Source organism: Zea mays, chromosome 4 (genome assembly GCF_902167145.1).
Source record: "Zea mays cultivar B73 chromosome 4, Zm-B73-REFERENCE-NAM-5.0, whole genome shotgun sequence".
Lineage (NCBI taxonomy): Eukaryota > Viridiplantae > Streptophyta > Magnoliopsida > Poales > Poaceae > Zea > Zea mays.
Window position 1 is genome coordinate 69,632,600 of NC_050099.1, and position 72,089 is coordinate 69,704,688.

Sequence of the window (72,089 nt, forward strand, 5' to 3'; positions counted from 1 at the left end):
CGAGACCAGGATGGAGGCCTAGGACAGGAGACTCTTGAGGCCGTCGAGGGCCTCCTATGCCTCTGCCATCCATTCAAATCAGTCGATCTTCCTCAACAGTTTATAGAGCGGTAACCCACTCTCCCTGAGGCGCGACACAAAACGGTTGAGGGAAGCCAACCTCTACAGAGTGTAAAACTGGTATATCAGTCGTGCTCACGGTCAAGAGCGGCTCGGGCCCTCACATGAGTAATTTATGGAATTAAACTTAATCTGTCATTTTGCATTGCATTGTGAAAGGGAATTAGGCTTACACCTTTTTCCTAATTAATTTTGGTGGTTGAATTGCCCAACACAAATTATTGGACTAACTAGTTTGCTCTAGTCTATAAGTTTTACAGGTGCCAAAGGTTCACAACAAGCCAATAAAAAGACTAAAGATGGGTTCAAATAATGAGAGCAAAAGACATCCCAAATGGCACCCTGGTCTGGGGCACCGGACAGTGTCCGGTGCACCAGGGAACTCGAAGCTGAACTTGCCACCTTCGGGAAAATGGGAGGCCGCTCCGCTATAATTCACCGAACTGTTCGGTGAAGCACCGGACAGTGTCCGGTGTCACACCGGACTGTACGGTGTGCCAACGGAGCAACGGCTACTTCGCGCGCAACGGTCGACTACAACGCATTTAATGCGCGCCTGCGCGCGCAGAGGACAGAGCACGCGCAGTTGGCGCACCGGACAGTCTACAGAACCTGTCCGGTGCACCACCAGACAGCCCAGAGGCCCCACCTGCCAGAGCTCCAACGGTTGAACCCCAACGGCTTGCTGACGTGGGTGGCGCACCGGACTGTCCGGTGCGCCATGCGACGGCAGTCTTCCAACGGCCATATTTTGGTGGTTGTGGCTATAAATACCCCAACCACCCCACATTCAATAGCATCCAAGTTTTCAACCTTCAACACATTACAAGAGCTATAGCATTCAATTCTAGACACAACCAAAGAGATCAAATCCTCTCCCAAGTCCGGAATCACTCCAAATCAAATAGTGACTAGAGAGAGCGACATTTGTGTTCATTTGAGCTCTTGCACTTGGATTGCTTCTTTTCTTTCTTGTGATCAAACTCAATTGTAACCGAGGCAAGAGACACCAATTGTGTGGTGGTCCTTGCGGGAACTTTGTGTTCCGTTTGATTGAGAAGAGAAGCTCACTCGATCTAAGTGATCGTTTGAGAGAGGGAAGGGTTGAAAGAGACCCGGTCTTTGTGACCACCTCAACGGGGAGTAGGTTTGCAAGAACCGAACCTCGGTAAAACAAATCATCGTGTCTCACTCTTTATTTGCCCGCGATTTGTTTTTCATCCTCTCTCTTGGACTCGTTTATATTTCTAACGCTAACCTGGCTTGTAGTTGTGCTTAAGTTTATAAATTTCAGATTCGCCCTATTCACCCCCCTCTAGGCGACTTTCAATTGGTATCAGAGGCCGGTGCTTCATTAGAGCCTAACCGCTCGAAGTGATGTCGGGAGCATCCGCCAAGAGGGAGATCGGGACCGGCGAGAAGCCCGCCACAAGCCATGGGAAGGCTCCATCCGGGGAGTCCACCAACAAGGTGAAGGGATCCCCTTCACACAACAAGTCGGGTCGGAGCGGTGACAAGAAGAAGAAGATGAGGAAGGTGGTCTACTACGAGACCGACTCCTCGTCGCCATCCACCTCCGGCTCCAACACGCCGTCTGTGACTTCTAAGCGCCATGAGCACAATAAGTTTAGTAAGATTCCCCTACGCTACCCTCACATTTCCAAACGTACTCCTTTACTTTCCGTCCCATTAGGCAAACCACCTATGTTTGATGGTGAAGATTATAATATGTGGAGTGATAAAATGAGGCATCATCTAACCTCACTCCACACTAGCATTTGGGATGTTGTTGAGATTGGAGTACAGGTACCATCACCGGGGGATGAAGACTATGATTCGGACGAGGTCGCCCAAATCCGACACTTCAACTCTCAAGCCACCACTATACTCCTCGCCTCTCTGAGTCGAGAGGAGTATAACAAGGTGCAAGGATTAAAAAGCGCCAAGGAGATTTGGGACGTACTCAAGACCGCGCACGAAGGAGATGAGGTGACCAAAATCACCAAGCGGGAGACGATCGAGGGGGAGCTCGGTCGGTTCCGACTCAACCAAGGCAAGGACCCTCAAGCCATGTACAACTGCTTGAAGACCTTGGTGAACTAAGTGCGCAACCTCGGGAGCACAAAATGGGATGACCATGAAATGGTTAAGGTTATTCTTAGATCACTTGTTTTTCTTAACCCTACACAAGTGCAATTAATTCGTGGTAATCCTAGATATACACTAATGTCTCCCGAGGAAGTAATAGGAAACTTTATGAGCTTTGAATTGATGATCAAAGGCTCAAAGAAAATCATCGAGCTAGATGGCCCCTCCACGCCCGAAGCACAATCGGTCGCATTCAAGGCAACGGAGGAGAAAAAGGAGGAGTCTACATCAGGTAGACAACCCATCGATGCCTCTAAGCTCGACAACAAGGAGATGACGCTCATCATCAAGAGTTTCCGCCAAATCCTCAAGCAAAGGAGGGGGAAGGATTATAAGCCCCGCTCCAAGAAAATTTGCTACAAGTGTGGTAAGCCCGGTCACTTTATTGCAAAATGTCAACTATCTAGTGACAGTGACAAGGATAACGACAAGAAGGGCAAGAGGAGAGAAAAGAAGAGGTACTACAAGAAGAAGGGCGGCGATGCCCATGTGTGCCGCGAGTGGGACTCTGACGAGAGCTCCTCCGACTCCTCCTCTGACGAGGACGCCGCCAACATCACCGTCACCAAGGGCCTCCTCTTCCCCAACGTCGGCCACAAGTGCCTCATGGCAAAGGACGGCAAAAGGAAGAAGGTAAAATCAAGATCCTCCACTAAATATGAAACTTCTAGTGATGAGGATAATTGTAGTGATGAGGAGGATAATTTGCGCACCCTTTTTGCCAACCTAAACATGCAACAAAAAGAAAAATTAAATGAATTAATTAGTGCTATTCATGAGAAGGATGATCTCTTGGACTCTCAAGAGGACTTCCTAATTAAGGAAAATAAGAAGCATGTTAAGGTTAAGAATGCTTATGCTCTAGAAGTAGAAAAATGTGAAAAATTATCTAGTGAGCTAAGCACGTGCCATGATATTATTACCAACCTTAGAAATGAGAATGCTAGTTTAATTGCTAAGATTGATTCAAATGTTTGTGGTGCTTCAATTCCCAATCTTAGAGATGATAATGTTAAATTACTTGCTAAGATTGAAGAATTAAATGTTTCTCTTGCTAGCCTTAGAAATGATAATAAAAAATTAATTGCTAAGGCTAAAGAATTAGATGTTTGCAATGTTACAATTTCCGATCTTAGAGATAACAATGATACTTTACGTGCTAAGATTGTTGAACTTAATTCTTGCAAACCCTCTACATCTACCATTGAGCATGTTACTATTTGCACTAGATGTAGAGATATTAACGTTGATGCTATTCATGATCACCTAGCTTTAATTAAGAAATAAAATGATCACATAGCTCAACTTAATGCTAAAATTAATGAGCATGACTTAGAAAATGAAAAATTTAAATTTGCTAGAAGTATGCTCTATAGTGGGAGACGCCCTGGCATCAAGGATGACATTGGCTTCCAAAAGGGGGACAATGTCAAACTTAATGCCCCTCCTAAGAGATTGTCTAACTTTGTAAAGGGCAAGGCTCCCATGCCTCAGGATAACGAGGGTTACATTTTGTACCCTGCCGGTTATCCCAAGAGCAAAATTAGGAGAATTCATTCTAGGAAGTCTCACTCTAGCCCTAATCATGCTTTTATGTATAAGGGTGAGACATCTAGCTCTAGGCAATCAACCCGTGCAAAATTGCCTAAAAAGAAAACTCCCGCTGCATCAAATGATTCTAAAATTTCATTTAAAACTTTTGATGCATCTTATGTTTTAACTAACAAATCCGGCAAGGTAGTTGCCAAGTATGTTGGGGGCAAACACAAGGGATCAAAGACTTGTGTTTGGGTACCCAAAGTTCTTGTATCTAATGTCAAAGGACCCAAAACCATTTGGGTACCTAAAATCAAGAACTAAATTTGTTTTGTAGGTTTATGCATCTGGGGGCTCAAGTTGGATCATCGATAGCGGGTGCACAAACCATATGACAGGGGAGAAGAAGATGTTCTCCTCCTATGAGAAAAACCAAGATCCCCAACAAGCTATTACATTCGGGGATGGAAATCAAGGTTTGGGTAAAATTGCTATATCTACTGACCACTCCATTTCCAATGTTTTTCTTGTAGATTCTTTAGATTACAACTTGCTTTCAGTTTCGCAATTATGTAAAATGGGTTACACCTGTCTTTTTACGGATACAGGTGTTACTGTCTTTAGAAGAAGTGATGATTCAATAGCATTTAAGGGAGTGTTAGAGGGTCAGCTATACTTAGTAGATTTTGATAGAGCTGAACTCGACACTTGCTTAATTGCTAAGACTAACAAGGGCTGGCTTTGGCATCGCCGACTAGCATATGTTGGAATGAAGAATCTTCACAAACTTCTAAAGGGAGAACACATTTTGGGACTAACGGATGTTCATTTTGAGAAAGACAGGGTTTGTAGCGCATGTCAGGCAGGGAAGCAAGTTGGTGTTAATCATCCACACAAGAACATCATGACGACTGATAGGCCACTCGAGCTCCTACACATGGACCTATTCGGCCCGATAGCTTACATAAGCATCGACGGGAGTAAGTACTGTCTAGTTATTGTGGATGATTATTCTCGCTTCACTTGGGTATTATTTTTGCAGGAAAAATCTCATACCCAAGAGACCTTAAAGGGATTCTTGAGATGGGCTCAAAACGAGTTCAGCTTAAGGATCAAAAAAATAAGAAGCGATAACGGGACGGAGTTCAAGAACTCTCAAATCGAAGGCTTCCTTGAGGAGGAGGGCATCAAGCATGAGTTCTCTTCTCCCTACACGCCACAACAAAATGGTATAGTGGAGAGGAAGAATAGAACTCTATTGGACATGGCAAGAACCATGCTTGATGAGTACAAGACTTCAGATCGGTTTTGGGCCGAGGCGGTCAACACCACCTGCTACGCCATCAATCGGTTATATCTACACCGAATCCTCAAGAAGACATCTTACGAACTCCTCACCGGTAAAAAGTCAAATGTTTCATATTTTAGAGTCTTTGGTAGCAAATGCTTTATTCTTGTTAAAAGAGGTAGAAAATCTAAATTTGCTCCTAAGGCTGTAGAAGGCTTTTTACTAGGATATGATTCAAACACAAGGGCATATAGAGTCTTTAACAAGTCCTCTAGACTAGTTGAAGTTTCCTGTGACATTATGTTTGATGAGACTAACGGCTCTCAAGTAGAGCAAGTTGATCTTGATGAATTAGGTGATGAAGAGGCTCCTTACGTCGAGCTAACGAACATGTCCATTGGGGATGTGTGTCCTAAGGAATCCGAAGAGCCTCCACAAACACAAGATCAACCATCTTCCTCCACACAAGCATCTCCACCAACTCAAGATGAGGATAAGGCTCAAAATGATGAAGGAGAAGATCAAGAAGTTGAGCCACCTCAAGAGGAGAGCAATGATCAAGGGGAGATGCCCATGACCAAGATGAGGAAGATGAACAAGTTCCAAGGCCGCCACACCCAAGAGTCCACCAAGCAATCCAACGAGATCACCCCGTGAACACCATCCTCGGCGATATTCAAAAGGGGGTAACTACTCGATCTCGTGTTGCTCATTTTTGTGAACATTACTCTTTTGTTTTCTCTATTGAGCCACACAGGGTAGAGGAAGCACTACAAGATTCGGATTGGGTGGTGGCGATGCAAGAGGAGCTCAACAATTTCACAAGGAATGATGTATGGCATTTAGTTCCACGTCCTAACCAAAATGTTGTAGGAACCAAGTGGGTCTTCCGCAACAAACAAGATGAGCATGGTGTGGTGACAAGGAACAAAGCCCGACTTGTGGCCAAGGGGTATTCACAAGTCGAAGGTTTGGATTTCGGTGAAACCTATGCACCCATAGCTAGGCTTGAATCAATTCGCATTTTACTTGCCTATGCTACTTACCATGGCTTTAAGCTTTATCAAATGGACGTGAAAATCGCCTTCCTCAATGGACCAATCAAGGAGGAGGTCTATGTTGAGCAACCTCCCGGCTTTGAAGATAGTGAGTATCCTAACCACGTATATAAACTCTCTAAGGCGCTTTATGGGCTCAAGCAAGCCCCAAGAGCATGGTATGAATGCCTAAGAGATTTTCTTATCACTAATGGCTTCAAAGTCGGAAAGGTCGATCCTACTCTATTCACTAAAACTCTTGACAATGATTTGTTTGTATGCCAAATTTATGTTGATGATATTATATTTGGGTCTACTAACGAATCTACATGTGAGGAATTCAGTAGGATCATGACACAGAAATTCGAGATGTCGATGATGGGGGAGTTGAAGTACTTCTTAGGATTTCAAGTGAAGCAACTCCAAGAGGGCACCTTCATTAGCCAAACGAAATATACTCAAGATATTCTAAACAAGTTTGGGATGAAGGATGCCAAGCCCATCAAGACACCCATGGGAACCAATGGGCATCTCGACCTCGACACAAGAGGTAAATCCGTCGATCAAAAGGTATACCGATCGATGATTGGCTCCTTACTCTATTTATGTGCATCTCGACCGGACATAATGCTTTCCGTTTGCATGTGTGCAAGATTCCAAGCCGACCCTAAGGAAGCTCACCTTACGGCCGTAAAACGAATCTTGAGATATTTAGTTCATACTCCTAAGTTTGGGCTTTGGTACCCTCGGGGATCCACATTTGATTTGATTGGTTATTCGGATGCCGATTGGGCAGGGTGTAAAATTAATAGAACGAGCACATCGGGGACTTGCCAGTTCTTGGGAAGGTCTCTGGTGTCCTGGGCTTCAAAGAAGCAAAATTTCGTCGCTCTTTCTACCGCCGAAGCCGAGTATATTGCCGCAGGCCATTGTTGCGCGCAATTACTTTGGATGAGGCAAACCCTTAGGGACTATGGTTACAAATTAACCAAAGTTCCTCTTCTATGTGATAATGAGAGTGCAATCCGCATGGCGGATAATCCCGTTGAGCATAGCCGCACTAAACACATAGCCATTCGGTATCATTTTCTTAGGGATCACCAACAAAAGGGGGATATCGAGATTGCTTATATTAACACCAAGGAACAATTAACCGATATCTTTACCAAGCCACTAGATGAACAAACTTTTAACAAACTTAGGCATGAGCTAAATATTCTTGATTCTCGGAATTTCTTCCGATGTTTTGCACACATAGCTCATTAATATACCTTTGATCATGTCTCTTTTATATGCTATGACTAATGTGTTTTCAAGTGTATTTCAAACCAAGTCATAGATTGAAAGGGAATTGGAGTCTTCGGCGAAGACAAAGGCTTCCACTCCACTCTATCAATTACTCATCCTTCGCCATCGCTCCGAGCAGCTCTCCGTCTTTGGTATAATCTTCACTCATATTTTATTCGCCAAAGGGGGAGAAAGTAGTTAAAAGGGCTTATATTTCACTCAAGTATCCGTTTTTGGCGATTCATGCCAAAGGGGGAGAAAGTATTAGCCCAAAGCAAAAGGACCGCACCACCACCAATTTTCAAAATTTGAGTTAAGAAAAGGTTTTAAAATGATAAATTTTCTCAATTGGTATCTCACCCTCTTCAAAAACTAATATCTAAAAACCCTCTTGAATACTAAGAGGAGGATTTCATTGAGGGGGAGTTTTGTTTAGTCAAAGGAAAAGCATTTTGAAACCGGGAAAGAAAATCTCAAATCTTGAAAATGCTTCTCAAAATCTCATTCATTTACCTTTGACTATTTGCAAAAAGACTTTGAAAAGAATTTACAAAAGAATTTGGAAAAACAAAACATGTGGTGCAAGCGTGGTCCAAAATATTAAAAATATAAAGAAACAATCCATGCATATCTTATGAGAATTTATTGGTTCAATTCTAAGTAACCTTTGCACTTACAATTATGCAAACTAGTTCAATTATGCACTTCTATATTTGCTTTGGTTTGTGTTGGCATCAATCACCAAAAAGGGGGAGATTGAAAGGGAATTAGGCTTACACCTTTTTCCTAATTAATTTTGGTGGTTGAATTGCCCAACACAAATTATTGGACTAACTAGTTTGCTCTAGTCTATAAGTTTTACAGGTGCCAAATGTTCACAACAAGCCAATAAAAAGACCAAAGATGGGTTCAAATAATGAGAGCAAAATACATCCCAAATGGCACCCTAGTTTGGGGCACCGGACTGTCCGGTGTGCCACCGGACAGTGTCCGGTGCACCAGGGAACTCAAAGCTGAACTTGCCACCTTCGGGAAAATGGGAGGCCGCTCCGCTATAATTCACCGGACTGTCCGGTGTCACACCGGACTGTCCGGTGTGCCAGCGGAGCAACGGCTACTTCGCACGCAACGGTCGACTACAACGCATTTAATGCGCGCCTGCACGCGCAGAGGACAGAGCACGCGCAGTTGGCGCAGCGGACAGTCTACAGGACCTGTCCGGTGCACCACCGGACAGCCCAGAGGCCCCACCTGTCAGAGCTCCAACGGTCGAACCCCAACGTCTTGCTGACGTGGCTGGCGCACCGGACAGTGTCCGGTGGCGCACTGGACTGTCCGGTGCGCCATGCGACAGCAGTCTTCCAACGCCCACATTTTGGTGGTTGGGGCTATAAATACCCCAACCACCCCACATTCAATAGCATCCAAGTTTTCAACCTTCAACACATTACAAGAGCTATAGCATTCAATTCTAGACACAACCAAAGAGATCAAATCCTCTCCCAAGTTCGGAATCACTCCAAATCAAATAGTGACTAGAGAGAGCGACATTTGTGTTCATTTGAGCTCTTGCACTTGGATTGCTTCTTTTCTTTCTTGTGATCAAACTCAATTGTAACCGAGGCAAGAGACACCAATTGTGTGGTGGTCCTTGCGGGAACTTTGTGTTCCGTTTGATTGAGAAGAGAAGCTCACTCGATCTAAGTGACCGTTTGAGAGAGGGAAGGGTTGAAAGAGACCCGGTCTTTGTGACCACCTCAACGGGGAGTAGGTTTGTAAGAACCGAACCTCGGTAAAACAAATCATCGTGTCTCACTCTTTATTTGCCCGCGATTTGTTTTTCATCCTCTCTCTCGGACTCGTTTATATTTCTAATGCTAACCCGGCTTGTAGCTATGCTTAAGTTTATAAATTTCAGATACGCCCTATTCACCCCCCTCTAGGCGACTTTCACATTGTGAGATTTATTCATCATTGTGATAAATTATTTAATTTGGTTGATATCTACTTATACTTAGTAATTGCTAATAACATTTTGACTAACTTATTAAAAACAATGCTCAGCCTTAACCATTTTCCTTGATCAGTCATACACTTCACATGAACCCCCATCGTAAGTGATGAACATATGTGAGCTCAGCCTTGCTATAATCACCAGGTCAAGAGCAGGTACCGCAAGATGAGGAACATGAAGGATGCTACGATAAGTTCGTAGAGGTCTAGGCCATCGTCTCCCAGTCAAATATAGTTGCGGAAAATCGTTGTCATCATATAATGTATTTATTTAGCTAATTTTTACATAACATCTATTATATAATAAAGATGTGACATTGATTTCTGTACCATGAGTCATCATATGTGTGAGACTTGATCATAGCACACATTTGAGACGCGCCTAGATTTGCCCTTAAATTTAGGTGTGACATTTATGACGGGTCAGTCTTAGGCTAGGCGTGGAATCCACTCGAGTGGTTTCTCTTCGACACACCCGGCCCTCCAGGTTCCACCACGCCCGACCCCCTGGCTCGGTGCCGCAGTGTTCATCTAGGGGCGGGTTCTTTCAGGTTCCTCCAGTTGATCGATGGGCCCCGGATGCCAGGGCCCTTTCCTAGTACGCTCGCTGACCGATGGGGCCTAGGGACCGGAGATCGTATCCCCGACCCTCCCACACCCATAATTCCCGCTAAATCTACCAAACAAATTGCACTCAAACTTAACACACTATAAAAAACAACTGTTCAGATCTCTCTGTAACCCCTCTCCCTTATTCACTCAAATCTAATAGATAATATTATTTGAATCATCTCTTATCAATCGTATTTCCCCCTCTCCCTCTTCTCTCTCACTCGCGTCGCCGCTGCCAATCGCTCCTTGTGTTGCCGTTGTCAACCTCTCTCCTTAGTGTGATCATAACGTTAGCACGAACTATATGTTAATTTGTGCATAACTAGTTAAATTATTTTATATTTTCTGTAAAACTGATAAATGGCATAGCGTCTACTATATTCATCCACATCTTTTCATAGCGTTATTAAAAAGGACGACGACAAGGTTATTTTTTATACGACTTCTCCACATGCTGCGTGAGTCGTTTGGAACCGTTTTATGCTAATTCGAATTAGAATAAAATAAAAGATCCAGTTTTTTTTATCTATAACTGCCGTTAGATATAGATCTTAATTGGAATCGTACTGTCTAAAAAATAAGCCAGAGACGCGAAACTATTCGATACGTTTTTTTGGGTCTATAACAGCCGTTAGATACTTAGATATAGATCTTAATTACGGTCCAAAAAATAAGACAGGAACGCAGAAACTATTGGTGGTATAAAACCGCGGCGCGGGGCCCGGCACGACATAGAAACGTTACGCAGCGCATATTGCTTTACCATACGAGCTCACGTCCCCAAGACCCCAAACGAACGCAGAAACGATATACGTGGCAGCGAGCTTCGTAATAAAGCTAAGAGCATCACGCTTTGTGTAGATATAATTTGATATTGCATTATGCCATTGTCTTGCAGCGCAACTAAAGTCTATAAACACTTCCAAAGATCTCGATGCCTATGGTAAATAAATATCTTACTATTTATATATCTAGATATATAAATATCTTACTATTTATTTATCACGTGCGCGCCGCACGTACATTTTCCCTGGTTAGAATAAAACAAAATAGCTTTATCACGTGCGTGCCGCACGTACATTTTCCCTGGTTAGAATAAAACAAAATAGCTTCATCAAGTGAACTCTTTAAGGGTTAGCTCTTAATACATTATCCATGTGGATTGAATGAGTTTAAATTCCAAAAGTCAAACTTCTTTTTAATTTTTTTAATCTCATCCAATCTATGACTAACGAGATTAACCGAACAAGGCCTATGACGATGTTTGGTCTGTTTAGTTTCAATTAGTCATAGGACTAAACTTTAGTCTCTACCTGTTTGGTTGTATGAACTAAACAGATTCTAAAGTCATAATAGTAGTTGTCTAAAGACTCAAATGCCCTTGGAACACTAGAAGACTGCGTGCAACTGTGCGAGAGAGACTAGGAATAGGTTTGGGCAACAAAATAATTATGGGCCTTTAGTCTCTTTTAGCACCTAAGTGAAAGACTAGAGACTAAATCATTTTAGTCTATATTTTAGTCCTAGTGTTTGGCAAAAAAGGGACTAAATGAGACTAAAAACTAGAGACTAATCTTTAGTCCCTCTAACCAAACACCCCTTTAATCCTTTTATTTTATTCCAGTTTAGTCTATAAACTATAAACTAAAACTCTATTTTTAGTTTCCATATTTAGCAATTTAGATACTAAAATAGAATAAAATAAAGCGAATAAAAATTAGTCCATAGAAATCAAACATCTACTAAATCATGTTTTCACAAAGAAAAAAAATGTTGAAGTGAGATGAAGCTAAAAATAGCGGCATACTTAGGTCCCGTTTGGTTTGGGTGACTAATTAGTCCCTGTATTTTATTTTATTTTAGTCTCTAAATTACCAAATACGGAAACTAAAACTCTATTTTATTCTATTTTAGTGTCCGTATTTGACAATTTAGGGACTAAAATAAGGCACTGTTTGGTTTCTTTAGTCCACGGACTAAAGTATAGTCAGGAGACTAAAGTTTAGTCCCTACCCTATTTGATTCTAGGGACTAAAACTATTGAAAATACATTAAATGAGACTAAAATACTTCGGCTATATTTGGTTTCAATTAGTCATAGGACTAAATTTTAGTCCTAGAACTAAACTTTAGTCTCTACTTGTTTGGTTCTAGGGACTAAACATATTCTAAAGTCATTAAATACAATGTCCAAAGACTCAAATGCTCTTGGAATACACTCACAATATTAGCTGTCCATACAAACATGCTCTCACAACCGAATACTACAGATGGAAGGTAAGGACATCAGGTAATTGTAGGCTTTTAGTAGCTTTTAGCACATATTCGAAGGACTAAAGACTAAATCATTTTAGTCCTAGTGTTTGGCAAAAAAGGGACTAAATGGGACTAAAAACTATAAACTAATCTTTAGTCTCTCTAACCAAACACCCTCTTCTTAACATTCTCCTGCTATTAGTGCAACTGAAATAAAAAAGAGGGCAAAAAGTGAAATTTATATGGTTTAGTCCCTTTTACTCACCCCTTGAGGGACCAGAGACTAAAACAGTTTAGTCTCTGTTTTAGTCCCACCGTTTGGCAATTTATGAACTAAATAAGACTAAAATTGAAGGACTAATCTTTAGTCTTTCAAATCAAACGGGGCCTAAAATAAAATGAAGGAACTAAAAATTAGTTCCTAGAAACCAAACACCCCTTAAAGTTTAGTGACTAAAGTTTAGTCACTTTTAGTCTCTAAAGAAGCAAACATGACGACTAAAATGGGGTGACTGAACTTTAAATCTTTAGTCACAAATGGAGTGACTAAAAGGTAATAAAGTATAATTTTTACTTTATTTACCCTATCCACTTTTTTTATAGTAAACATCCACTAATTAATAAGACAATACAGTTATTATTTACAAAAATTAATACTTTTTAGTTCGATTTAGTCATCGGAACCAAACATGATAATTTAGCAATAGTCTAGTGCTAAAGGACTAAACATGCATTTAGTCCGGATGGATTCTGCGTACCGAACAGTTTATAAAAAATAGCTAGAAATCCACTGACCGATGAAAGAGATATTTTTACTGATGAGGTGTACAACCGGTCCTAAACATGCAAAACATTAATAGGAGAGGAAAAAAATGTAGGAAATGTGAAGGGTCCGTCAGTGGATCACTCTGTTGTCTAGTCCACACACGTGACGGGACGCCGATCTTCAAATCCTCCCGTGTGGCCGTGTGTGTGTTTTCCGTCCACACAACGCACGCGAGGTCCATCGCTCCTCCTCTCCGTCACCGAGAAAATGTCGGTCTCCTCCCCGGCCATGGCCTCGCCCCCTCTCGCCGCGCCCGGCACTCACCGCGGCCCCTGCTTCTCGACCCTCTGCCGCTTACCGTCGCCTTCCTGCTACCCGCCTCTTTCGGCTTCCTCCTCACCGGCTATCTCCACCGTCTCCGCATTCGCTGTCCTCAAACACAAGCCCAGAGTTCGTAACTACGTTTCAGTTTGGTGTTGCATTGATCCCATTTTCTGGTCGTGCGCCGCATTTGACCGTCTTTTATCTGACTGATTGGTGGCCTCGCTTTGTGTATGCTTGTGGATTTTGTTAGGGTCTGGGACTAAGGTGCCAGGCCGCGGAGGAGGCACCACCGCCGGCGCGGGGTAAGACTTCGCTCAAGGTGATGATTTCGGGAGCTCCCGCCTCGGGAAAAGGAACGCAATGCCGCATGATCGTCGAGAAGGTGAAATGTTAGACCATATTGTTTTCCTTTTTTATTCGTGCCCACATTTTCTTCATTGCCAGTTGATCGGAATGCTCATTCTGTTTATGCTGGATCCGGTTCTTCCAGAATCTAGGTTTTACGTGAACCATACTTTACGATGTAAACATGTTAATGCTAAATTGTGATTGGATTTTATGTCGTGCCAGTATGCAGATATCTGAGTCTACGCATTATTACATGATAGTAAGGAATAGTTGGGATTATCGAAATAGACCCTCTGAAAATATCCATATGGTCATTTAACATAAACATGCTTCTACTCTCTAATTGGCATAATAATGTCAACCTTTTTGCATTCATATGATAAAGATTGTCCGTTAGACAAATTAAATATTTGAAGTTGGAAAAGGGTCTCTAAGACTATCTTCAGCAGCTTACCCATATTCAAACTCCCCTCTGCGAACAGTGCAATATGCAGTGCAGAACAGTGCAAAACAATATTTTTGGGTAAACTATGGGTAGACTGCTGCAGACGGTCTAACTGAGCTGGTCAGTGACACTTCTTAGGCACAAAGTTCAACTCTCTATAGGAGTGAATTTTCAGTCCGGGGCTAAAAAACTCGTCTAAGGTTCGCCCCGGGTCGCGGTCGTTCTCATATGGGATTAATGTTGGGTTTGATGAGCCTTCTTACCCCCACAGGTTGAGTTTAAATACTTCAAGTTTACTCATATTCTCGAATGTAAGGACATTGTTGCACATTAGCGGTCTTAATGTCATCTCATGCAGTCTCATGTGGGATTTTGATGATTTGGAGGAAAGAGAGGGAGATGAGAGAAATAGGTAACTGTTTCACGAAACAACTATCTCATAAGCTAAAATTTATGACTACGAGACAACCTTTGCATCACTATTGTTTGTTGCCATGCAACTCACAACATTCCTTTGGTCTATGAACAAATTAAGGAATTATTAGCTCTATAACCATTTACCATTGTACACATTTTATGTTAAGTCATCTCAAGGTTACACGGCACTGCATAAGACCCGCCTATTAGGCACCACCAATGTACTATCCTTTAGGACTTATATGTTTCCCCTGTTTTAAACTCTAGTTTTGGTCTAGATCCTGTGTTCCCTTAAACAATGAACCATAAATAGTCAGCCATCTATTGTTGAACCATTTATTCAGACTAAATGGTTTGTGTTTGTTTAAACAGGCCTCAACAGGGTAAACGACTATTAGGAGAAGAGTGGCTGTAGCAAAATTTATGTTGTTTGAGAGTCTTCTAATGTCAATTTATTTTGTTTTTCCTTTGATTTAGTATGGTTTAGTTCACATATCAACTGGTGATCTTCTGCGAGCTGAAGTATCTTCTGGCACAGAAATTGGCAAGAAAGCAAAAGAATACATGGACAATGGAAAGCTTGTGCCGGACCAAGTTGTGACAGATGTATGTGGTTTATTTGTCATATATACGCTCTATTTAGCTTGTAAATTTCTTGGAACTATCTGATTGCCTGCTATTTCAAGTAGATGGTGGTATCACGACTGTCACAACCGGATATACAAGAAAGAGGGTGGCTTCTTGATGGTTACCCAAGGAGCTTCAGTCAAGCACAACACCTTGAAAATTTGAAAATAAGACCGAATATATTCATTGTGCTAGAAGTAAGTCAAAAACTAACTATTTATGATAAGTACTATATAGTATATACACTAACATGTGCTTCTAATATTTAGTTTGACGGTGATATGCCGGTGTGTTCGATTATACTGCAAAAGTGTTAGCCATGCCTTTTGTTTTTAGGAATGGCTGTAATTCTTTTTGAATACTACAATTTGTTTGTGCAATTCTAACAGATCAGGATGTCCACAAAATAAAGGATCTTCGAACCTTTTCTTTTAATTTTTTATATGAGCTTAAATGTCGCCGATTCAGTTTTTTTTTCAAATAAGTATTATAAATCTTTAATAGTCCATGATTTTGTGCGGTGAATATGTACATTAGCTGCAAAATAAGTCAGTGACTTAAAGTGGGATCTTATATATATTCAGTTCTTTTTCAGGCCATATTTTTTTCATCAATTATTTTTGTACTTAGATAACTTCTGTTGAACCAATGTGCATGATTGCATGGCTGTGTGTAATACAGCAAACACCAGTAGAGTAGTGTCATGTATGCATCTGTGATATATTATGCAATTTTTGTGGAAATACTATATTTTTAATTGAGCGAGAATATAGTACAATGCTTTTTTGTTCTCCTGCTCTTACCTGGCATTGTGTTACACAGTAATACAAATAACTTTCTTTTGAGGCAGTGTAGCCACAGATGCCTTTATCCCCTTCCATTTCAAAATTTTCTTTTGTTGAATTCAGGTTCCTGATGATGTTCTAATCGACAGATGTGTTGGAAGACGGCTGGATCCTGTGACTGGCAAGATTTACCATTTAAAAAACTACCCCCCGGAGAATGAGGAGATTTCTGCCCGACTTATTACACGTTCTGATGACACATTTGAGAAGGTTCTGTTGATGTCCATTCAGTAACCTTTGGTTTTGTTTGCTCTTTGATGTCATCCGAAGATCAAAGATCCTAAGAAACAGTTTCTGGTTTTTGGAGCTAGCAGAGCCAGAAGTGAGCACCTATCACCCTTCTAGGTTAAGCAACACAATTATATACCAAACAATTTTTATTAGGCTTACAGAATGGTAGGAACAATCCTCAGTCCAGCATGACACAAGTCCAAAAAACCACGGCTCAATCCTGCTGGGCCAGACACAACACACCGGGCCTTTTTTCCGTACCAAGATGGCCTAGCATGCATGGGCATAGCACGCCCTGCAAGCCAGGACCTAGAGTAGGCAGCAGTAGGCAGCTGCGTGGGACGTTGAGGGGGGAGGAGGTGATTGTCTTGTTTGGTTCAGCTTTTTTCTGAGAAGCTTTTCTGAGAATCTGGCAGTGGGATGAATCTGGCTGCGGAGAGAATCTAAGTATCATTGAGATTACATGCGGAGAAAGATAAAGGAGTCCATAAGGTTTAGGATATAGAAAGTGACGGTTTCCTATTATCGCAACGACTCGACTGATTCACGTTGATTTTGGACGGTTTTGACTAAAGTGATTTTCAGCTTCTGTTGGCCAGAAACTGAAAAAAGCTGAAACAAACGGGACCGATGTCCAGCCGGGTGAGGACGACTTGGCGGGAGGAGCTCTTGGTGGGGTGGGGGCGGGTGCTGGGAAGGTTGGGCGGAGAGGAGCCTAGGAGGCAGTGGTGTGGCTATGAGGAACGGGGGCGAGACTCAAGAGGCTCAGCGGGGCTACAAGGGCAGAGGCGACGGGGATGGGAATACACACACACAGGCCTTTGTTGGGCTTGACGAGAAAATGGGCTGTGCTGTGCCGTGCCGTGCCGCCTGGTGTACCTTGGGAGTGGTCTAAGCACAACCCTGGTTGTTGGCCTGGGCTGGCTCAGGCACAGTCACTATCGAGGCGTGCTTTGCTTGGACAATGCTACCGGGTTGTGAGATTTTTGTACATCTCTAGTACTACTTTGAGAATCTGAATTGCTAGGATTTCTTCGTATTTCGTAAAATGCTGTTGGCATTTGTGAAGGACAGTTTTGAACTATATAAGAAGATAGGGTTCCTTGTAGAATCAATATTTTTGCAACAGGACCGAGCCATGCCAATTGGCTTGCTGTACTTAACTACTTACGTGGTTACAAAGGCCTCATTTTTTATGATGTAGTAATATTACCTTAATGCTGGCATGTCTTTCCTAAACTATTAGTTTCTTCTTTATTTTGCAGGTTAAATCACGTCTTGATACGTACAAGCAAAATTCTGAAGCTATTCTTCCTACATACTCTGATTTGCTTAATAAGGTTCTTGTGTATTCCTAGTCATCACCAGAGCAACCCAAAGTATAGATTGAAAGTAATTCTATGTTGCTATATTGTGCAAGAATATAGATTGATGGAAACTGCCCAGCCGAAGTTGTTTTTCAGGCGATAGATTTCCTGTTACAGAAGATCTGTGAGAACACTTCAGCGAGCAAGTTGACCAAAACAAATGGTGAGAGCGTGAAGTCCTCCACTAATCACTTATGCCTTCATTGGTAGTATGATCTTTTTTCTTGGCAAATGGTCATAACAACATGAACTAAGTCCACCTTTACAATTAGCTACTATGTTTTTTTCTTTGCAAAAAATATTATCATTGGTAGTAACTATCATGTTCTACATAATAGTTATGGAATCATAATGGTATAATATCAAATGCTTGAATATATAATATGCTGCATTGCTCGGAGATCCAACTATGCTAATGGTAGATCACATGGATGTGATGATTGTACACAAGCAACTCAATAAGGCAAAGTAGGTAGTTGAAATTCTCCGCTTAAGTGAACCAACAAATAATACGGTATGGAGGATTCAAGAGTGTCATGTCATAAGCACATTGGGGGATATAAGGGCAATAACTTTGGAATCATCACATCACCAATTACCATATTTGTATTTAGCACTTAAGGTCCACTGCCACTAGATCCGTCAGTTGTCGCTCCTAGGCTTGTTGTCAGCTGCTAGCCCTCTAGGGTATGACTACAAGCTTGCCTTTGGCCGCAGACACTGCAGGGCTCGACCCTAGGCCTGTAGTTCCAAGGCGCTGCCCTAGGACCGCCATCGGCCACCAGCCCTCGAGGATCCTGCCTCTTCACTTTCCTGTCTAAATGTGATGGGCCTACAACTCTGTTTTCAAGTCGTCGACTAGTCGGCGACTAGTATAGATGTCCAAACGGGCCGGGCGGCCCGGTCTGGCCCGGGCCCGGTGAAGCCCGGCCCGTTTTGGGCCCGGCCCGCCAGGCACGATTAAAAAACCGGGCCGGGCCGGCTAAGCACGCGGGCTCAATTCCTTGTCCGAGCTCGGCCCGCAACGGGTCTAAACGGGCCGGGCCGGCCCGTTTAGCACGAAAAAAGCGGGCCGAAAAGCGGGCTATGCGGGCCGAAAAGCGGGCTATGCGGGCCGAAAAGCACGTTTTAGTGTAAAAAAAGCGGGCTTAACGGGCTTAGAGCTAAACGGGCCGTGCCGGGCTAGCCCACCGTGCCTAATTTCCTGCCCGAGCCCGGCCCGCTTATTCGTGCCGGGCCGGCCCGGGCCCGCATATAACCGGGCCGTGCCGGGCTCGGACCGGGCCCAAAAAACGGGCTTCGTGCCGGGCTCGCGGGCTTCGTGCTTATTGGACATCTATAGCGACTAGTCGTCCAGGCGGTCTCCAGAGACCGACTTAGAGGTCTGACTCGACTTTTCTCATAAGTCGCCCGACTTGCCGACGACTGAAAAAAATAAGTCGACTAGTCGTCGACTTGGGCTAAGAAGTCGACCGACTTGTCCCTTTACGGCCCAACCAGAGGCCCATTAACAAATCTAAACCTAAACCTGAACCCTGACTTACCTGAAGCCGTCAGTCTCCCTCTGCACAGAGCCGCCGCCCCTGCTCTCTGGCAGCCGCCGCTCCTCCTCTCTAGCGGCCTCTCCTCTGCAGCAGCCGTCGCCCCTCCTCTGCTACAGTAGCCGCCGCCCTTCCTCTGCGCGCCTCTCCTCTGCAGCAGCCGCGCCCCTCCTCTGCTGCAGAGCCGCCGCCCCTCCTGAACGACAGAGAGCCGCCGGTCTCCCCTGCTGCAGCAGCCGCTGATCTCCCCCTGCTGCAGCAGCCACCGGTCTCACCCTGCTGCAGAGCCGCCGCCCCTCTACAGAGCCACCGCCCCTCCTCTGCAGCACAGAGCTGCAGCACAGAGATGGAAGATACATTTGCAGATTTGGTTCACTTATGAGTTTATGATTTATCACTTATGTGGCTGATTTGGTTCAATTTGAGGCTTCAAATGAGATAAGATTTGCTATTTATTTCAGTTTCGTTCAATTTCATACTTCAAAAGAGGTAAACATCCTCTTTCTTCATATATAATTGATATATTGTCTATATGAAGCCATTATATAGGCAAAACAGCCACTATATTGGCAAGTCGACGACTAGTCGACTGACTTATCGACTAGTCACCAAGTCGGTACCTTGTCGACTCGACTCGACTTACCGACTTGAAAACCTTGGCCTACAACCTACCCCATGTACCTGTTATATTTATGGAACACATAGCCCACTCTTGGGCTACAATTTTCTTTACACATTTCAGCATGGTATCAAGCTAGTTTTTTCTCTCTCCACACATAGCCCGCCGCCTGACCTTTCCTAGCAGTTGCCGTTGGCGGCAGAGGCCATTGATGGCTTCCCTCTTCCATCATGCTCCTCTCCCCTCCCTTCCCCACCCCTCTCTCGTCGCTGGGCGACCGTTGTTGCCAGTGTTTTTAAGGCGTCTAGACGGTGGCCCAACACCCAAAAATCTTAGGCGCATTGCTCTCCTAGGCATCCAGGTGGTAGTCCAACGTCTTGTCTCGCCTTACGCTTTAAAAACACTCGTTGTCGCCTCCCCGACAACCCTAGCTAGCCACCCTGTCGACGTCGCCCTCTCCCATATCTGCTATGGTTGCGGGCCCCTGCCTCCCCCACTCCTGACGTTGGCGCGCCAGTCCAGCCCCCCCACCATCGGCGCGCTCGCCGGGGCCCTTGCCATCACCATCCTCCTAACCACCCTTGCCGCGGGCGGGGTCGCCTGGCTAGACCCAACTGCCAGTGGCTTGGGTGCCGCCGACCACGACCATGGCTTGGCCCCCACCGGCCTGGGCATGGTTGGTCTGGTGTAGGGTTGTGATGGCAGACTAGAGGGGGTGTGAATAATCCTTTCTTAAAAGTAATTACGATGACAGACTAGAGGGGGGTGAATACTAGAGGGGGGGGGGGTGAATAATCCTTTCTTAAAAGTAATTACGATGGCTGACTGAAATAAATGTGGAATTAAAACTATTCGGTCTAGCAAGACTACGCCCCTCTATCTATCATAAGCACCTTACAAAAGATCCTAATTAAAGCAACTAAGTTACCGAGCTAGTGAGAGCTCTCCTACACAAGTATAGTTAGCAAGGTCACACAAATCTATGCAATTAGAAGTCTAAGCATACTGGGAGCTCCTACACATACTAGCAAGCAAAGCACTAGTTGCACTACACCAGCACCACTCAGTAGTTGCACTACACAAGCACAGCTAGAGAGAAACAACCACTTAGCTACACAAATCAAGCTAAAAGGATTAGCTATACTAGCTAACAACAACTGAGCAACTACTTTGTAACATAAGTATAACTAGTTATACAAGAGTTAGCATAAGTATCTAAGCAAGTAAATACAAGCTAGTAAGGTGAATTGCAAACCAACGGGAAGATGACGACACTTTGACACAACGATTTTTTTCGTGGTGTCGATGACTTGCCGGTCACCCCTAGTCCATGTTGAGGTGGATTCAATGACTTTCAACCGGTCCTCTACCAAGAGTCTTTTTGGTCTAAAAGCCTGCTTGGATCAAAGAACCTCTCCAAATCTTGATTCCACTAGAGATACTTTTCACCACTACGGTGAGGCAAGCTCCAAGCCTCTCACAATAAAAAATCGGGCATCTTCACAATCTCCTTGAGGAGCTCAACGATGTTGCACCACCAAGTTGTCTAGGAGGCGGCAACTTCCAAGAGTAACAAGCGAATGACCTTGCTTGATGATCTCCCTAGTGCCTCAAAGCTCAACCAATTGATGCAATGCACTAAGATGCTCTCAATCTCACTAAAGGTCAATCCCTAAGCAAAGTAAGTGAGAGACAGGAGAGGGAGGCTCCAATATGTTCACAAGTGTTCCAAATGGCATCCTTAAAGTGCTCAACCCCGGACACCAAGTATATATAACCCCTTCTCCAAAATTAGCCGTTATGGTAACTTTTCGAGCAGTCTGGGTATTCCTGGACAGTCCGTGGTATCAGACCGGACTGTACGCACAAGAATTCCAACGGCTATAAGCATGTCAGAGCAACCAAAAATGACTTGTGGGCAGTCCGCCACCAAGGCTCGGACTGTTTGCCATCCACCAGAGAACCTAACAGAAACTGACTAGTTTCTGTCCAGCTGCACGCTCACAATGGTGGATAGTCTGCAGTAGACTTTATATGTTCACAACAGATTCTCACAAAATCTATTCACTTTTACCAGTTATAACTTATAATGGCGAACAGTCCATCCACAGTTCACATTTTCAGCCCTCATTATAAGGGCAGACTGTGCGCACCTCAGGTGCGGACTGTCCGCAGCACAAATTTTCAGCACTCATTTTTAAAGAGATTTTTCACCTGGTTTCTTTGAAAATCGCAATGTTGTTAGACCTCATGCAAATGTATCAACTATATGAGCAAAGAGGCACTAAAGACATGTCAAGTAAGATAATTGACCTCTCTTGATAGTATGATTATCTAGCCTATTAATCCGGTCAATTTTCAACTTCTAAGTACCTCTTGACCGGTAAAACAAAAACCTTTGGTTATACCTTTACCTTGCACATTCCATTCCATCTCCTCAAATGATGATGTTGGTGAGTCTTTCCTGGGGCTGCTCTTGTCTTTTTATCTCTTTGGCTTTGTTTCCTTGTCTTCCCCTTCTTGTGTTCTTTGTACAATTGTGCAATTGTTATGCTTTTCGTTTAATAAAATCCTAGCAGTGGGGGCCTCTGCTGTCTTTATTTTTTTTTTAAAATAACCTTTGGTATCATCTGTAGCTAGTGTTTCATGGCATTGCGCTTTATTTAGTTTCCATTTTTTGAACGAATAAATCACAAGAGTTTTGATACATTTTACATAATCAAGTGTTGCATTTTTCAGCTCTCATTGTTTTTATTTTTCTAAGACTGACTCCAACCGAGGCCATGCAAATCGAGCAACCATTCAAGCCTTTGGCTAGCGTCTCTGGTTTGCCTGTCTAGGCATATGGCACACACTTTCAACAACACAGGTACAAAGGCAGCGGTAGTATAGTCCAACAAATGAAGCAGATGGTGGGGTCATGTTCTCAGACACAGAAAAAGGAAATAGCTGCCAGCCACAGTACAAGCTATTATGACTTTCCTCTTTCCATCCTTTTTGCCTGGCTCGTTTGGCTGCCCTGTTGGAAGGTGTTTTGTACTGCTACAGTAGCTCGTGGACAGCTATTTTAGCTTTGCCTGTCCATTTAGCTGCTCTGTTGGAGTTAGTCTAACAGTCACATTAACACACACTCCTATTATTCTTAGGAAATGATCAAACCTTTCTTATTATTACAGGAAAACGACCAGATTCTGCGGATACAGGTTCAAAAAATGTATGCACAAGATATACTTTAGTTTCATCTTGTTGACTTGTGCAATATTTTGTATCATGAACTACAAAGATTTGGATCTGTATGGTTCATATGTGTTTTGCGGTTGTAAACCAGGAGTGGCGTGGAATTCCAACGAGGTTGAATAACATTCCACATTCTAGGGAAATTAGGGAATACTTCTACAACGACGTGTTAAAAGCTACAAAACTTGCTATTGAAGATAAAAAGACTCGGTTGCAGGTTGCTTCTTATCTTTTCCATTTATGTTAATTTGTTTTGTAAGATTGAAATCACAGTATTGTGTTATTTATTCTGTTTCTGTTGCATAGATAGTCGAGTACTGGAATATGTGAGCTTCATGTGATTAATTCACGTAACTGAACAATCTAATTCTTATTTCCAGTTTGGCTACCTATTTTTTGAGAATAAACTGACATATGCTGATCTATGTCCTCATTTTCCCAAATATGCAGATAGATATCAATATTCCTGAACTTAACCCTGAAATGGTAAGTGTACATATGGTTACACATATGTATTTTGTAATGTCTGTTAGAAAACACTGCTGATTTTAACTGCAACCAAATTCGTTTTATTGCCAGGATGTTTACCGCATAGGAACCCTCATGGAACTTGTAAGAGAACTTTCTCTATCCTTTGCAGATGATGGGAAACGTGTCAAGGTGATCTTTGCAACAGATGCATATACTATTGCTCAGCCGCACCCTTCTTTGTCCTCCCCTAGTAACAAAATTATGTGACTAGCCACTTGATACCAGGTCTGTGTTCAAGGCTCCATGGGGCAAGGTGCATTTGCTGGCATCCCACTTCAACTGGCAGGAACCAGAAAAATTTTGGAATTCATGGACTGGGGTGACTATGGGGCGAAGGGCACCTTCATTAATATTGGAGCAGTAGGTGTGTATGTGTTGCCCACTTATTCTATACTTCAGACAATATCAATTATCAAATGAAACGAAGCATCGTAGCTTTAGGTTGAATCATCATGCTTGTGTACCTAGGTCGCCTCCACACGGAAGTCGAAATTGACTTAAAAGACTTTTTTTATACTTGCTTATTAGCCGAGGTTGGGTACAGAGCCTCCACTCTCTTCTGCATGGTTAGGTGGTTAGATGGCCTTTTGGTTGTGGAGTTCGCGCCTAACCTCTTATTCATTGACAATGATGGGTACAAAACATAAGTGGTGGCCTCACGATCCAGTTCACCTGTGTCTCTTGGAAAAGGTCAACAAGGTCATACTTATTGGAAACCCTAACCCTAATCAGGGTCGGGAGTATATTATATAGACCAAATAGGTGGGCCAAGCCCATTACACAGGGGTATATAAGGTAAATACAAGAGGGCTCAAGTCAAAACTCTAAAAAGGAGTCTAACACCCCCGCAGTCTCAACTCTATCCTGTACAGATGTTGAGACTGGATCGAAACTCAGTGAATACACTTGACGGCAGCCCCTTGGTGAAGATGTCATCAAACTGCGACGTGGTTGGGACACTGAGAACGCGAACATCACCGGCGGCGACACGCTCACGCACAAAGTGAAGTCCAATCTCCACGTGCTTTGTGCGCTAGTGCTACACGGAATTGGTGGAGAGGTAGACCATGCTGACGTTGTCGCGGTAGACGAGGGTGGAGCGCTCGAGGGGGCTGTGGAGCTCGTGGTGGAGCTGGTGGAGCCAGGAGGCCTCGACCATGTCGTTGGCCACGACGCGGTACTCGGCCTTAGCGCTGGAGCGCGAGATGATGGGCTGTCGCTTTGCGGCCCAGGAGACGAGGTTGGCGTCCAGGAACACGACGTAACTGGAAGTGGACCGGCGCGTGTCGGGACAACCATCCCAGTCAACGTCGGTGTAGACCATGAGCTCCGACGTCGGGAAGAGTCAAAGGAGTAGGCCGTAGTAGATGGAGTCGCGAAGGTAGCGAAGTATATGCTTGAGAGCGGTGAGGTGGGGCTCCCGTGGGGTGTGCATGTGAAGGCACACTTGTTGGACGACGTAGGCGATGTCGGGCCAGGAGAAGGTTAGGTACTGGAGAGCGCCGATGAGGCTCCAGTAGGCCGTCACGTCGGCGACCGGGGCCCATTGCCCTCAGAGAGCTTCGCCTGAGTGTCGACAGACGTGGAGCATGGCTTACAATCGGACATGGTAGCCCTCTCCAGGATGTCGGGAGCGTACTGACGCTGGTGGAGTAAGAGACCCTGAGGCCGCCGCTCGAGAGGAAGTGTAGGGATACGAGTTACAACTGAACGTGAGCGAGAGACTAGTTGTCGAACTCATGGTCGTTATCGCAGTGGAGAGCACGAACCGGGCGACGGTACTGGGTGGAGACCCAAATGAAGAAGTGGGTGAGGGTGGGAAATGTATCAGACTTGAGTTGCAGGGGAAAAGTCTAGAGAAAATGAGAGAAATCATCCAGGATGACCATGTAGTATTTGTAATCAGAGAGGCTGAAGACAGGAGAACTCCAGAGATCACAGTGGACAAGATTAAAGGCCTGAGCAGCCCGAGACGTGGAAGTAGAGAAAGGAAGATGAGAGTGGCGGTCGAGCTGACAGGCATGACAAAGATGCTTAGAGGGGCCCCTGCTGCAAGATATATCAGAGCTACTAGAGAGCTTGAACATGATGTCAGGGCCAGGGTGACCAAGACGACGAAGCCAAATGGTGAAGGTGGTGGTAGTGTCCAGAGCATGGGAGGAGGACGTGCTGATGAGGAAAGTGGATGTCCGGGGCATGGCTTGGGCATAAGGTGGAGCAACACAAGAGGAGGGAGGTGGGACGAGAAGACGAAGAGAGTATACGGGGTCAGAGTTGCCACAGCGAGCGAGCACCACACGAGTGGGAATGTGTCATATGGTGAGCCCTAGGGATCGAACTCCATAGAACAGTGGTTGTCACTAGTGAAGCGACGAACCGAGAGAAGAGGATAAATCATATGGGTGCAACAAGGACGTCGTTAAGGTAGAATGGTCTCGGAAGAACCGATGCACCTACTAAGGTGACCACGAGGATGGAACCGTTCCCCACAATGATAGATGAAGGATGGGAGGGGTGGGGAGGATGGGAGTGAGATAACGACCCAGTAGTAGTAGTAGTGTGGAAGGAGGCTCCAGAGTTGACCACCCAATTGGTGGGAGAGGGGGGGGGGGCAAAGGCACGAGGTGTGAGGAGATAGCCAGGGGAGGGGCTCCAACAGTGCCACTAGGAGGTGAGGGACACAACAAGGTCTCGATCGTCAGGGAGGCAATCACAATGCTGTGGAAAACAAGTGGCCCAGGCACGTGGCGACTCGCCTGAGGGTGGATCTCGACGCAGTCACGGAGAACAGGGTTCATGGCTCGATCAAAGGCCACGAAGGTGCCCCAGTCAAGTTGGCAGTCGTGAAGGAAGACATGCACAACGATCCCGGTGGAACTGAGCAGAGCCAGGAAGCAAAGGTGAGGTCGAGGAAGCCGGGAGTCAATGGGGCTGCGTGCAAGGTGTCGTCGATGGACTGCATGCAGGGGAGAGGCGCGCCACCCATGGAGGATGGAGCTAGGCCGGTCGCATGATGGAAACCGACGGTGAGAGGGGACACAACGGCGCTGGGAGGATCTCCATGGCCACACCAGTGGGCGGACGGTGGCCGCAGCATGGCATGTGGAGGGGAACACGCCGCCGAGCGCAATGCTGATGACGGGTGCTGCAGGGAGCGCCGCAGGGGCAGCACGACATGGAGGAGAGCGCCGTCAGGGCAGGGGTCCGCGGGTGCAGAGGAATCCGCCATCAGGAGGGGCATGAACGGCGCCGCGGTGGAGGCACCGCGGGAGCATATAGGAGGCAGTGACACGTTGTCTTGGGTGGCGTTGTGTCTGTTAGAGTGGATGCACTAACCAGTTCAACCCAAAAGCTTAAGTTGATGGGAGAAGGTAGTCAATTCACTTATCCACTTCAACACCCCCACTCACGTGTAGCCAAAGAGAAAGACATAAACGTGGAAATAAATAGGTGGAGGCACAAATAAAGCCTCTACCAGGATTCAAACTCGAGACCTCTGCTTTGATACCATGTTAGAGTGGACACACTAACCAGTTTAACCAAAAGCTTAAGCTGATGGGAGAAGGTAGTCAATCCACTTATCCACTTCAATAGTGTCATGGGCGGCTGGGAAAGCAGACGACGATGGGTGCAGGGCGCCGATCCGACGGGAGGGGAAGTGTTGAACGTCTCCTAGAGGGGGGTGAATAGGTGAAACCTGAAATTTACAAACTTTAACCACAAACTTCACCCCGGGTTAGCGTTAGAACGAATATAAATAAAATCAGAGTGCAAGAGAGGTGTTCTTCTTGCTTGGAGTTGCTCAATCAATTGCGATTACTTGGGAGTCTACTCAAACGATCATAAGCAAGAGAACAAGAGAGAGGGGAGAGGAAGAACCAAATCACAAATTAATGATCAACACAAAGAACACATCGATTTGTTTCTCGAGGTTCCGCTCCAAAGAACGTACGTCCCAGGACGAGTCTCTTTCAACCCATTGAGGACTCCACTAAGGAGTCCACTAAGGACTTAGAAACTAAATATGTCAAACTTATGAACCTGTGAATCAAAGACTAGGCAAACTAGTTAGTCTGTAAGGTTGTGATGGTCATCAAGCACCAAAATCAATTAGAGAAAATGATTAAGGCTATTTTCCTTTCAGGTGCGCAGGGCGTGCAGATCGTGACGACGGGGAGCGCAGGGGCGCCAGCGTTGCTTGGGAAGATGGGTCTGCCGTGGGGGAGTCCAGGCATGCTACAGATGAGCACAGGCGCGCCGTGGGGTAGAGCAAACCACCGTCGTCGTTGCTGATGGGGAGGCCGGTGGTCACCATGACCGCAGGGCCGGTGCTGGGGAGGGCAGGGCCACAACGGGGCCTGTGGGTCCGACGAAGAAGGCCTACTGGGGACGTTGTTACTGTTGAATCCCCCCGTTCCCCAGGCCAGGCCACATGGTGATGTGACTGATCTAGGGGTTGTAGGAGGGCCAGGCGGGAGCGGGTGCCTGTTCGGCTTGGGTGCGCTGCGTCTAGAGGGAAGCATCGCCAAGGTTGACCATGGAGCAGATTAGAGCTGCTAGGGGGCCTGGCGGCTATGCTAGGAAGGAAAACGAAAACGATAGGGAAAATCTAGGTCTCTAGATACATACCATGACAGAATGAGCTGCCAGATATTGGATTAATGGTAGAGGTACAAGGGGGTATAATATATAGGCATGGATTGTCTAAGGTTTATAGAAAGCATGCAATCAATAGAAATCCTTGCATAATCTAAAGCACCCAATCAATGAAGATCTTTGTGTAATCTATGATTTGTTCTCGAAAGCGTAGGAGAGCTACACATCATATATATAAAGAAGAAAAAGGTCTAAAATAGGCCAATACAAAAAACTGGAAAAAAAACAGTGGCCAAGACCAGCTCATGGCGGCCGAAAGCAACAAAACATAAAAACATCCAACATTACAGCTAGGAGAGACTAAATCCGCGGCAACTACCATAAACATCAAGGCACATATGGCAGACATGATCAATCTAATTACATAGTCTAACACTACTATGTACTAATTATTGCTCAAAAGATAACATACGATATACACATTTTTGTTCTTTTCTTCTCATCTTTGTTTGTTTGGGATTCCTACGGAAGGGCCTCTAGCTGTGTTGGTTAGGTGGTCCGAGTAGCACTCCTCAGATCCTGGGTTGGACTCCCCGTGGAAGCGAATTTTAGGCTGTGGTTAAAAAATGTCCTCGTTTGTCCCATGCCAAAGCACAGGTCTAAGGCCCAGCTCCGGCCGTGGTCGTTCTCACATGGACTACGGTGCCGCTGTGTACGCGTGGGGCTTATGGCGTAGCTTTAGCGTCGCTAAAGCGATAAGGCGAGCGTGGAGGCATAAGGCGTCTTGTCGCCTTGCCTGCGAGAGTAAGGGCGGCAGCGCGTGTCGCATATCTCCCGCCGGCGGCGCGCAGGGAGGAGAGCTATGGAGAGGGAGAAGCTGCTGCTATCGGCTAAGGGACAATCTGCTGCTAGCAGCTGAGAAGGTAACCCTAAAATTGTTGGACTGGGTTGACTGGTTATGGGCTTCTTCTTTTGTTCTTTTTCTTTTTCCTGATTCTCTCGTCTACTAGGCCGAAATAGGCCTATTAAGGCCTTACAGTTGTGCTATCTTTTTTATTACTTCCAAATTAGTGATATATAAATAAAACGAGGGTGGAGGGCTAGCGCAGAGGCCGAGTGAGGATGGAGGCGGGGGAGGCGTGCACGTGCGCTGAGGGGGAGTCGGGGGCATGGGTGTGCGCACTCTAGCAGCGCGGAAGGGGAGGTGGCCGTAGCCATATTAGCGCCAGGCGCCCACACTACGTTCTTAATAGAATAGTATAGATGTGATCTAATTTTTAATAATTATATATATAATTGAGGTGTCGCCTCGCCTCTCTTAAAAGTTAAAAAGGGGGCGCTCGCCTTTACTTGCCTTACCGCCTTAATAACTATGGGTGGGGCAGGGGTTCGAGAGTTTATTCGACCTGCGTGAGAAGATCTTCTCAATATAATGCCGTGGGGCCGGTCTTACCCCGCAGGTCCAGTTTGGATTTTGGTAATACTCAGTGTTATTAAAACTACATTTAAACGTCGTTTAAACTACGTTTAAACGTCAAAACCCTAATTAGAGGTTGAAACCGCGTTTTAGTATTTTGGCATTCTAAACTGTAAAACGCAGTGTTTCATGCGTTTTAGACCATTAGCTACTTTTGGGCCTAGTCTGTTATTTACTTTTGGGGTCCAATTCAACTCATGGGTGAAGTTTTGGTAAGCCACTCATTTCTTTGTTTTGGTATTTAACTCCATAATATTGTCTAAAATTATGATATATTGGTATTTTTCTATGTTGTTTAAAACTACGTTTAAACTTTGTTTAAACGTTTAAAAGTCAAAATTTCACCCATGAGTGTTTCGACATTTTATCGTTTTAATAACCTTGTTAATACTACAATGTTTTTGCTTAAACTATAGGTGCTAGAGATGTTGACAAAGAAGATGATATGTTTGTCCTCATTGCTCCACAAAATGCTGTTGGAAACTGCATAATTGATGTAAATTTTCTATATCTCCTGTTCTACTCCTATTTTAAACACCTTGATCTTCATTTTCATTTTTAAAAATTTCCAGGATATGAGAGCTATGACTGATGCTGCTGGTGATAGACCTGTGATTCTTGTAAATCCTCGCCTAAAGGTTTTGCCCCCAAAACTCTATTTGTCATTTCCCGTTTATTGGGGTACCTATGATCATTGCTATCATGCTTAGTCTGATGAAATCTTAACTGCACAAGTGTGTCTGTTTGGTTGGATATTGGGGTAGTAGTTCTAAAAGTTCAAACTAATTCTGAGAGAGCCTCATTGTTGAAACAGGTTGGATTGTTTGACAATGAACTTATGCCGACTATTTAATGCTTTCATCTGATGAAACTGAGCTAAAATTATGTTTCTCTTTCAAGGGTACTTATCTGGAGATGCTAATCATCTTAGCTTAGATGTAAATAGAAGATCATCAAGACTCTTTCTTCTATATTTTTTTCTAAGGCCTGCACATAACCCAAGATTTGGACAAATATCTCTGACTTACACTAAGAGTTTGTAGATTACACCATACAAAATTTCATATCACTGGATGCTTATCTGAAAAACTTTAATTTGATGTGAATGTCACAGTAATGGTCATGTGACATTTGTTTCCTGGGCACGAGAGAATTCTGTATCTCATTCCATTAAGGAAAAATGTGAAGATAGGGGTCGTATCAGATCAAACTATGCGTTACAAAAAGAAAAGGAGGGAGTAATATTTTATGTTTTCTCAGTTTCAACTCTTATTGGCTTGAAGTCCCATATTTGTGGATTATACTTAAATGCTTGCCTTTCTAATGTATAAACAAATAATACTACATTACTGAGTGCTAATTAAGTTCCCAAATTTGTATTTCCAGGATATGCCTGCATCAAGTGGTGTTATGCAAGTAAGTTAACTTTTAAATTTAAGGTTAATCTTACCTTAGCTATGAGTATTGGCTATTAAGTGGGCTTCCTAATTTGTGATGATCAGACAATGGGAAGGGATATTAGGCTGAAGTATGCTGCATCATTTGAGACATGCTATTCATTCCGTCTTCTCTACTACGCTGGTTCATTCTATCCTATTATGGGAGCTTTAAGGTTTCTATCCTATTGTTGGCACTGCTTATATTTAGAAGGGCCAAAGCCCAATATGTACATGTACCATAATGCAAAGAGACCCTTATACGAACAGAAATATATAAGATACATATATCTAATACCCCCTAGAACGCAGGATTGATCATGAAAACCGAGTTCGAGAGAAAGAATCGATGTTGAGCTCTCGTTTGTGCCTTTGTGAAGAAGTAAGCTCTGAAGGCACATGGCGAAGAGTAATGACATTATCCTATACTTGTGTCTGAGTTTAAAACGCATCAACGCTGATAATGCTTGGTGAACTCATGCTTCATTGGATAACGAGCTATGGTGATAGCACCAATATTGTCAGACAAGATAGTTGACGCGGAAATTGAAACACCGAAATCCTCAATTAACTATCGTAGCCAAGTAGCCTCTACTGTCACAAGAGCCAAACACTGAAATCCTCAAGTAATCATCGCAACCAAGTAGCCTTTGCTGTTGCAAGAGCCATAGCTCGCAACTCAGTATCTGCACTCGAACGAGATACCACAGTTTGCTTCTTAGTCTTCGAAGCAATGAGAGAACCACCAAGGAAAATACAATAGACAGAAAGAGCGATTGTCGGATAAGTCGCTAGCCCAAGTGGCATCAGAGTAGGCTTAGAGTTGAAAAGAGCTAGCACACAAGATGAATAGATGGTGAGTAATGGCCCTTGAAGGTAACACAAGACATAAAAAAGATGACCATAGTGGAGGTGACATGGGTTGGAAACAAACTGCTAAGAATGTGCACAACATATGAGATGACAGGACAAGTCACACCTAATAAACAAGATTCCCTACAATATGGTGATATCGAATGGGATCAATGAGGTTCACCATCACTAGGGTGAAGATGAAGATTAAGCTCTATAGGAGTCTCGACAGTGCGATGGTCATTGGTCAATGAGAGAGGAACGATAAAGAAGATCTTGGATGTACTTCTCTTGCATCCGATAAATGCCATCCGAGGTGGAAGAGACATCAATTCCACAAAAGTAACGACACAGATCGAGGTCAAACATGAGAAACTGCTCACCGAGATGTACCTTCACAAACACAGTATACTCAGAATCATCACTAGTGATGATCATTTTTTTCTCGAATACGCAGGAGAGCTATGCATCTTTGCATTAAGAAGGAAAGGGGTAATAAGCCCTTAGTCTGTCTCTAGTAGATGGTGTAAAATAGGGGACACAGAACTGTAGATGACACTGTTTGACACTATTTGTAGAGAGAAGTTTGAAATATGTGATGAGATAGGGGATGGGATATGAGATCTGCAAGAGATAGCCTTACAAAAGTGCCCAAAGAGCACAAACGCAGGGATACCACTAGGACTACTGAAATGAACACTAGCCACCACCTTACTAAATATGGGAGCACACAGAAACTCAACTAGACATCAAGGCCAAAAGGTAGGAAAAATCCCACACCCTGGCTAAACCCCAAAGCTTCAGCTCATCTCCAGCCATTGCCATAGCTGATCTAAGGCAAGGAGAGATACCATCAAAGACACAACAGTTCATCATATCATCAACATAAAGAAGTGTGCGGCCACAAGATGGAGCATGAATAAACAAGGCAGGCTCATGAGCGCTCGAGGAGAAACCAACATCAGTGATCATAGAGGCGAAGCGTTGAAACCAAGCATGAGGAGCTTGTTTCAGACCATAAAGAAGAGAGCGACGAAGATGACAAACCATGCCTTCAGGAACAAGGTATCTAGGAGGTGGTCACATGTAGACCTAATGGAGTCCATCATTAAGAAAGGTATTTTTACATCAAGTTGAGAGATGAACAAGGCACAAGCAGAGGCCACAATGAGGACAATGTGAACAGTGGTCATGTGAACCACATGAGCTAAGGTCTCATCGTAGTCATGACTATGCTCCTGTTGAGATCCTTAATCTTATACATGTGATGGGACGAGCATGAGAAGGAAGACATGCCTTATAAGGCTCCAAAGCTATCACAACGAGCCTGAATCTTATACATGTGATGGGACGAACATGCGAAGGAAGAGAAACAAGATCCCAAGTGTTAGTGCACTCAAGAGTAGTGATCTCCTCATCCATTGCATGTTGCCATTCTAGATGACAAATGGCATCATGGTATGTAGTCGGCTAAGAAAGAGCGGTACCGGCAAAACCATACCAGTTTGCAGGCTTCAGCGACCCTCGACTCCGAAGTTCTAAATGAGAGGATGGTTGAGAGGAAAGATCCGCAACTGAAGGTGCCTCAATAGGTGGTGAAACATTAGGAGACAACTCAACAAGAGGTGAGGGATCCTAGAGGTGGCAAAGACGGTTGTAGGTCTGAATGACAGGGGGTTTGGAATCACAAATGGACTTAAGAGGAGCCTGCAAAGGTGACTCAGAGGGCAACATAGGAGAGGGTGCAGGAGGTGGTGGAGGAAGAAACACAGTGGGGATATGTGTAGTTGGAAACGTCAAGAATAAAAGTCGCTCAAACAACGGAGGAAGGTTGAGGATAGAATGTTTGAGACTCATCAAAGTGACGTCTTGAGAAATCCACATATGACGAGCAACAGGATCCCAACAATGATATCCCTTGTTCATCACCAAAGCTCAAGAAAACACACTCAACAGATTGAGGTGTCGGCTTAGTACGTTCATGAGAAGCGAGAAAGACATAGCACAAACATCCAAAAAGACGAAGACTGGAGTAATCTAGTGGCTTGCAACAGATGCGTTCATATGGGAGACACGTGCTGAGATCCTAGAATAACATGACGACCATGATTGGTGAGCTGGCCAGCTGAAATAAGTTGCATGGTCAAATTAGGGACATAAGTAACATTAGGAACATGAATAAAGGAGGATGAAAGAATGCCATGTCCAACAACCGAAAGAGGTGAGCTATCAACAGTTTGAATAGTGAGAAATAGGAGGGTAAATGGAAGAAAGATGGGTACGATCAGACTTCATATGAAAAGAAGCACCAAAGTCAAGAATCTGTGCAAGTGCAAGAGACTAAAGTGGACCGTGGTCTCTCGGTGGAGGACTGAGAAGGCCTGCAGAACGGAGACAAGTCTCCTCTTTATGAACAATAGCCAGAGCCTCCATTAGGGACATGCAGAGCTCATGAGCAAGTAACTAAGCACGAAGAGGCTTAAACTCAACACGAAGGCGAGTCAGGAAGTCGTAGGTACGATGGAGCTCAAGGTGACTGTTGCTTCCGGTAGGAATCACAAGTGGCAGGTGACAACTGAGGACCAAGAGTGTCAAGCTCATGCCATACCACAGATAGATGTCGGGAGAACTCCTCAACTATATTGTTACCCTACTGTAACAACTGTTCTTGACTTAGAGCAGCAGGATAGGTGGATTGACCAGAGGACTTAGTGCTGATGAAGGCCTACATTTGAGAACATGATCAAGCTGAACCTCATCTGTAGCAAACGCTTGTCCATACTAGCAAGAAGAACACTGACACGGACATCCTCATCTAAACCACACATGATAGGTTGTAAATTTAGGCATATGATGGCATATCATCATCATGAGCATTACACAACTTGTGGTCATCTTCTGAGGTTCTGGTAGGAATCAACAGCTGCACCAGAGAAGGTGTAGCTCGATACGGCAGCTTGCCACTGAGAAACTCACAAGGTCCGAGACCACACATATACCACCGGTCCACCGCATATGAGGAACTCAGTCACGATAATCCGTGTCATTGAAAAGCACGGGACAATGCGGAAGTTGACCACCACCGGACGAAGGGATCAGACTGGATGTCACCTCCTTTCAACTAAAAGAAAGGACATAGCAGTCACCGTACACCACTAAGAAGCAGAAGACAGAGGAGCAAAACAAACTCCAGAAGAGGACCCTTTCTTTGTGAACTCCCTGTTCTGCTCCTCTCCACTGCAAAAAAAGGAAAAGAAAAAAAGACCAAGTACGAGGTAGAGGCCACAAGGTGATGGGAGTGGGGGCATAGGCACGAGGCGAGCCGTAGCCAAGGCGTTCGCGCAGGCGCGTGCGCGAGCGAGTCCTGAGCAAGTTAGCAGGTGTGAATTCACGCAGGAGTGCGTGCGGTGCACTGTAGTGCGGAGCGTGAGTGTGATGTGAGCGGCAGGCACGACTGAGGGCATCTGCTTTGCTAGAAGAGCTGCTGCAGGAGAAGCCGACGTCGATGAACTGCAGCAGCACGGCAGGGAGGAGCCAGCATACAATAATGCAAAGAGACTTATACAAAGAGAAATATACAAGGCAAACACATATGTCTAACATGCATAACAAACTTTTATTCTTCTAAATAGCATAATATCTTCCTACTGTTTCTGTTTTCTTTCAGTCATTACAATTTGGATTAACTTATTGTTCCAGGATGGCTTATCCAAATAAATATGAGATTTATCGAAGGGTTGACACTCTCAATGGAAAAGAGAACTATATTCTTATAGCTGAATTCACGAACAAGCCAACTCCTGATGAGATCACCAGTGCTTTCAAAGGACAAAAAAGGTAAGATTGAGAACACATGATATTTGTTTATTATTATTATTTTTTTCATTTCAATATTTTGGTGGGAATTATGAGCTGAATTCAGTGCCACAAGATGTACTTAAATGTTAGGAATACAGTCATCTGCACACCTTTAACTTCCTTACATTTTTAAAGTCAAATATCCATTTAATCAATTTGTCCAGCCAACTCACGAGACACTAGAACAGCAACACATTCTGGTAAATGGTCCTGCTAGAAAACATGTCCGTTGTTACAATTTAGGCCAATTGCTGCGATCGTATGCGCTACTGAATTACAAGCCCTGGGGCAATGAGAAACTGGCGGCTACCAGATCAACCCCCGCTCCTTCCGATGCGGCCAAGTCCGTGCTTTCTGGTGGTCAGCCCGAAGCATCACTAACTGACGACCATTCCTGTGCTGTCTCCACTCTCCAGTAAAGTGTTAGCAACACCTACGGATGGGAAGGAGGAAGCAGGTAGAGAGGGAGCTTGGGGAAGAAGATGATAGTAGATAGATATTTTCTTTCTTGTTTGCCTCCAGTTCGGATACAGCAAAACATAAATAATACTCTTGGGCTAGCGAGACTTAAGTCTAATGCACCCATTCTGGACCCATCACCCGGCTACTGGGCCGAACCCTCCTCTTTGGCTTTGAAGTCTGTACTTCATCAGTTCCCCTGTCCGCGATGACAGCCGTAGGAGCTTGGACTGTTGGCGTAGTCTCCTGAGTGCTGACATTGCCCCCGCCTTGAGCGCTGGCTTGTCCCCAAGCAGGCGCTAGTGGAAAGCATTGCCGGAGTGCTTCGAGGTCTTCTCGGGTGGCTAGCGACGACGGCAGCGTCGACCATTGGATCAAGCCTTGCTGCACGGCGCGTACTCCACGATACACCATCCGACGCTGGAGAACAGTAACTGGAATCTGAAAGGGGTCAGATACATCTGATAAAACCGAGGATACCTGCGTAGTTGGCTGAACCACCCGTTTCAGTTGCGAAACATGGAATACAGGGTGAAATGATGACGAAGCCAGCAGCTGCAACTTATATGCTGTGGCTTCGATCCTGGACAAGATGCAGTAAGGGCCAAAGTAGCGAAAACCCAATTTCTGATTAGCACGGGAGGTAATGGAGGACTGAACATAGGGTTGGAGCTTCACGAATACCAAATCCCCCACTTGGAACGTACGCTTGGATCGATGCTTATCAAATTGATGTTTCATATACTGTTTAGCGCGGAGAAGGTGTTGGTGCAGCAGTTGATGAATGCGTTCTTTATCCTGGAGAAATGTAAGGAGGTCTGGGGAAGGAGTCCAATGCTTGTACCCCGAAGTGTTTGGGCTGGTATCCATAGAGGGCTTCAAACGGTGATCGACCAATAGAAGAATGGTGACTGGTATTATACCAGAATTCCGCTGAAGCAATCCAACTGGCCCACTTAGACGGACATGCATGGACGAAGCATCACAGATAAGTCTCCAGGCACTGGTTTACCCTCTTCGTTTGTCCGTCTGTTTGAGGGTGGTATGAGCTGCTCATGAGAAGACTGACCCCTGCTAGTTTGAAAAGCTCCTTCCAAGAAGTGCTTGTGAAAATTTTATCACGATCCAACACAATTGCAGATGGCAAACCATGTAATTTGTATATGTGCTGGAAGAATGACTGAGCAACTGTAATGGCTGAGAAGGGGTGGGACAAGGGAAGAACGTGTTCGTACTTAGTAAACAAGTCCACTACCACCAATATGCAATCGTAGCGCTGAGAACGCGGTAATCCCTCAATAAAGTTCATTGAAATGGTATGCCAAGCAGTCTTCGGTATGGGCAGTGGTTGGAGCAGGCCGGGGGACTTAGAACGATCTGGTTTTGCTTGTTGGCAGGCAAGGCAAGAAGCCACACAGTTGTGAATAAAGGTCTTCATACCCTTCCATGCGAAAACCTGTTTGATTTTCCTATAAGTGACAGGCACGCCGGAATGGCCTCCAACTGGACTTTGATGGAATGCTGCTACCAGCTTGTGGTGGAGAGGGGGGGGGGGGGGTCAAAGCCAACCCAGATTCTGTTCTTGTATCGGAGGATGCCATCTTTGAGGGAAAAATGTGGAACTGATGAACCGTCCAGCGCCAGTTTTGCCAAGAGGTCCTGAGCCTGGGTGTCTTGTAAGTAGGAATTAGCCACTGTATCTGCCCAGGAGGGTGTCACTGCTGACAGAGCAGCACAACTGGACTCATGTGAAGCTTTGCGAGAGAGAGCGTCAGCCACCCGATTGTCGCTGCCTTTCTTGTAAGAGACTGAGTATTGGAGATCAAGCAACTTTGTAAACACCTTTTGCTGCCATACAGTATGTAAGCGTTGATCATTCAAATGTATCAAGCTTTTCTGGTCAGTATGGATAACGAAGCTAGAATGTTGCAGATAAGATCTCCAGTGATCGACAGCCATCAATATTGCGAGGTACTCCTTTTCGTATGTGGACAGGCCACGTGTTTTAGGACCGAGGGCTTTACTGACGTAAGCGAGAGGATGTCCACCTTGCATGAATACGCCCCCGATTCCTTGATCACATGCGTCAGTCTCCAATATGAAAGATTTGGAGAAATCGGGTAAGGCCAAAACCAGTGCCTGGCTCAACCTTGTTTTCAGGCACTGGAATGCAGTCTCTTGTGCTTCGGTCCAAATAAATTTGGTATTCTTCTTGAGGAGGAGAGTTAGGGGCTGAGATATAATACCAAAGTGAGGCGGGAACTTTCTGTAGTACCCGGCGAGACCAAAAAAGCTGCAGAGTTCTTTGATATTGGAAGGCCGAGGCCAATTAACCACCACAGTAACCTTGTTAGGATCAGTTTGGACACCTGTTGCACTGATGACATGGCCTAGATAACTGATAGAACGGGTAGCAAAGGTACACTTGGACAGTTTCACCTTCCAGTTATCCTTCTGCAGCAAGGAAAGAACCACCGACAGATGCTCCACATGCTCATCCAACGTCCGGCTGTAAACTAATATGTCATTGAAAAAGACCAAGGCAAATTTGCGAAGCACTGGCTGTAGTGTGGAATTCATGGCGCTCTGAAAGGTTGCTGGGGCCCAGTCAGCCCGAAGGCCATCACGCGAAACTCGTAGTGTCCATTGTGTTTGGAACGCTGTTTTGAATTCTTCCCCTTATTTGAGCAGAATTTGGTGGAATCCCGCACGGAGATCCAAACTAGAGAACCAACTTGCTCAATGTAGTTCATCCAAGAACTCCTCAATGATAGGTACCGGGTATTTGCGTTTGACTGTTAGAGCGTTGAGGTGCCTAAAGTCCACACAAACCCTCCATGATTGATCCTTTTTCTGCACCAACAGAACTGGACTGGAGAATGGGCTGTCACTATGTTGAATGGTGCCGTTGGAGAGCATTTCTGCTACCTGACGTTCGATCTTGTCCTTGACAGACGGAGTATAACGATATGGCTGGATGAATACCGGTTGAGACCCTTGAATGAGCGGGATAGAATGGTCACAAGAACGAGACGGTGGCAAGCCCTGAGGAGCCTCAAACAAAGGCTGAAACTGCTGTAGGACAGTTGCAATGTGGGGATCAACTGGCAGCTCTGAAGAGTCAGTGTCCACTGAGTTCACAAGATACACCACATGAAACAGTTCCTAAGTGGGTGGATGCTGAAATTTGCCCTGGAGCACTATGGAGCGGCCATTGTAAGGCAGAGACAGCCATTTCTCTGTCCAATGAATCTTCATGGGACTGAACTATTCCAACCAGTCCATACCGAGTATCACATCATATGTTAACAGGGAAAAACTCAAAAATCTGTGAAGAATGTGTAGCCTTGAACTGACCAGCCAGCATTTCTGAACACTTGTGTACAAGGAACCTTGCCTCCATTGGCTACGTGTGAACCGTGACAGGTTGAGGAAGTAATGTAGCCCCTGTCATCTTAGCTGCTAAGGTGGAACTAACAAACGAGTGGGAACTACCCGAATCAATTAGCATCACCACAAGCTGACCCTGACACTGTCCAGACAACTGTAAGGTGTGGCAAGAGGGATTACCAGAGACATCTGAGAGAGACAAGGACAACAATTCTCCAGAAGCAGTGTACTCCGCATCATCAGATGGTGTTTCTGACGGTTCCTCCATCAACTCCCAGACCTCTTCCAACACATGAAGCTGTACTGTTGGAGCACAACGATGGCCTGGAGCCCACTTCTCAGCACACTTGTCACAAAGTCCGCGAGCCCGACGATACGCTTTAAGAGATGCCAACTTATCATTAGCCTGCCGAGGACGAGGAACATTGGTCAGCTTGGGCTGATCAGCAGCTGAACTGTCAGCTTGGGGAGGACGAGGTAGAGGCAGTGGTGAGTGCAAATTCCTGATAGCTGGCGTGGACCGTGACGGCTCCGAGACCTCCTGCAATTGGGCAAGAGCACAAGCAGTATCGAGGTTTGGTGGACGCTGTATTAAAACTGCAGATTTTTTATGATCCTTCAACCCATCTGTGAAGCGCATGGTATAAAAGAGAGGATCGGTCTGGGACTCATAGGCTAACAACTGATCCACTAATCTAGTGAATTGCTCTATGTATGCAGCAATAGATGTGGACTGTCTAATGCGAAAAAGTTGTCGAATGAGGTACTCGTGTTGGTCCTTACCAAACCTCTCTAGCAACACCCTACTGAACTCAGACCATGTGCAGAAACAGAGGCGTGCACCAATGGATTGCCACCATCGAGCAGCTGGGCCTGTGAAATGCATTGTGGAAATCTGAATCCACATGGCTGGATCAACATGATATAGATCGAAGTAGTCTTCGCTACGACCGATCCAGAGGCAGTGATTGTCACCATCGAACGGAGGAAATGAGACTTTTGGCTATGGTCCGAACTCTGCCGAGTGGTCTCCTACCGGATTGTGGGGAGATCCAAGAAGGTGAGTGAATTGTGGGGAATTGAACTGTGGCGTACCATTGTGCAGGAAGTGGGTGGATGCGTAAACGCGTCCAAAACCAGCCTCCCAGCGATGAGAGTCGATGTCGTGCCCTTCTGGGCCGTCGGTCCTGAATTCGGTAGATGGGTGCGTGGAAACCGACCTGAACTCGCCGAGGATGCCATGTTGAAGGTGTGCTGGCACCGGCGGTGGAGGATCCTTAGTTTGAGACAGTTTGGCGACGGTCGTCTGGATCGATTCGATGCCGACCTTGACATCCGCCACCGAGGATTCAATGCTGGTGCGCCACGAGTCGAAGGCCGCGGATGCCGACTCCAGCACCGCAACCCGCGAAGCTGTTGCAGTCGCGATCTGATCCGAGTGTTCGGTCACCGTGTTGATGAAGAATTCCAGCTGGGCCGTCACATCTGTGTGGATGTCAGCCTTGAGATCGTGGAACTGAATCGGCCCGTCGAGCGCTCCAGGTCGCCGATGCGTGACTCCCACTTGGCGTCAAGCGCTGCGAATTTCTTGTCGAGCTCGGTGAGGAACGATCGAGTTTTTGAGCTTCCAAGGCGAGCTTAACCTGTGGATCCATGGCACCGAGATGCTTGGCACGACGGGTGTAGTGGATCGGCTCCAGATCCGGGGATCCATGACCTTTGATACCAATATGTTAGCAACACCTACTGATGGGAAGGAGGAAGCAGGTAGAGAGGGAGCTTGGGGAAGAAGATGATAGTAGATATATATTTTCTTTCTTGTTTCCCTCCAGTTCGGATACGACAAAACATATATAATACTCTTGGGCTAGCGAGACACAAATCTAATGCACCCATTCTGGGCCCATCACCCGGCTACTGGGCCTAACCCTCCTCTTTGGCCTTGAAGCTTGTACTTCATCAGCTCCCCTGTCCGCGATGACAACCAGAGGAGCTTGGACTGTTGGCGTTGTCTCCTGAGTGCTGACATAAAGTTAACGCTTACACAAAAGATATGGAGGTGGCGGGCCTTTCCTCATACCTCGTGTAGCCTCTTCCCCGGAGCGAGTCCATTAGTCCTCTTGCATTCTATTGTTGGCGGCCAGGTGAGCGGGCCTGTTTTCTTGGCACTCGTGACCCTGTTGGTGCACTGCATGATGAAGGTGAAGAAAATGCCAGTGTTTTTGGACGGGGCAATCAACACAAGGTTCATCCTAAACTGCTTGCCGATGAAGAGCTTGATGGGTGTGAGGCCCTTTGAGGCATGGCATGGAAGGAATCTTAATGTCTCCTTCCACAGCTTTGGCTGCATCTAGAACGTCAAGGAAAATGGGTTGTACCTCTCCAAGATGGATGACAGGAGCACCCTAATGATATTCCTATGATGCAAGCAAGGTATATTGCCTCTTTAAGGCCTTGTTCGGTTGCATAGGAATTGGAGGGATTACTAGAAAGGGATTCAATCCCCTTCGACCACTTTCCAACCGAACAAGCCCTAAAGCCTTGTTTAGTTGCATCTTGATCGAAGGGGGTTGAGAGGGATTAAATCCCCCTCTATTCAATTTTGACTAGGGAGGAATTTAATCCCCTCCAATTTCCTTCGATCCAGACATAACCGAACAAGTCCTGAGCGGGAAGCAAGGCATATCGCCTGTTTGACAAGAAGGCAAACATGGACTGGGAGTCCTGGCGCAGGGGTAGCAGCATCCGTATTCCATTGCAATTTTACAAACTCTGCTAATAAGACACATTGAATCATATGACAAACTACCTCTTTGACCTAACTATAAGCAAGGTAAATCACGTGCAATTAGATTGATTGCTAGGTATGAGAATACACGAGTATTTATACAAGGCAACCTTAGAGCATCTTCACTAGAGAAAATTTTAATCTCCTTTCCCTATAACCAGTGATAAACGGGATTTGGTAGAAAATAAATAGGTCCAACATATCCCTGCTCTTAGGCTGTCTGTAATAGCTACCCTATCTCATCCCATATTTCAAACTTCACTCTGCAAACAATGTCATCTACATTATTTTTCACTCTGCCAATTTTACATGATCTATCGTGGACAACCTTAGTCTTCTTTCCCTATTATTTTTTTCAATTCCTTAAAATCTTTCTTCGACCCCTCAAAGAAAGGGGGAAAACCAAAAAACTTTCTCAATCAAAGTTCTTCCATCCACTCATGGCCACCATCGGATCTACACATTGATGGCTAGCGCTCGTCCATTGGAGAGTGCCGACGTGGCGTCAGAGTTGCGCACGAGCGGGGGGGGGGGTAGAGCACAAGCTAGATCTGAACACCGGGTTTTTGTGCGTTTGAGAGGGAGGAACACTAGAGGAAGGACCTCGAGCAAGAACCATTGGAGGAAAGGAGCGCACGACAATGCTAAGAGAAGAGGAGAGAGGAGGGTAGTAGATTTCTAATGATTGAAAAGGTAAGTCCTTAAATAAAGGGGATGGTTTCTATAATCTGGAACTCCATTTTCTCAAATCCTTATGGCAAATTTTATTTTTGTGTGTGATTCGATTGCGGTCAAATCTGCATACTTTTGTGTAATATCAGGGACTTTTTCTGTTTTACTGAGTTTTATCTTGTTGAAGTCTGACTGTATCTATACTCAAAATGATCTTTCATGTAGTGCTATCATACAACATAGCTCTGGTGTAGTTGAATAATCTTTCATGTAGGTCTTGAAGCATAGTCTTATAAGACTCGCAAAGGAATGGCCTGAAATAAAAGAATTGTTTGTACATAAAATTTGTGTAGTGCATTTAGAAAAAAATGTGTCATGTGGGCAATGGCATCCGCATCTTTCTCTAGGGTGATGGCTCTGGATACCTTTTCAACAATGTAAAAGATGTTGAAATTATTTTTCTTATACTTGATGCAGGGAAGAAAAGGCATCTTCTGGATTCTGGTAACTTATGCTCCTGGTTTTTGTTTCTCCATTCCAATACTAACTTCCTACCAACATGAATATGGGTTACTAAACATTTCAATCCTTGTGTAGGGGTTTCTTAAGTGGTTTATTTTAAGTCAAGCGATCTGCTGTACGGCGATGCAATCCTCCTTGTATATTTTTATCTGATAATGTAAGAACAAGAAGCAAATTTAGAAAGTTTTCTTTTTTTCAGCATGATACATCACTTATGAAAGGCATTGCTGGTTCGTTGGTTACAGTATGCCTTTGCCCCATTTCGGCTTTTGTTGAGTGCAGTGCCTATTTTCTAGTTTTTAGCCATTTTTTATGAAATATATTCACATTTAGATCCTTGGGCATCTTAATTATGATTTTGGACCCAGGGTTTGGTGCCGTGACCCACAGCGACAAGGTAAAGCACCTTGGCGCCGAGATCTCAGGCCTGCGTTGTGGGTGACTGGGTGTGGCCTGGTAACTTGGCACTGATGTTGTGGGACCTTGGCTCCACAGGCCGTGACGTTGAGTTTGGCAAATGCTTTAAAAGATGTTGTTTAAGAGCAAATCCAAAAGACTCTTTAATTGATATAAATATAGATTTTTGTAATAAGGGTTAATTAGTTGTGTGCAATTATACTTTTTCTGGTTTTGATATATGCCATTGAACTTTTTTAGCTGCTAATGTTGCCATTAAACTTTTTAGATTTAGAATACGCCATTTTATACCGATTTCGCTGAATCATGCCCACTGACAGGTATATATATTTTTGTATTGTCCATTGTAGGGATGTAATATGGTTCGGAAAATATCCGTTCGGATCAGGATTCGAAGATGGTGAACACTGGTTCAGATGGAATTTTCGGATATCCGGACTTTTTTCGGATAACGGATACGAATACGAATATTTTGTTCGGATATCGAATTCGAATACAATATGTCTGATATTCGTCGGATATCGAATATCTGGATATTTTCTCGGATAAATCTTCTCGGATATCCGGATATCTTATCTGGATAGCTGTGTGCATTTTGTTGATTGTTTGTAGAAAGAAATTAATAATACACAAATAGCCTCAAAAATTCATGAAAATTTATGGAGGCATACCATATGTCCACATATAATCCTCCAAAATATTTGGACCATAAAATCCACAATATTGTAGTGTTTCTTTCATTTCACTTTCACTTGTGTGAATTACATGAGAAATCACTCTAATTATCCAAGTTCACTTTATCATTTTCATATGGAGACTTGAGGTTATATTCTTATAGAATGTTTATTAGTTTTGGTAACTTATTTGCATTTTAATGATTTTATACAAAATAAATTAATAACACGCATATAGGCTAAAAATTCATGTTTTTTACAAAAAAAAAACGTGACATATGTACACATATAATACTAAAAAATGTTTGGACTCAAGTAGTGGATACATGATTATAACCATGATATGTGTGGAATGATGTCTTACACGATATCCGACAAAAAATTCGTTACCGACAATATCCGTGTCCGATTAGTTCCGTATTCGACACACATATACCCGTATTTGTATTCGAGAACATCCGTATTTGTATCCGAAGCTATTCGTATTCGAATTCGAATCCGAGTAAAAATATGAAAACAAATATGATTTCAGTGATATCCGTCTGTATTCGATCTGATTATATCCCTAGTCCATTGTACCCAAGGAAAATAAAATCGATGGTTTTCGGTAGGAAATCGGCCGATTTCCCGAAACCAGTGGGTTCCAAAAATGGTTTCCCATCTGTTTTTAAATTTTCATTCAAATTTTATTTTTTTAAAAAATATATAAAATAAAAAAATATGATAAAAAGATAACTATTTTTGTAGTATATATTATATTCTTATTTTTTTAAAACGATTAGCGTTTTAGGTTAAAAACAAAGAAAACTAGTAAAAACAACAAAAATCTGCGAAAATATCTAGTTATCGTTGAGAAATCAGTGAAACCTGTTTTATTTGAATTTGTGAATATAAATCGGTTAAAATTTGAAATCGCCAAGAAACAAAAAACCGAACGGAAAATAGTGGGTTACTGCCGACGTTTTTAGCGGTAAACCAATGATTTAAATTTTAAAAGGAAAACTGGTCAGTTTTGTCGGTTTTTAGCTGTGCATGGCTGCTGGTGAGAAATGAAAAGGCGTATAAAGATACACAGACATGATTAAACAGTATAAAATGACATGTTCTAAATCAAAGAAGTTTAATGGCAATTGTACCCGCTAAAAAAGTTCAATAGCATATATTAAAACCAGAAAAAGTATAATTGCACACAATTAATTAACCCTAATAAAAATGTCATCCAACAACTTTTTAAATGGTTAGCTAAATATAATCATCTTCTATTTCGGGTTTCTCTGGTCAAATATATAAAATTTGAATGACTCTCTAGAGAATAAATAAGATATAGAAAAATTGTTAGAAATTGAAAATATATATAAAATTATTTTGCTACTGTCGGGGTGATATTTAGGATACCCAGATTACGCCTCTTAAACGCACTCAGGAAAGGTTATTTGCCTAGACGCAACCCTCGAAAGCAAGAGACCAGGTCACCTACTCGCCCGAGGCCCACCACAGGGGGTCTACCCCATAAGAACGACATCCTAATCAAGACCCCTTCCCGAGGTCCCTCCAAAATCTTCGTCTCGGTTAAGTCTCCACCTTGCACGAGCCTCTCACAAATTAGGTGCCCCATCTCCACCTCGCTCGAGGACACCTCGCCCTAGAACCGTCGTATATGTCTCGCCTGAGCCCGTCTCAGGCAAAGAGGACACAACACGCCCGAAGTCCAACAGGGGACACTTGAATTTAATGCGCATACCTACCCTGCATAGTGACACAGGAGCACAACGACAACAAGACAGCAGTCACGTCTGGGCGCAACAACGTGATTACGTAGTCGCGAAGCATAATTTTGCATTGGATTAAGTATTCCGATTGAATAAATATGAGTAAAGGATCTATGGATGAAGATACAAAAAAATGTTATTTCCAATCGTAACTAAATCTTCTTTTGTTTTGTAGGAAATGGAAGCCCAATAGCTAAAAGTGATGGTTATGGTTTACTAGAACCATCAGTATATTATATTGTTTCAGCTCGGTGGAAACCCAACTCTTTTCCTCAGGATCTCTTGAATGAAATTAGGGAACAAAGTAAGTAGATTAGATAAATACTAGGTGGGTGCCCGTGCGTTGCAACGGTAAAAAAATAGTACAACAATAATATAAATATGGCCATGTGTTGTGTTGTTAATCAAAGTTAAGTTGCCTATAGAACTTGGTAGAGACAATTGGTTGTAACCTTGAAGACTGGAAATTGATATGTTCTTGATCCTAACCGCGCTCCAGACTTGCTTGTCGGGTTCATCTATATAGTCAAAATTATAGACCAAACGACCAGTTGAATGGAAATTTTCTTTTCCCGGTAAACTGCATATTTGCCATAGCCTTTAACTATTCATTGGTTTAATCTCTATATATGTAAGAATAGTCATACAAAGTTTGTTTATTAAAAAACGTTGCTATAATAACAATACTTTTTTGCTGCTTCAGCATTCTTGACCATCAATCCTTCAATCCAGTGTTGTATCTTGATGTCTGAGAGCAGTAAGAATAATCTTTATTACACCCAGTAGTCTTGATTGAAAGAAGTCTATACAACTACACTTCTCTAAATTTGTGGACATTTCTCAAAACCTAAAATACATAGTTGATATCCAACCCTTTTTTATAGTTCACTCGGTCGCTTGTCCTCTTTTAGACTGTAAGGTGGTACTATGTGGGAGCGTTGCGTTGCGTGTGGTTTCCTATCGTGTTGGGGGTTATGTGGTTTCCCACGATCCATAGATAAGGGTCCAATGGTAGGCGAGAAGTAGCGGAGATGAACAAACCTATACGCTTCGCGCACGATACACATGTTTGGACCGCGAGTTAGATTAGAAAGAAGTATAATGACTTTTTTTGCAAAAGGGACAACGGTGGAAACCAAAAAAACAGGTGCTTTATAGGGTAGAAAAGTGTAGAGAGATAGTGAGCCTTCAGAGATTTTTTATCAAAGAATTATATGCCATATCGTATCTAGCAGTAATGTGTGTCGATCTTGCTTGGATGCACTTATATACACGGTAGGAGACATGTTTGGAATGCAGAAATTTATTAGAACTTGCACAAATTTTACCGAAATTAGTTCAATTTTACAAGGAAAATTCCCTTATAACAAAAAGGCTCCTAATAAGGTTAGGATGAATTAGGATACAAAATTAACTAATTTATATCATAATCCACTTCACCACAGATGAATTGAGGTGAACATGAATAAATAGATACTCTTGTCATTGCCCGTGTGTTGCGACGGCACACAATCACAATAATGGAGAGCTATATTTTTAGAAACCGCAAGAAAACATTTGGTCTTTCGTGGTCACGACATACAAAATCGAGATGGAAATGAGAAAACCATGTGAGTTTCAGCTACAAAACAAACATCAGGAATAAAGGATAGTAATTATAACACTATATTCAATAGTTAACAACACACGTTTGTCGAGTGAGCGTATGCACGGAGCTAGCACTCTTCTAGCAGGCGCATCCACTCCCCGCCTACTGCTGCTAGTTGGATTGGCTGGAAGTCAGCTTTAGCTTCATGTTCACGTCCACCATGTCCTCCTGCTTCGCTAAGAGCATCTCCGTTCTCGATAGGGCCACGACGATCTTGCGAAATAGTGACTATAGCAACACAAATAAGAATCGATGAGATGCAGTGTGCGCAACAGGGTACATGAAAGACATTAACAAAATAAATACATTAAATGTTAACCGAAAAAGAATAACGAGTATAAGATCAGATTATTGTCTTGTTGAAGAACATAAGAAAATTCCTACTCAAATAACTATTTTTAGTTAGACCATCTCGCTCCTTCTAATGAGTACATTTACTATGGAAAAATGAAAACAAAAACAAAGTACCTTGTGGATAGGTGGCTTCAGTATCATCTCTCTCTCTCTCTCTGAGTTCGATACTCTCTCTAGAAACCTCCCTTGTTCTTCTCGATCCAAAATTCCTACTCAAATATGAAAGCAAAACTCTCCAAATATGAGACCATGATGCTCCTAAATATCCATAGAATGCAGTCACTCCAAAAAAAGGACAGCGATGCAATATGCAAAAGCAAGCAGAATATGAATAGTTTAACACTACAGTCTGCAATCACAATCTCACATGTCGAAAAGCAATAAACTGAACCATCAATTATGACACCCACAATGAACTATTAGCAACATGAATATGTTTTAAATGTGCTCGTGCGTTTTGACGGCGTACAAATTATTCGATAATTCAGTGCATAATGATTACATAAAATCATCATCAATCCATCACCTAATGATGTTGAGGGTCGTGGTCTCTCGGGCTCAGGCGCTTGTACTCGTGCACCGCCAGTCCTATCACTCGTGTAGACGCTAGCACTTGCAATGAGCCTGTGCTAATGGTAGAAAGGTTATATAAGCCATGTATTCTCAATAAACAGGTTCTTATATTTGTGATGTCTCTGTCCAAATAATTTTTAGTTATTTCCTAGTTTATCAAACAACAAACAGGTTCTTATTTATGTCAAGGCATGTATTCTCAATTCCAATTTCCATCAACACATCTGTGATTAATGTATGTATAGGCTCATAGATCGGTGAAGAATGCAGACCAGTTCTCGTCATATAATGTCTCCTTGAACTTGAGGTACTCAGAGGGTGTGATTCCTTCGACCGACAGGTCATCAGAATGAACTTTGACATACTCCCAGATGCCAGGATTCATCCTGACAGCAAATGCGACATAGGGCGATAGCACCACTGCTTCCTGCAGAGATAAGAGTTGTGTTATTTTTTGTTCTGTTAATACAGGAACAGGACCATTCCAGAAAAACTGAATAATTACTGCAAAATATGTTAACGCGAGATGAGATCACCTGCGTGGAACAAATAATGTAACCCAGGAAGCCTTCAACAAGCTTTTCCCTCTCGACTTTGTCATCCAGTGATTTGTCCAGCTCCTCTATGAGCTGCTGGTTCTTCAAGAGCCTCCTTCCCTTGGAAACATACCTGAAAATTTGTTTGTTTGCTTTCAGAACTGCAAATGTGAACCCTCTCGATCCATATATATGATGATGCCTTCTTCTAAGGTAGGCTCACCTATGGAAGCATTTCTTCATCTGGTACCGGCTCTGCCTCAGCGCATCGGGCATGCTTTCGGCGATGCTGTCTGCCCTCTTGAAACTCAGCTTGGAGGCCATGGTGGCTTGGAAAGAAACAAGGTGGAGAAGGTTTATGTGCGGAGGAAGAAGAATGCTGTGACTGGCTGGGTCTGAATGTCCATGGGCAACAATTTATAGAAGGAAGGGAGCGTGATGAAACAAAACTTTGGCCTACTGGCAGAGTTTTCTTTGTGTGGACGCCAGTTGGAAAATTAAATGGGAGATGGCGCGCAGGGGAGAAAGCACATTGATTTGCTTGGGTTGGGAGAACTTATGCTAAAGAAACATCCAAGGCAAGAAAGGCATGAAAACCAACGAACACATCCTTGACCTGGAAGATTCCCTTAATCCTTAGATGGATTTCTTACCATGACTTCTCCGTTTGAACATATGGCACTATTCCAAGGCAATTTTCTTTGACCTGCACGATTCCCTTAATCCTTAGATGGATTTGTAATGTTAGCAGCAGGTAACATATGAAAACTCAAAGGCAGGTATCACACACCAAGATCATCGTCTTCACTTGACCAAAACTGAGGCACATGAGTTCGGGCGCGGGCTGGCGGGCGGAATTCCCGGCGGCGATGGTTGGCGTGCGTGCGGTATGTCGGATGCGGGGAAGGAAGACACGCGCGGGGGCACGGTGATGCCTGTGGACGCCCTCGTTGTGCCCTTAAGGTGTAGTAGAGATAAAAATGCAAATGCAAATCTAAGTTTGTTGATACTTCACAAATGAAAAATCTGAAATAACAAGTGATATGTATTAATAATATAACTTGGAGTTAAAATCTTACCCCTTCAAAATAGCTCCAAGTTCTTGAGAGCACCTAGAGGGGGGGGGGGTGAATAGGTGATCCTGTAAAAACTTGAAACTTAATCCAACAAAACTTGATTAGGAGTTAGCACAATAAGATCAAGTGGCTAGAGAGGAGTTCTCTTGTGAGACACAATAAACACAGTAAGGACAAGCACAAGAGACACGAGGATTTATCCCATGGTTCGGCCAAGTACAAAACTTGCCTACTCAACGTTGTGGCGTCCCAACGGACGAGAGTTGCACTCAACTCCTCTCAAGTGATCCAATGATCAACTTGAATACCACGGTGATCTTCTTTACTTTACTCTTTCCCGTTTGCGAGGAATCTCCACACTTTGGAGTCTCTCGCCCTTACAATAAGAATCAAAATGAAGCACTAGAGTAAGGGAGGGAAGCAACACACTCAAAAACCACAGCAAATACGCACACACAAGATCAAGACTTGAGCTCAACACAATATCTCAAGGTTCTCACTAGAACGGAGCTCAAATCACTAAGAATGTCGAACAAGTGCGCAAGAATGAAGTGTGAGTGATCAACAATGCTCAAGGATGCTTGGTGTCTTCCTCCATGCGCCTAGGGGTCCCTTTTATAGCCCCAAGGCAGCTAGGAGCCGTCGAGAGCATTCCAGGAAGGCAATTCTTGCCTTCTGTCGCCTGGCGCACCGGACAGTCCGGTGCGCCACCGGACACTGTCCGGTGCGGATCTCTTTCCTTATTTGGCGAAGCCGACCGTTGGCGCTTTGAAGCCGTTGGCGCACCGGACACTGTCCGGTGCACATCAGACAGTCCGGTGCCCCTTCTGACCGTTGGCTCTTGCCATGCGTCGCGCGCGGATTACGCGGCCGACCGTTGGCCGGGCCGACTGTTGGCTCACCGGACAGTCCGGTGCACCACCGGACAGTCCGGTGATTTATAGCCGTACACCGGTAATTGCTTCCCGAGAGCAGCCAGTTGACAGACGCCGGCCTGGCGCACCGGACACTGTCCGGTGCACCCAGACCGAGCTGTCTTTGGCTGATCAAAGCCATCTCTTTTCCAACTTGATTTCTCCTGTTTCCAGCACTTAGACACAATACATTAGTCTACAAAACAATGTACTAAGTCTTAGAAACATACCTTTTTACTTGATTTGCACTTTGTCCATCACTTTGCATAGATTAACTTAAGTCCACTTGTGTTGGCACTCAATCACCAAAATACTTAGAAATGGCCCAAGGGCACATTTCCCTTTCAATCTCCCCCTTTTTGGTGATTTATGCCAACACAATAAAAAGCAACTAAAGGAAGTGCAACATCAATACAAATTAGAACTCAAAATTGTTTTGATTCATTTTTGGGCATATATGGATCATTCTTTGCCACCACTTGGTTTGTTTTTGCAAATCAACCTCAATTTCCTATCTCTAAGTCAAACACACTTGTTGAGACATAAAGAGAGTTGTTCCAAGAGAAATTGATCAAAGATTTCAAAAACTCCCACTTTTTCCCATAATCAACTATTCTCCCCACAAGAGGCCAACTTTTGACAAAAGAGACAACAAGAGAGTTTTGACAAACCAAAAGCTCTATTCTACTATTTTCAAAATTCTCAAGTGGTAGCTGATCCATTTATTGCTTTGGCCTTATTTTCTCCCCCTTTGGCATCAAGCACCAAAACGGGATCAATCTTGGCCCTAGAACCCCATTGCCTCACCAACATCTTCAAGTTGAGAATAAAAAGGCAATAAGAGCATGGAGATGAACTTGGAATAAGTTACCCTCTCGTCGGAGTGCAATGGAAGTCTTGCATGGTCCAAGTCCACCTTTTCCTATTCAATTCACCTTTGAGACTAAATTAAGAAAACTCAAGCACACAGTTAGTCTCAAAGGGTCAAGTTGTAGCACATCTCCCCCTAAATATGTGCATCACTCACACATGGACTTATGAGGTCCGGGGAGTGCTTGTACAACTTGAGCACCATATATAAACAACAAAATGCATAAGGAACATGATCAAGGCATAAAACACATGTATGCTATAAATCAATCCAAGTTCCGCGAATCTAAGACATTTAGCTCACTACGCAGCCTGCAAAAGGTCGACTCATCTAGAGGCTTGGTAAAGATATCGGCTAGCTGGTTCTCGGTGCTAACATAAAATACTTCGATATCACCCTTTTGCTGGTGGTCTCTCAAAAAGTGATGTCGGATGTCAATGTGCTTTGTGCGGCTGTGCTCAACAGGATTGTCCGCTATGCGGATAGCACTCTCATTGTCACATAGGAGTGGGACTTTGCTCAGATTGTAGCCAAAGTCCCGGAGGGTTTGCCTCATCCAAAGTAGTTGCGCGCAACACTGTCTTGCGGCAACATACTCGGCCTCAACGGTGGATAGGGCAACAAAAGTTTGTTTCTTATAACTCCATGACACCAGGGACCTTCCTAAGAATTGGCATGTCCCCGATGTACTTTTCCTATCGACCTTACATCCAGCATAATCGGAGTCTGAATATCCAATTAAGTCAAAGGTAGATCCCTTTGGATACCAGATCCCGAAGCAAGGCATAGCGACTAAATATCTAAGGATTCGCTTCACAGCCACTAAGTGACACTCCCTTGGATCAGATTGAAATCTAGCACACATGCATACGCTAAGCATAATATCCGACCTACTAGCACATAAATAAAGCAAAGAACCTATCATGGACCGGTATGCTTTTTGATCAACAGACTTACCTCCTTTGTTGAGGTCGACGTGTCAGTCAGTTCCCATCAGAGTCTTTGCGGGCTTGGCGTCCTTCATCCCAAACCGCTTTAGCAAGTCTTGAGTGTACTTCGTTTGGGAGATGAAGGTGCCGTCCTTGAGTTGCTTCACTTGGAACCCAAGGAAGTAGTTCAACTCGCCCATCATCGACATCTCAAATTTTTGAGTCATCACCCTGCTAAACTCTTCACAAGACTTTTGGTTAGTAGAACCAAATATTATGTCATCGACATAAATTTGGCACACGAAAAGATCACCATCACAAGTCTTAGTGAATAAAGTTGGATCGACTTTCCCAACCTTGAAAGCATTAGCAATTAAAAAGTCTCTAAGGCATTCATACCATGCTCTTGGGGCTTGCTTAAGTCCATAGAGCGCCTTAGAGAGCTTACATACGTGGTCGGGGTACCGTTCATCCTCGAAGCCAGGGGGTTGCTCCACGTACACCTCCTCCTTGATTGGCCAGTTGAGGAAAGCGCTCTTCACATCCATTTGAAACAACCTGAAAGAATGGTGAGCGGCATATGCTAGCAAAATACGAATGGACTCTAGCCTAGCCACAAGAGCAAAAGTCTCCTCAAAGTCCAAACCTGCGACTTGGGCATAACCTTTTGCCACAAGTCGTGCCTTGTTCCTTGTCACCACCCCGTGCTCGTCTTGTTTGTTGCGGAACACCCACTTGGTTCCCACAACGTTTTGCTTGGGACGAGGCACCAGTGTCCAAACTTCATTTCTTTTGAAGTTATTGAGCTCTTCCTGCATGGCCAACACCCAGTCCGGATCTAGCAAGGCCTCTTCTACCCTGAAAGGCTCAATAGAAGAGACAAAAGAGTAATGCTCACAAAAATTAACTAATCTAGAGCGAGTAGTTACTCCCTTGCTAATGTCACCCAAAATCCGGTCGACGGGATGATTCCTTTGAATCGTCGCTCGAACTTGAGTTGGAGGGGCCTGGGGTGCTTCTTCCTCTTCCCCTTGGACATCCTGTGCTCCCCCTTGATCACATGCCTCCTCTTGATGAACCTGTTCATCGTCTTGAGTTGGGGGATGCACCATTGTTGAGGAAGAAGGTTGATCTTGCTCCTTTTGTTCCTGTGGCTGCACGTCTCCAATCGCCATGGTGCGTATTGCGGCCGTTGGAACGTCTTCTTCATCTACATCATCAAGATCAACAACTTGCTCTCTTGGAGAGCCATTAGTCTCATCAAATACAACGTCGCTAGAGACTTCAACCAAACCCGATGATTTGTTGAAGACTCTATACGCCTTTGTATTTGAGTCATAACCTAACAAAAACCCTTCTACCGCTTTGGGAGCAAATTTGGAATTCCTACCCTTCTTCACTAGAATGTAGCATTTACTCCCAAAAACAAGAAAATACGATACATTGGGTTTGTTACCGGTTAGTAGCTCGTATGACGTCTTCTTGAGGAGGCGATGAAGGTAGACCCGGTTGATGGCGTGGCAAGCCGTGTTCACAGCTTCCGACCAAAACCGCTCGGGGGTCTTGAACTCTCCAAGCATCGTCCTTGCCATGTCAATGAGCGTCTTGTTCTTCCTCTCTACCACACCATTTTGCTGTGGTGTGTAGGGAGCGGAGAACTCGTGCTTGATTCCTTCCTCCTCAAGGTACTCTTCCACTTGAAGATTCTTGAACTCGGACCCGTTGTCGCTCCTTATCTTCTTTACCTTGAGCTCAAACTCATTTTGAGCTCTCCTTAGGAAGCGCTTGAGGGTCCCTTGGGTTTCAGACTTATCATGCAAAAAGAATACCCAAGTGAAGCGGGAAAAATCATCAACTATAACAAGACCATACTTACTTCCTCCTATGCTTAGATAGGCGACGGGTCCGAAGAGGTCCATATGAAGTAACTCCAGGGGTCTTGATGTTGTCATCACATTTTTGGCATGATGAGAGTTTCCCACCTGTTTACCTGCTTGACAAGCTGCACAAGGTCTATCTTTTTCGAAAGTACATTTGTTAGACCTATCATGTGTTCTCCCTTAGAAGCTTGTGAAGGTTCTTCATCCCCACATGTGCTAAACGGCGATGCCACAGCCAGCCCATGCTAGTCTTAGCAATTAAGCATGCATCTAGACCGGCCTCCTCTTTTGCAAAATCAACTAAATAAAGTTTGCCGTCTACTACACCCTTAAAAGCTAATGAACCATCACTTCTTCTAAAGACAAACACATCTACATTTGTGAATAAACAGTTATATCCCATATTACACAGTTGACTCACAGACAACAAGTTATATCCAAGCGACTCAACTAAGAACACATTAGAAATAGAGTGCTCGGATGAAATAGCAATTTTTCCTAACCCTTTCACCTTGCCTTGGTTCCCATCACCGAATATGATTGAATCTTGGGGATCCTTGTTCTTGACGTAGGAAGAGAACATCCTCTTTTTCCCCGTCATGTGGTTTGTGCATTCGCTGTCGATAATCCAGCTTGAGCCCCCGGATGCATAACCCTGCAAGGCAAATTTAGGCTTGGGTCTTAGGTACCCAACTCTTGTTGGGTCCTACAAGGTTAGTGACAATATCCTTAGGGACCCAAATGCAAGTTTTATCTCCCTTGCATTTTGCCCCTAATTTTCTAGCAATCACTTTTCTATCCTTTCTACAAATTGCAAAGGAAGCATTGCAAGCATGATAAATTGTAGAAGGTTCATTGTTTACTTTCCTAGGAACATGAACAACATTTCTTCTAGGCATAACATTTTTCCTAGTCAAATTTCTATCATGCATAATAGAAGAACTAGAAGCAATCATGGCATGAGAGTTAAAAGCATCATAACTTCTATAAACATTTCTAGAATGTCTCCTATCATGATACATGAAAGCATGGTTCTTTTGAGCACTACTAGCCATAGGGGCCTTCCCTTTCTCCTTGGCGGAGATGGAAGCCTTATGGCTTGTTAAGTTCTTGACTTCCCTCTTGAAGCCAAGACCATCCTTAATTGAGGGGTGTCTACCAATCGTGTAGGCATCCCTTGCAAATTTTAGTTTGTCAAATTCACTCTTGCTAGTCTTAAGTTGGGCATTAAGACTAGCCACTTCATCATTCAATTTAGAAATTGAAACTAGGTGTTCACTACAAGCATCAACATTAAAATCTTTACACCTATTGCAAACTACAACATGTTCTACAAAAGATGTTGATTTATTAGCTATTTCTAACTTAGCATTCAAATCATCATTTATGCTCTTTAAGCTAGAAATAGAGTCATGGCATGTAGACAATTCACAGGAAAGCATTTCATTTCTTTTAATTTCTAAGGCAAGGGATTTTTGTGCCTCTACAAACTTATCATGTTCTTCATACAAGAGATCCTCTTGCTTTTCTAACAGCCTATTCTTATCATTCAAGGCATCAATTAATTCATTAATCTTATCAACCTTAGCTCTATCTAGGCCCTTGAATAAACATGAGTAGTCTATTTCATCATCACTCGATTCTTCATCACTTGAGGAAGCGTAAGTACTAGTATTATGAGTGCTTACCTTCTTTTCCCTTGCCATGAGGCAGGTGTGATGCTCGTTGGGGAAGAGGGCCGACTTGTTGAAGGCGGTGGCGGCGAGTCCTTCGTTGTCGGAGTCGGACGATGAACAATCCGAGTCCCACTCCTTTCCAAGGTGTGCCTCGCCCTTAGCCTTCTTGTAAGACTTCTTCTTTTCCCTCTTGTTCCCTTGTTTCTGGTCACTATCATTATCGGGACAATTAGCGATAAAATGACCAATCTTACCACATTTGAAGCATGAGCGCTTCCCCTTCGTCTTGGTCTTGTTGGGATGCTCCTTGCGACCCCTTAGCGCCGTCTTGAAACGCTTGATGATGAGGGCCATTTCTTCATCATTAAGCCCGGCCGCCTCAACTTGTGCCACCTTGCTGGGTAGCGCCTCCTTGCTCCTTGTTGCCTTGAGAGCGATAGTTTGAGGCTCTTGGATTGGGCCATTCAATGCATCATCAACGTATCTAGCCTCCTTGATCATCATCCGCCCGCTTACGAACTTTCCAAGTATCTCCTCGGGCGTCATCTTGGTGTACCTAGGATTCTCACGAATATTGTTCACAAGATGTGGATCAAGGACAGTAAAAGACCTTAGCATTAGGCGGACGACGTCGTGGTCCGTCCATCGCGTGCTTTCATAGCTCCTTATTTTGTTGACGAGGGTCTTGAGCCGGTTGTATGTTTGGGTTGGCTCCTCGCCCCTGATCATCGCGAATCTCCCAAGTTCGCCCTCCACCAACTCCATCTTGGTGAGCATGGTGACGTCGTTCCCCTCATGTGAGATCTTGAGGGTGTCCCAAATCTGCTTGGCGTTATCCAAGCCGCTCACCTTATGGTATTCATCCCTGCACAATGAAGCTAGAAGAACAGTAGTAGCTTGTGAATTTTTGTGAATTTGTTCATTGATGAACATGGGACTATCAGTACTATCAAATTTCATTCCACTTTCTACTATCTCCCATATGCTTGGATGGAGAGAGAACAAGTGACTACGCATTTTGTGACTCCAAAATCCATAGTCCTCTCCATCAAAGTGAGGAGGTTTGCCAAGTGGAATGGAGAGTAAATGAGCATTGGTACTTTGAGGAATACGAGAGTTATCGAAAGAAAAATTAGAGTTAATCGTCTTCTTTTTCTCGTAGTCGTTGTCGTCGTTATCCTTTTGGGAAGAAGAGGACTCGTCGCTGTCGTCGTAGTAGATGATCTCCTTGATGCGCCTTGTTTTCTTCTTCCTCCCGTCTTTTCTTTTGTGGCCCGAGCCTGAATCAGTAGGCTTGTCATCCTTTGGATCATTGACGAAGGACTCCTTCTCCTTATCATTAACCACCATCCCCTTGCCCTTGGGATCCATCTCTTCGGGCGATTAGTCCCTTTCTTGAAGAGAACTGCTCCGATACCAATTGAGAGCACCTAGAGGGGGGAGGGGTGAATAGGTGATCCTGTAAAAACTTGAAACTTAATCCAACAAAACTTGATTAGGAGTTAGCAAAATAAGGTCAAGTGGCTAGAGAGGAGTTCTCTTGTGAGACACAATAAACACAGTAAGGACAAGCACAAGAGACACGAGGATTTATCCCGTGGTTCGGCCAAGTACAAAACTTGCCTACTCCACGTTGTGGCGTCCCAACGGACGAGAGTTGCACTCAACTCCTCTTAAGTGATCCAATGATCAACTTGAATACCACGGTGATCTTCTTTACTTTACTCTTTCCCGTTTGCGAGGAATCTCCACACTTTGGAGTCTCTCGCCCTTACAATAAGAATCAAAATGAAGCACTAGAGTAAGGGAGGGAAGCAACACACTCAAAAACCACAGCAAATACGCACACACAAGATCAAGACTTGAGCTCAACACAATATCTCAAGGTTCTCACTAGAACGGAGCTCAAATCACTAAGAATGTCGAACAAGTGCACAAGAATGAAGTGTGAGTGATCAACAATGCTCAAGGATGCTTGGTGTCTTCCTCCATGCGCCTAGGGGTCCCTTTTATAGCCCCAAGGCAGCTAGGAGCCGTTGAGAGCATTCCAGGAAGGCAATTCTTGCCTTCTGTCGCCTGGCGCACCGGACAGTCCGGTGCGCCACCGGACACTGTCTGGTGCGGATCTCTTTCCTTATTTGGCAAAGCCGACCGTTGGCGCACCGGACACTGTCCGGTGCACACCGGACAGTCCGGTGCCCCTTCTGACCGTTGGCTCTTGCCATGCGTCGCGCGCGGATTACGCGGCCGACCGTTGGCTCACCGGACAGTCCGGTGCACCACCGGACAGTCCGGTGATTTATAGTCGTACGCCGGTAATTGCTTCCCAAGAGCAGCCAGTTGACAGACGTCGGCCTGGCGCACCGGACACTGTCCGGTGCACCACCGGACAGTCAGGTGCACCCAGACCGAGCTGTCTTTGGCTGATCAAAGCCATCTCTTTTCCAACTTGATTTCTCCTGTTTCCAGCACTTAGACACAATACATTAGTCTACAAAACAATGTACTAAGTCTTAGAAACATACCTTTTTACTTGATTTGCACTTTGTCCATCACTTTGCATAGATTAACATAAGTCCACTTGTGTTGGCACTCAATCACCAAAATACTTAGAAATGGCCCAAGGGCACATTTCCCTTTTAGTTCTTTCAGAGCCAGAAGAGCTGGACAAGAGAATGGGATGCATCTGTCATCCCCATACTCGACTGGGCAACATGAGGCACACTACAGAACCTGCAAGCATTTGGCACAAGACAACATGTATATTTATAGTTTATATAGAATGAACCTCATTTAACTTGTCTAGAGTGATCAAGGCATTGGAGTTGGGCTGCTCCTTGGGCTTCCCGAAGATCCTGTTGAACTTGGACAATTGGACATGGGTGCACTGGCAAAAGAAACTCAAAGCGCCTGCTAAAATCAACAGCTGAAACAACGTCATTTCACAAGCTAATTCAAGAAACTTGTTGGATAGCAACTGCAAGCATTACCCCAAAAATAACTAAAGAGGGAAAGGATAGCTTTTCTATGGTGGAGCCCCCACCTATGCGCAACTCGGACATACAAGGAAGGAGAAGGGAGAGAGGGGAGGGAGAAGAGCCATGGATCCGGTGCGAGAGGGGGGCTGGAAACAGGCAGATCTAGCGCCACTGACCTCTCTGCCGATTTAGTGCCTCATATCTTGAATCCTCGAGAGGTGATGACACCTTCAAGCCATGGATCCATTGGAGACTGGCCCTCCATGGGATGCGACTGGGCTCCATGTCGCGGCTGCACCCTTTCTGCCTTTGTTTGAGGTCGTGGAGAGCGGGTGAAGGGAGGGAGGGGGATGGAGGCGCTGGTGTCTTCTGACGGCGGCAGCGTGGAGACCAGGGTGGAGGCAGGGGGACGGAGGCGCTGGTTGACTAGCAGCCAAGCACGGCGTCACATCATGTCACTCTGCTCCCACCACCTTCGACATAGGCGCATAGCCGGCGGCGCGCGCGCTGCGGACGGAGGAGCAGGGGGGTTGCACGAGCGGTGAGGGGCCGGCTACGGCTCGTGCGGAAGGGGGTGAGGCAGGGCGACGATAGCTACGGAGGGAGGAGCGAGACCTAGGGTTGCTCTCACGAGCGTAGTGGACGACCAGGATGCACACGGGCGTAGGCGGGGCCGCACGGGCATGGCGGGGGCGGGGGCATGGTAGGGCAGGGTGCCGTTGGTTGGGGAGGAAGCCGCGGGTGGGTTTGGGAAAGGGCGCCGATGGTGGGGAGGAATTTGGGGTGCGGCTGCCGGCGTTGAAGGTGGGCGGCGAGGATTTGGGGCGAGGGTGGCAGCCGCAGCGTGTGGGGAGGAAGCCACGCGTGGGGGATAGGCGAGGGCACGGTGAGGTGTGGACGCCCTCACTATGTACTTAAGGTATAGTAGAGATTTAGGAGAATTTCTATCTCCTATTCTATAGGGATCATCTACAAAGCGGAGAGCTTTGGTTCCATTCAGACAGAAAAGCTGACATAGATGTTAAGTGGTGAGAATATCCATAAAGGAACCGAATGAAATCAAAATTTCATGTTTGGTTTTGAATTAGAGACGTCAAAAATAATCAACCAACGTCGACTATAACCCCTAGCCTTCCAAGCTAACAATGCGGGTTCGATTCCCGCTACCCGCTCCATTCTGTATAAAAAGACTATTCCATTTGTTTGTCTAGACATGAGCAAAGCGGGCCTCGGGCGCAAAACTCCGCTTTGCCTGACGTTGGGCTGGCCCTCGGACACCATCTCTGTCTTGCTCGAGCTAGGCCTCGGCCACCTGCTCCACCGCGAATCCCGCAGATGACCACTCCGTTAACTGTGGTGCACGTCAGGGAGAACTCGACCATCGCCTCAGGAAGACTTCCGCCTCGTTCGAGCTTGGCTCTAACCTCGATATCTGCATCGAAGGACACCCCACGTCATCCAACACAGGGGCGCTGAGGCATCCCGTAAGCGGACTTTTACCCATACCGAGGTCTTGTTGCAACCACTACGATATGGGCATCCCCTCCCCGGTGGCTCGGGCGTGTGGCCAACTCCTCGGCCTCGGCTCTCAACGGAAAAACGGCAAATTCAAGTCAACAGCACAATGCAAGGTCGCGTCACCCACAGGACACCAAGACATCTTCCTTGGTAGCACGACGGCCCCCGGCTCAACAACATACATCCCCTAGGTGTATAAATAGGGCAGTCATGACTCCTCCAAGGGGGCAGGGAAACACTAGGTAGTTTTCTCCTATCTTTCAGTATTGGCACTTGCCTCAATCAGTTCTAGGGACTTGGGGACTTCCCCTCTCCTATTTGGCTTGTAATCCCTACTGCAAGCACCTCGGTGCGAGTAATACAAGCTTCATGCTCCCTCTGCTGGAAGTAGGGCCTCGTATTGCCCGAACCAGGATAAATCGCATGTGTCAACTCACACACCATCTAGATTCTGGGCACGTGGCATCATTTCACTAGTTGGTTAGGACCTCTAGTCCAAACACTGACAGTTGGCGGGCCAGTAGGGGTCTATCATGTGCAACACCTCCAGGTCCCATCAAGACTCTAGATGGCAAGCTTTCATCACCCGTTCAGGCTCGGAACAATGATCAGGTTTAGGAGCCTAGAGTTCATGTCACTCGGCATCGAGTACAACATGGTGCTCCTCCCACCTGTCCCTCTAGAGCGTCCAAGCACACGTCGCCGTCCTTCTCGTCGTAGGAGGCAGAGATGGAACAACCACAATCGTGCCACTCATGGCACCCCGTGACCTGGTGAAGCTCCTAGGCTGACCGATGACGTAAACTCCCTTTCGAGGGACCTGGCCAACATCAGCGTCACGCCCAAAGCACCAGCAGCTGCACCTACATGCCACACATCAACTCTCCTGGTACCACCTCCTCTGGAATGGGAAGTGCCAACTCCCCACGCCATCGAGAAGGCTATACAAGCCACACCGGATCTCCCACTCTCGGGTCAGGAGAGGTCGGCCACTCCTTGGCAGGACATGTCAGGGGCTAGAGGAGAACCGTCCGTGTTCAACCCAATCCCCTTTCGACCAAGCTTTGACACCAGTTCTGTCACCAGGCTATATGTCGGACTTCCTTTCCCCTCAAGGTGCCTAGACTTCGAAGAGGAAGATGGTTCAGGCTTTGGCCTGGACTTCTTTGGGCTACGAGATCCTGAGTCCACGCTGCAGTTCCTGTACGCATGTGACGAGTTACTCTCCGACATCTCAAAGGGTTATGACATCGGCGAGGAGAGCTAGGACCCTACTCGGGAATGCCTCCACATCGACCAAGAGATTCCTGACGAGGGAAATCATCTCGGCATGCCCCTGGAAGGTGACCAACCTCCCCTACGCGTTTGGGAAGCAATGGAGTAGGCGGGGCCTAAACCACTCCTGGGAGCCCCGTGGCTCACCTTGAGCAACTCTGTGAGCTGCACAACAAGCTTGGGGAGGAACAACAATGGCTACAGAGCTACGACAAGCACTGGAGAGGGAGGCTGCCAACAAACCTCAATAAGGGTGCACGCGCAAAGGCACGTGACGTACAACGTCACATCATGGAGGATGCCGAAGCCGACGCACCCCTGCCCTTAACTGGGCCAGTCAAAGCTTTGTAGCAGTAGTAATCTTGCTGCACACCATGTCGGAGCCCTCTACCACCGAAGGATGCTGCATCCACAGCGAACTTCGGGAGCTCTTAGAATGCGCCGCTGTCCAGCAGGCCGAAAGTTCAGCCTCTCGACTTCGGGAGCCCACCTCGAGTCACCAAGCGGCACCCTCTCGTTTCGAAAGGGAGGCCTCGGTCCACCCCACGCCCACCAGAGAGAGGGCACCCACGGTGCGTGATTGCCTCCGGGACAATCGTCAGCCCCAAGGGGTCCACGACCGCCTCGACGGGCGTATTCGACACCACGATCAACATCACGAGACGTATGGCTACCACCCTCGGCGGGGTGGCCATTGTTATGACAGCAGGGAGGATCAGAGCCCCTCTCTCGAGCCACCGGGTCCACCGGTCTTCAGTAAAGCCATTCGTAGGGCGTCGTTCGCTGCCCGGTTCTAGGCCCCAACTACCATCACCAAGTATTCGGAGGAGACGAAGCTGGAGCTCTGGCTCGTCGACAACCGACTAGCCTGTCAGCTCGGGGGGAACAAATGATGACAACCTCATCATTCGTAACCTCCCCTTTTTCTGTCCGACTCCGCTCGAGCACCTCTTGCCAGCCCAGATCCATGACTGGTAGGACCTAGTCAGGATCTTTAGGGGGAATTTCCAGGGCACATACGTCCGCCCGGGAAACTCCTGTGATCTCCGAAGCTGCCAGCAAAAGCAGGATGAGAGCCTCCGCGAGTACATTCGTCGGTTCTCAAAGCAGTGCACCGAGCTCCCCAATGTCACTGACTTCGACGTCATCAGAGCATTCCTTGCTGGTACCTCCTGCCGAGATTTGGTCAGCAAGCTGGGTCGCAAGACCCCAACCAAAGTCAATGAATTGATGGACATCGCCACAAAATTTGCTTCGGGTAAGGAGGCAGTGAAGGCCCTCTTCCACAATGGCAAGGGCGATGGGAAGCGAAAAGACGGCGCCCCCGAGGCGCCCACCCAACGCAACCCGAAGAAGGGCAAGAAGAAGAATGCGTAGCAGGGTCCACATGAGGCCCTCGCCACCAAGATTGTCACCGCGACCGAGAAACATAATCCTCGGGCCCCTCAAGGGGGCCGGTTGTCTTCGACAAAATGTTGAAGGAATCGTGCCCTTACCACAAGGGCCCGGTTAAACACTCCCTCGGCGAATGTTATATGCTCCGACACTTTTACAACAAGCCCGACCCCTCGGTAGAAGGAGGTGAAAGTCGCCTAGAGGGGGGTGAATAGGCGAAACCTGTAAATTACAAACTTTGAACATGAACTTCACCCAGGGTTAGGATTAGAAACAAATAATAATGAATACAGAGTGCAGAAAAGAGTTCTTCTTGCTATGAGTTGCTCAATCAATGCGGATAACTTTGGGAGCTAACTCAAAGGATTATGAGCAAGAGAACTTTTAGAGAGAGGGGAGAGGGAGAATCAAATCGCAAGTTGATGATCAACAGAAATGAACACGACGATTTGTTTCCTAAGGTTCGGTTCCAATGAACCTACTCCCCGTTGAGGAGGCCATGAAGGCCGGATCTTTTTCAACACTTTCCCTCTCTCAACCAGTCACCTAGACTGATTGAGTGCCTCTTCTTAATCTCAAGGATCACAAAGACCCCGCAAGGATCACCACACACTTAGTTGTCTCTTACTAGCTTTACAGGTAACTTAGAGAGTTAGAAGGAGATGAAGAAAGCATGATTAAAAAGCCAAGCAATAAGAGCAACAAATGAAACACGAATCACACTCTCTCAAGTTACTAATTATTTGTCTTAATTGTGGCACTTGAGAGGATTGGAGGCTTTGAATGTGTCTTGGAATGAATTCCTTGCTCTTGTATTGAATGTGGATGCATTGAATGCTTGGGTGTACTAAATGGGGGTGGTTGGGGTTGTATTTATAGCCCCAACCACCAATATTGCTGTTGGACAGAAAGCAATAGCTTTCTGTCGACGAGCGCACCAGACAGTCCGGTGCACACCGAACAAGACACTGTTCATTGTACGGTGCCTGCCATGTCAGCCATCTGTGGGTCTGTAGCAGTCGACCGTTGGATCCAACCGTTACCCAGACTATCCGGTGCTAATGCCCTGACCGCTTCTGACCCTTCTGACTATTTCTGACCCGGTGGCAGTCGACCATTGGTCGTGGGCTCACCGGACAGTCCGATGCACACCAGACAGTCCAGTGAATTTTAGCCGCGGAGTGCTGAGTTTTTCCCAAGAGCGGCATGTTCGTCGGGCGCGCCAGCCTTGGCACCGGACACTGTCTGGTGCACTGCAGGCTGGTGCAAGTCTGATTTGCCCCATATTATAGAAATGACCCATGGGTCCATTTTCCTTACATATGTATATGAACTTTATGCACCTAAGAAAAGATCAACTAGGCAAACTAGTTAGTCCATAAGTTTTGTGGTGGTCATCAAACACCAAAATCGATTATAGGAGATGGTTGAGGCCATTTCCCTTTCAGGAGGCAACAAGAAGGCTCCTGGTGATGGAGACGACAAGGGCGATGACTTCCCCGACGTACACAATTTCTACATGATTCTTGGGGGTGACGTCGTCAACCATTCTTCAAAACAGCGAAAGCAGGAGAACTGGGAGGTTTTTCAGTTGAGGTAGTGATCCCAATCTATCTAGGTTGGTCGGACCGTGCCATCACCTTCGACCGAGATGACCACCCAGACTACATCCCGAACCCCGAGAGTTACTCGTTCGTCGTCGACCCCATCATCAGCAACACACGCCTCATCAAGGTACTCATGGATGGAGGCGACAACCTCAATATCATCTATGCGGAAACCTTGGAGCTCATGGGGGTCGGGCGATCCTAGATTCGGTCAGGGGCCACACCATTTCATAGGATCACCCCTGGCAAGAGGGTGCACCCCCTCGGGCAGATCGACCAGCCTGTCTGCTTTGGGACTCCCGCTAATTTTCAAAAGGAGGTCCTCACGTTTGAGGTGGTGGGGTTCTGAGGCACCTACCACGACGTGTTCGGGAGGCCATGCTACGCCAAGTCCATGGTCGTATCGAATTACACATACTTGAAGCTAAAGATGCCAGGGCCAGTAGGCGTGATCGAGTGCATCGAATACATAGAGGCGATCGTCAACTCCGAGGCGCTCATTGTTGACTTAGAGAACCTCACCGGAGAGGTTCCCGACCCCAAGAAGCATGTCGGCAACTTCGAGCTAGTTGAAGCCACGAAGACCGTCCCCCTTGATCCCAGCGGCTCCAGCAAGAAGGTGTTGCGGATCGGCTCACAGCTTGAGCCCAAATAGGAAGCAGTGCTCGTCGACTTTCTGAAAGTCACCTAGAGGGGGGGTGAATAGGCAAATCTGAAATTTATAAACTTTAAGCACAACTACAAGCCGGGGTTAGCATTAGAAATAAAGTCGAGTCCGAAAGAGAGGGCGAAAACAAACCACAAGCAAATGAAGAGTGTGACACGGTGATTTGTTTTACCGAGGTTCAGTTCTTGCAAACCTACTCCCCGTTGAGGTGATCACAAAGACCGGGTCTCATTCAACCATTTCCCTCTCTCAAACGGTCACTTAGACCGAGTGAGCTTTTCTCCTCAATCAATTGGGACACTTAGTCCCCACAAGGACCACCACACAATTGGTGTCTCTTGCTTTGATTACAATGATGTCGAGAACAAGAAATGGAGAAGAAGAAAAGCGATCCAAGCAACAAGAACTCAAATGAACACAAATATCTCTCTCTCACAAGCCACTAAATCTTTGGAATATGTTTGGGACTTGGAGAGGATTTGATCTTTGCTTTTGTGTCTTGGAGTGAAGTCTAGAGCTCTTGTATTGAATGTGATGCCTGAAAACTTGGATACCTTGAAGTGTGGTGGTTGGGGGTATTTATAGGCCCAACCACCAAAGTGGTCGTCGGGAGGGGTTGCTGTCAATGGACGCACCGGACAGTCCAGTGCGCCACCGGACACTGTCCGGTGCGCCAGTCACGTCACCCAACCGTTAGGGTTCGACCGTTGGAGCTCTGACATGTGGGGCCACCGGACAGTCCGGTGGTGCATCGGACAATCCCTGTTCACTGTCCGGTGCGCCTTCTTGCGCCTGCTCTGACTCTGCACGCGCTGTCCACGCACTGTTCACGCACTGTTCACTTTTGCAGACGATCGTTGGCGCTGTTAGCCGTTGCTCCGCATGGCACACCGGACAGTCCGATGCTACACCGGACAGTCCGGTGAATTATAGCGGAGTGGCTCCCAAAAACCCGAAGCTGAGCAGTTCAGAGTGGATCTCCCTGGTGCACCGGACACTGTCCGGTGCCACACCGGACAGTCCGGTGCGCCAGACCAGGGCAGCCTTCGGTTGGTTTTACTCCTTTCTATTTGAACCCTTTCTTGGACTTTTTATTGGTTTGTGTTGAACCTTTGGCACCTATAGAACTTATAATCTGGAGCAAACTAGTTAGTCTAATTATTTGTGTTGGGCAATTCAACCACCAAAATCATTAAGGAAAAGGTTTGACCCTATTTCCCTTTCAATCTCCCCCTTTTTGGTGATTGATGCCAACACAAACTAAAGCAAATATACAAGTGCAGAATTGAACTAGTTTGCATAAGGTAAGTGCAAAGGTTGCTTGGAATTAAACCAATTTGCATTTCATAAGATATGCATGTATTGCTTTCTTCATTTTAACATTTTGGACCACGCTTGCACCACTTGTTTTGTTTTTGCAAATGTTTTTGGAAATTCTTTTCAAAGTCTTTTTGCAAATAGTCAAAGGTATATGAATAAGATTTCGAGAAGCATTTTCAAGATTTGAAATTTTCTCCCTCCCCCTGTTTCAAATGCTTTTCCTTTGACTCAACAAAACTCCCCCTTAATGAAATTCTCCTTTTAGTGTTCAAGAGGGTTTTACCAATTGAAAGAAGATCAAATATTAAAGATACCAATTTTTGAAAACCTCTTCTTTAAAATATGCCAATTGAGATAGAATTCCTTTGAGGAATACTAATTTGAAAGATACCAATTGAAAACAACTTTCCGAATTTTTTTAAATTGGCGTGGTGGTGCGGTCCTTTTGCTTTGGGCTAATACTCTCTCCCCCTTTGGCATTAATCGCCAAAAATGTGAGTCTTTAGAGCCCTTTTTAAATTCTCTCCCCCTTTGGCAAACAATATACGAGTGAAGAATTATACCAAAGTGAAGAGCGATGTGGAGTGACGACGAAGGGTAAGTAATACGATGGAGTGGAGTGGAAGCGTTGTCTTCGCCGAGGACTCCATTTCCCTTTCAATCTATGACTTAGCATGAAATACACTTGAAGAACACATTAGTCATAGCAAAGGAAAGAGATATAATCAAAGGTACATAAATGAGCTATATGTGCTAAATATGAATCAAAATTCCTAGAATCAAGAATGTTTAGCTCATGCCTAAGTTTGGTAAAGGTTTTCTCATCTAGTGGTTTGGTAAAGATATCGGCTAATTGTTCTTTGGTTCTAACATAAGCAATCTCGATATCCCCTTTGTTGGTGATCCCTCAAAAAGTGATACCGAATGGCTATGTGCTTAGTGCGGTTATGCTCAACGGGATTATCCACCATGCGGATGGCACTCTCATTATCACATAGGAGAGGAACTTTGGTTAATTTGTAACCATAGTCCCTAAGGGTTTGCCTCATCCAAAGCAATTGCGCACAACAATGTCCTGCGGCAATATACTCGGCTTCGGCGGTAGAAAGAGCTACAGAATTTTGTTTCTTTGAAGCCCAAGACACCAAGGATCTTCCCGAGAACTGACAAGTCCTTGATGTGCTCTTTCTATCAATTTTACACCCTGCCCAATCAGCATTTGAATAACCTATTAAATCAAAAGTGAATCCCTTGGGGTACCAAAGACCAAACTTAGGTGTATGAACTAAATATCTCAAGATTCGTTTTACGGCCCTAAGGTGAACTTCCTTAGGATCGGCTTGGAATCTTGCACACATGCATACGGAAAGCATAATATCCGGTCGAGATGCACATAAATAGAGTAGAGATCCTATCATCGACCGATATACCTTTTGATCTACGGATTTACCTCCCATGTCGAGGTCGAGATGCCCATTAGTTCACATGGGTGTCTTGATGGGCTTAGCATCCTTCATCCCAAACTTGGTGAGTATGTCTTGAATGTACTTCGTTTGGCTGATGAAGGTGCCCTCTTGGAGTTTCTTGACTTGAAATCCTAGAAAATACTTCAACTCCCCCATCATAGACATTTGGAATTTTTGAATCATAATCCTACTAAACTCGTCACAAGTAGATTTGTTAGTAGACCCAAATATGATATCATCAACATAAATTTGGCATACAAACAAATCATTTGCAATTGTTATAGTAAAGAGAGTAGGATCAGCTTTTCCGACTTTAAAGCCATAAGCAATAAGAAAATCTCTTAGGCATTCATACCATGCTCTTGGGGCTTGCCTGAGCCCATAAAGCGCCTTAGAGAGTTTATACATATGGTAAGGGTACTCACTATCTTCAAAGTCGGGAGGTTGCTCAACATAGACCTCCTCCTTGATTGGTCCATTGAGGAAGGCACTCTTCACGTCCATTTGTTAAAGCTTGAAGCCATGGTAAGTAGCATAGGCAAGTAATATGTGAATTGACTCAAGCCTAGCTACGGGTGCATAGGTTTCACCGAAATCCAAACCTTCGACTTGAGAATATCCCTTGGCCACAAGTCAGGCTTTGTTCCTTGTCACCACACCATGCTCATCTTGCTTGTTGCGGAATACCCACTTGGTTCCTACAACATTTTGGTTAGGACGTGGAACAAGATGTCATACCTCATTCCTCGTGAAGTTGTTGAGTTCCTCTTGCATAGCCAACACCCAATCCGAATCTCTTAATGCATCTTCCACCCTGTATGGCTCAATAGAAGACACAAAAGAGTAATGCTCACAAAAATGTGCGACACGAGATTGAGTGGTTACCCCCTTATGAATATCGTCGAGGATGGAGTTCACGGGGTGATCTCGTTATATCGCTTGGTGGACTCTTGGGTGTGACGGTCTTAGATCTTGATCATCTTCCTTGTCTTGATCATTAGCATCTCCCCCTTGATCAGTGTCCTCCTCTTGAGGTGGCTCCTCTTGATCTTCATTTTCATCATCTTGAGCTTGATCCTCATCTTGAGTAGGTGGAGATGCTTGCATGGAGGAAGATGGTTGATCTTGTGCTTGTGGAGGCTCTTCGGATTCCTTAGGACACACATCCCCGATGGACATGTTCCTTAGCGCGACGCACGGAGCCTCTTCATCATCTAACTCATCAAGATCAAGTTGCTCTACTTGAGAGCCATTAGTCTCATCAAACACAATGTCACAAGAAACTTCAACTAGTCCAGTGGACTTGTTAAAGACTCTATATGCCCTTGTGTTTGAGTCATAACCAAGTAAAAAGCCTTCTACGGCCTTAGGAGCAAATTTAGATTTTCTACCTCTTTTAACAAGAATAAAGCATTTGCTACCAAAGACTCTAAAATATGAAACATTGGGCTTTTTGCCGGTGAGGAGTTCATAGAATGTCTTCTTGAGGATTCGGTGAACGTAGAGGCCGTTGATGGCGTAGCAAGTGGTGTTGATTGCTTCCGCCCAAAACTGGTCCAAAGTCTTGTATTCATCAAGCATGGTCCTCGCCATGTCAAGTAGAGTTCTATTCTTCCTCTCCACTACACCATTTTGTTGTGGCGTGTAGGGAGAAGAGAACTCATGCTTGATGCCCTCGTCCTCAAGAAAGCCTTCTATTTGTGAGTTCTTGAACTCCGTCCAGTTGTCGCTTCTTATCTTTTTGATTCTCAATCCGAACTCATTTTGAGCCCATCTCAAGAATCCCTTTAAGGTCTCTTGGGTTTGTGATTTTTCCTGCAAAAAGAACACCCAAGTGAAGCGAGAATAATCATCCACAATTACAAGATAATACTTACTCCCGCCGATGCTTATGTAAGCGATCGGGCCGAATAGATCCATGTGGAGTAGCTCAAGCGGCCTGTCGGTCGTCATGATGTTCTTGTGTGGATGATGAACACCAACTTGCTTACCTGCTTGACATGCGTTACAAACCCTGTCTTTCTCAAAATTAACATTTGTTAGTCCTAAAATGTGTTCTCCCTTTAGAAGCTTGTGAAGATTCTTCATCCCAACCTGGGCTAGTCGGCGGTGCCAGAGGCAACCCATATTAGTCTTAGCAATTAAGCAAGTGTCGAGTTCAGCTCCATTGAAATCAACTAAGTATAGCTGACCTTCTAACACTCCCTTAAATGCTATTGAATCATCATTTCTTCTAAAGACAGTAACACCTTCATCAGTAAATAGACAGTTGTAGCCCATATTGCATAATTGAGAAACTGAAAGCAAGTTATAATCTAAAGAATCTACAAGAAAAACATTGGAAATGGAATGGTCAGGTGATATAGCAATTTTACCAAGTCCTTTGACCAAAACTTGATTTCCATCCCCGAATGTGATAGCTCTTTGGGGATCATGGTTTTTCTCATAGGAGGAGAACATCCTTTTCTCCCCTGTCATGTGGTTTGTGCACCCGCTATCAATGATCCAACTTGAGCCCCCGGATGCATAAACCTACAAAAAAATTTAGGCCTTGTTCTTAGGTACCCAAACGGTCTTGGGTCCTTTGACATTAGAAACAAGCACCTTGGGTACCCAAACACAAGTCTTGGAGTCCTTTTGTTTGCCCCCAACATATTTGGCAACAACTTTGCCTGATTTGTTAGTTAAAACATATGATGCATCAAAAGTCTTAAATGAAACAATAGGCTCATTTGGTGCAATAGGAGATTTCTTTTTAGGCAATTTTACATGAGTGGATTGCCTAGAACTAGATGCCTCACTCTTATACATAAAAGCATAATGAGAGCCAGAGTGAGACTTTCTAGAATGAATTCTCCTAATCTTATGTTCGGGATAACTAGTAGGATATAAAATATAGCC

At 45.0% G+C, this 72,089-nt stretch overlaps 2 protein-coding genes across 15 annotated transcripts; one reads left to right on the plus strand and one right to left on the minus strand.

Moving 5' to 3' along the window:
* Positions 1-13,269: 13,269 nt before the first annotated feature.
* LOC100382527 (uncharacterized) lies at positions 13,270-44,873 on the plus strand. 14 transcript variants are annotated; one of them, XM_035967035.1, is made up of 21 exons: positions 13,270-13,531; positions 13,638-13,769; positions 15,075-15,203; positions 15,287-15,421; positions 16,133-16,279; positions 17,566-17,640; positions 17,728-17,830; positions 23,004-23,041; positions 23,156-23,281; positions 23,515-23,550; positions 23,644-23,724; positions 23,821-23,959; positions 27,740-29,114; positions 30,085-30,164; positions 30,241-30,306; positions 31,055-31,084; positions 31,171-31,280; positions 35,656-35,793; positions 43,601-43,627; positions 43,721-43,802; positions 44,413-44,873. In XM_035967035.1, the coding sequence occupies exons 1-13, from the start codon at positions 13,331-13,333 to the stop codon at positions 27,886-27,888; spliced, it is 1,491 nt and encodes a 496-aa protein (XP_035822928.1). In that variant the 5' UTR covers positions 13,270-13,330; the 3' UTR covers positions 27,889-29,114; positions 30,085-30,164; positions 30,241-30,306; positions 31,055-31,084; positions 31,171-31,280; positions 35,656-35,793; positions 43,601-43,627; positions 43,721-43,802; positions 44,413-44,873. The 14 variants fall into 14 exon arrangements, 13 of the variants coding, with proteins under 13 accessions (XP_035822928.1, XP_035822924.1, XP_020407242.1 ...); XM_035967031.1 differs by lacking the exon at positions 44,413-44,873 and adding an exon at positions 44,014-44,309 and having other exon boundaries at positions 27,740-27,859; positions 35,656-35,792; positions 43,599-43,627; XM_035967030.1 differs by having other exon boundaries at positions 13,271-13,531; positions 27,740-27,859; positions 35,656-35,792; positions 43,599-43,627.
* Positions 44,874-49,327: 4,454 nt separating this feature from the next.
* On the minus strand, positions 49,328-49,955 carry LOC109945741 (sucrose synthase 5). Its single transcript, XM_020552085.1, has 3 exons — positions 49,840-49,955; positions 49,617-49,749; positions 49,328-49,507 (listed from the first exon to the last, which is right to left on the minus strand). The coding sequence occupies exons 1-3, from the start codon at positions 49,938-49,940 to the stop codon at positions 49,328-49,330; spliced, it is 414 nt and encodes a 137-aa protein (XP_020407674.1). The 5' UTR covers positions 49,941-49,955.
* Positions 49,956-72,089: the final 22,134 nt, after the last annotated feature.

Coding starts and splice junctions, on each gene's coding strand:
- LOC100382527 (XM_035967031.1), top strand. CDS start 13,331: ATGTCGGTCTCCTCCCCGGCCATGGCCTCGCCCCCTCTCGCCGCGCCC. Junction 17,641..17,727: donor ACTCTGATTTGCTTAATAAG/GTTCTTGTGTAT, acceptor GCAAGAATATAG/ATTGATGGAAACTGCCCAGC. Junction 23,725..23,820: donor ATGATGGGAAACGTGTCAAG/GTGATCTTTGCA, acceptor ACTTGATACCAG/GTCTGTGTTCAAGGCTCCAT.
- LOC109945741 (XM_020552085.1), bottom strand. CDS start 49,940: ATGGCCTCCAAGCTGAGTTTCAAGAGGGCAGACAGCATCGCCGAAAGC. Junction 49,750..49,839: donor ATGAAGAAATGCTTCCATAG/GTGAGCCTACCT, acceptor ACAAATTTTCAG/GTATGTTTCCAAGGGAAGGA. Junction 49,508..49,616: donor ACATTATTTGTTCCACGCAG/GTGATCTCATCT, acceptor TTATCTCTGCAG/GAAGCAGTGGTGCTATCGCC.